We start from the raw sequence: 72089 nt of genomic DNA, 5'->3' as shown, positions 1-72089 counted from the left end.
AACAAGAAACGTGAAAACCCAAAACAGCCCTATCTGGTGCAAACACAGAGACAGGAACAATCACCCACAAAACCCAACACCAAACAGGCTACCTAAATATGGTTCCCAATCAGAGACAATGACTAACACCTGCCTCTGATTGAGAACCGTATCAGGCCAACCATAGAAATAGACAAACTAGACATGTAACATAGAATGCCCACTCAGATCACACCCTGACCAAACAAAACATAGAAACATACAAAGCAAACTATGGTCAGGGTGTGACACTGGGAATCCTGAGAGTGCATTCTGATGAAGATCATCAAAGGTAAGTGAATATATATTTCTGACTTCTGTTGACTCCAACATGGCGAATATATGTATTTGTTGTCTGAGCGCCGTACTTAGATTATTGCATGGTTTGCTTTTTCCATAAAACTTTTTTGAAATCTGACACAGCGGTTGCATCAAGGAGACGTTTATCTATATTTCCATGTATAACGCTTGAATTTTCATCAACATTTATAATGAGTATTTCTGTAAATTGATGTGGCTCTCTGCAAAATCACCGGATGTTTTTGGAACTACTGAACATAACGCACCAATGTATACTGAGATTTTTTATATAAATATGAACTTTATTGAACAAAACATACATGTACTGTGTAACATGAAATCCTATGAATGTCATCTGATGAAGATCAAAGGTTAGTGATTCATTTTCTATTTCTGATTTTTGTGACTCCGCTCTTTGGCTGGAAAAATGGCTATGTGTGTTTTTGTGACTTGGCTCTGACCTAACATAATCGTTTGTGGTGCTTTTGCTGTAAAGCCTATTTGAAATCGGACACGGTGGTGGGATTAACAACAAGATTACCTTTAGAATGGTATAAAATACTTGTATGTTTGAGGAATTTTTATTTTGAGATTTGTTGTTTTGAATTTGGTGCCCTGCACTTTCACTGGCTATTGTCATATCGATCCCGTTTAACGGGATTTCAGCCCTAAGACGTTTTACCAGATACATTCACATATGAAGACAATGGTCCCTCCTGTCCTCTTCCCTTTCTGATATTCAAAGTGGATACTCCCGATGGGTTATAGGTCTATCTTCCTGATCCGTTGGCTCTGCGATGAAGTTGACAGTGTGTTGGGGATTATAAGACAATTTGAAAGAATAGTTTCAATACAATGTGTTGTTATTCTATTTGACATTTGTATTAATAATAATTGGTAAAAGTAATAATTTATCATATAGTCAATGAACTGAACTAAACTGTTGTTCTGATCTATTCTTTCGAGAACGTATCTTAATGCATGGAAGAGATAATTGGACCGAATAGTGTGTGTACCTCAAACCCCCCTCTAACTGGATGAAGAAGAGTGACAAAGGTGTTGAATACGGCCCTGTCCCCACCACTTCTACCGAGAGAAACTGGTGTACAGTATCCGATCTAAGCTATCAACTGCTTTTCTCTCATGTTTCTCTCAGGAGTGTGAGAGGAGTCCACGTGGAGTGAGCACTGAGAGAAATATTTTCTAAACTTCTCTTATGTTGCTGGTATACTGGTTGACGAATGGACAATAATGGTTGGTAAAGGTGATGACGTCTAAGGTGAGACATTGAAATTGGGACATTATCATGGCTATTGTCACGCCTTGTATCTGGGTTTCGCTTTGTATTTCGTGGGTATTTCGTGGGATTGTTCCTGTCTCTGTGTAGTTTCACCAGATAGGCTGTAATTAGGTTTCACGTTCCGTTTTGTTGTTTTTGTATTTGTATAAGTTATGTTCATGTATCGCAATCCTTCATTAAAGATCATGAGTAACAACAACGCTGCATTTCGGTCCGACTCTCTTTCTACAAACGAAGAACGCCGTTACAGAATCACCCACCTTACACGGACCGAGTGGCGTGGTAACAGGCAGCGACAACATGAGCAGCGGAAGGAGGATGAATTATTCGGAGAATGGACAAGGGAGGACGTTATGGACAGCAGAGGTATGGAGTATACTACGTGGGAAGAAATAGACAGGTGGGCGGTCGACCCAAAGAGAGTGCCGGAGCCAGCCTGGGATTCGCTGGAGCAGTGCGAAGAGGGCTATAGGAGAATGGAGTCGAAGAGAAAGACACGGCAGCGCAGAAAGAAACCCGAAAGTCACCCCCAAAAATGTATTAGGGGAGGGCTCAGGGAGAGAGTGGCAGAGTCAGGAGTCAGACCTGAGCCAACTCTCCCTGTTAATCGTGAGGAGCAGCGATCAAAGGACTTCTGGACTTGGGAGGAGATATTAGACGGAAAAGGACCCTGGGCTCAGCCTGGAGAATATCGCCGTCCCAAGGAAGAACTGGAGGCGGAAAATGCGGAGAGGCGCTGGTATGAGGAGGCAGCACGGCGACGCGGATGGAAGCCCGAAAAGCAGCCCCAAAAAAATATTGGGGGGGGGGCTTGCAGGGAGTATGGCTAGGCCAGGTAGGAACCTGCGCAAACTCTCTGTGCTTACCGGGGGGCTAGAGAGATCGGGCAGGCAACGTGTAATGCTATGGAGCGCACGGTGTTTCCAGTGCGGGTGCATAGCCCGGTGCGGTTCATACCAGCCCTTCGTATTGGCCGGGCTAGAGTGGGCATCGAGCCAGGTAAGGTTGGGCAGGCTCGGTGCTCAAGAGCTCCAGTGCGCCTGCACGGTCCGGTCTATCCAGATCCACCTCCACACACCAGTCCTCCGGTAGCAGCTCCCCGCACCAGGCTTCCTGTGCGTGTCCTCGCTCCAGTATCACCAGTGCCAGCACCACGCATCAGGCCTACAGTGCGCCTCGCCTCTCCTGTGCTGTCGGAGTCTTCTGTCTGTTCAGCGCTATCAGAGCCTTCCTACTCTACAGCGCTGCTGGAGTCTCCTGTCTGTTCAGCGCTATCAGAGCCTTCCTTCCCTCCTGCGCTGTCGGAGTCTCCCGCCTGTTCAGCGCTATCAGAGCCTTCCTCCTCTACAGCGCTGCCGGAGCCTCCTGCCTGTTCGGAGCAGCCTGAGCTGTCAGTCTGCATGAAGCAGCCAGAGCTGTCAGTCTCCAAAGAGCTGTCAGTCTGCAAAGAGCTGCCAGTCTGCAAGGAGCTGTCAGTCTGCAAGGAGCTCTCAGTCTGCAGGGTGCTGTCAGCCTGCATGGAGCAGTCAGAGCTGTCAGTCTGTATGAGGCAGCCAGAGCTGTCAGTCTGCATAAAGCAGCCAGAGCTGTCAGTCTGTATGAAGCAGTCAGAGCTGTCAGCCTGCATGGAGCAGTCAGAGCTGTCAGTCTGTATGAAGCAGCCAGAGCTGTCAGTCTGCATGAAGCAGCCAGAGCTGTCAGTCTGTATGAAGCAGCCAGAGCTGTCAGTCTGCCTGAAGCAGGCAGAGCTGTCAGTCTGCAAAGAGCTGCCAGTCTGCATAGAGCAGCTTGATCCGCCAGTCAGCCATGATCTTCTAGATCTGCCAGTCAACCAGATTCTTCCAGATCTGCCAGTCAACCAGTCTCTTCCAGATCTGCCAGTCTGCATAGAGCAGCTAGATCCGCCAGTCAGCCATGATCTTCTAGATCTGCCAGTCAACCAGATTCTTCCAGATCTGCTAGTCAACCAGAATCTTCCAGATCTGCTAGTCAACCAGAATCTTCCAGATCCGCCAGCCAGCCAGGATCTACTTTCTCTCAGTACTGGGCTTCCCCTCAGTTCCGGGCTGCCCCTCAGTCCTGAGCTGCCCCTCAGTCCCGAGCTGCCCCTCAGTCCCGAGCTGCCCCTCAGTCCCGAGCTGCCCCTCAGTCCCGAGCTGCCCCTCAGTCCAATGCTTCCCCTCAGTCCCGAGCTGCCCCTCAGTCCCGAGCTGCCCCTCAGTCACGAGCTGCTCCTCAATTCAGTGGGGTTCTGGGTGAGGACTATTAGGCCATGGTCGGCGGCGAGGGTGGATTATCCCGGGACGCGAAGGGGAGGAACTATGACTTTAATGAAGTGGGGTCCACGTCCCAAGCCGGAACCGCCACCATGGACAGACGCCCACCCGGACCCTCCCTATGGTTTTGAGGTGCGTCCGGGAGTCCGCACCTTAGGGGGGGGGGTTCTGTCACGCCTTGGTCTTAGTGTTTTGTGTTTTCGTTGATTGTTTGGTCAGGCCAGGGTGTGACATGGGTTTGTTTTGTTGTATGTCGTATTGGGGTTTTGTGGTTATTGGGATTGCGGCTGAGTAGGGGTGTTGTATGGGCTTGGCTGCCTGAGGCGGTTCTCAATCAGAGTCAGGTGATTCTCGTTGTCTCTGATTGGGAACCGTATTTAGGTAGCCTGGGTTTCGCTTTGTATTTCATGGGTGATTGTTCCTGTCTCTGTGTAGTTTCACCAGATAGGCTGTAATTAGGTTTCACATTCCGTTTTGTTGTTTTTGTATTTGTATAAGTTATGTTCATGTATCGCGATCCTTCATTAAAGATCATGAGTAACAATCACGCTGCATTTCGGTCCGACTCTCTTTCTACAAACGAAGAACGCCGTTACAGCTATCCACTTTGAACTGCAAAGCTATCTGAAGAAGATGAAAAGGACACCAGAAGAATCAGTGCCCAAAAGTTAACTACCATCAAAACCTGATAATAATGATAATTCCACTGTACTCCCTCAAATCATTAATTTGAATTTACATCAATGTATATGTATGCTTAATTGAACATGCGCTACCCTTAGACACAATTATCCTGGTATCGTTACTTTCTAAATGTAATAATTTTTCCTCTGTTGCAAATGTAGTAAATATTACTAGTGTAGTGATATTTAATCCCAGGCATTTAATACAAATGTAGACGTGTTCTCCTATGTCTCAAAAAACAAACATTCTTTAGGGTGACTTCCATCCATCCCGGAAGAAAGAATCCTACTCAAACACATCAGATAATACAATGTTTTATCAAGTGAAATCAACACCTAAAATAAACAATAAACAGTAAACAATAAACAAACCCAGTACCCCTTTCCAGCAATCTAATCGTTTCAACCTGTTGCATAAATTTAGTAAAAACAAACCTGTTTTTTAACAAATCTAAAACTTTTAAAAAGGTGGTTCTCTCTCATCAGTGTAATAGTCAAAACTAACCTTTCTCCACTCATAGCTACAATGTTTGCATGCCCCAAAGGTCAATACTGTTCAGCTCGTACATTAATGATCTTCTTTCTGTCTGTTCAGGGTCTGAAGTTCCCATGTATGCAGATGATAGTGATAAATGCATTCAAATAACAAGCTACCCAAGAACTCACTACTGTAATGGTTCAGATGACAAAGTTGCTCAGGGACTCATGTTTGCATCTCAATAAATAAAAAAAAACACAGTCTGCAAAAATACAATCAAACTCCAACTGTAATCCACTGTCACGCCCTGGTTTTAGTATTTTGTGTTTTCTTTATTATTTTGGTCAGGCCAGGGTGTGACATGGGTTATTTATTGTGGTGTGTCAGATAATAGTTTTTTTTTTGTAGGTTATGGAATTGTGGTTAGTGGGGTTGTCTATTAAAGTCTATGGTTGCCTGGAGTGGTTCTCAGGTGTTTATCGTTGTCTCTGATTGGGAACCCATTAGCCATATTCTTTGAGTGTTTCGTGGGTGATTGTTCCTGTCTTTGTGTTTGTTTGCACCAGATAGGGCTGTTTAGGTTTTTCACGTTATGTTTTTGTATTGTTCGTGTTTATCTTTTATTAAAGATGTATCGAAATAACCACGCTGCATTTTGGTCCTCCTGTCCTTCGACGGAAGAAAACCTTAACATCCACTTTAATGACCTGACATTGTTCCACGTAATGGAAATTATAATGATAGAATACATTAACTTCCTGCTCCAATTTACTAGTTACCTAAACAATAAACCAAGCAACAATCGTCAGAAACTTATCACAAAACTTTCTTATTCACACCTGAATCCCTTACAGCCCAACATAGCCCGGCGCGCATAACCAACTCTCCTATTCTTACCAGTAGTCAAGAATATGACCCCTACTCAAACAACATGGCGCCAGACTGCCTATCATTATGCACACCTTTCCCCTTCATTACGCACACCTGTGCCTCATTGGGACCCACCTGAACTCCATTATTTGATTGCCTCATCCCTGTGTCAGCATTGATGTCATTACTTTGTCCGTAGTTTATTAAATGCTCTCTTTGTCCCTGCTTCCTGTCTCCAGCGTCGATCCTCACACATCACAAAATAAAAACAACATTAGTTTTCTATAGCTCATCACTGACCATTCTCCACATACTTATGTTAGAAATATTGTTCCAGTTTTCAATTTTTTAATGTGTGGGTGAAAGGGGGTCTGGTTGAATTATTCATTACAAACCTGATCTGACCCATTTGGATCCTCACAGGACAGTCTTGACACTAAACACTGCCTATTTCGAACCTTCACCCTAACCACACTGCTGACATTATGCCTAACCTAATAATAAACCAAACAATAATGGACAATTGAAAAATGTATAAACATAAATCATAATCAAGATTATCAACCTAAAAAAATCACTGTTCAAATAAACCTACCATTAAAATTATAGACTGATCATTTCTTTGTCAGTGGGCAAACATACAAAATCAGCAGGGGATCAAATATTTTTTTCCCACACTGTACTTAGTTAGATGCTCCAACTATCAACAAACTATCAACTGCGAGTCAAACATGGCAGCATCATGTACACTTTATAAACAACACTATTAGCGGTAGCTTTCTGAAAATGAAGTGCATTCCAACCAAACCACAAAATGGTCTACAAATCAAATGGTATTTGTCACATGCTTCATAAACAACAGGTGTAGACTAACAGTGAAATAATAATCTGCACAAATTGATCTGTAAAACGCAACTCACAAATATCTGAGGCCACTCACAAATATGTGGAGTAACTCACAAATACGTGGAGCAACTCTCAAATCTGAGACAAGTCAAAAATGTAATGCAAGTCAGAAATATGTAAAATGCAGGTCACAAATGTAATGTGTAGTCACAAATGTGGTCACATTCATAAAAACATATTTGCAAATTTGTGTTTGCAAAGCAATAAATATATTTGTAAATTATGCAGTGTTAATGAGCAAAAAACTGTTTTTGTTAATGATGGCTCATTTGCTTTGGATAATGAGATACGTTTATGAAACTATGTGGGCATATCGGCAGACTGTGTATTCTGTATTCACACAATACCTCTTCTGTTTGTGACTTACTACTTATGTATTTACAATATTTTGATATAAATCTATCTCCATATCTCAATAATTTGTTGAGCATGCTAGAATCTCCACGTATGCCAGAATTTAGTGAGAAATGTATGCACGGTTGATAAGTGAGGCCCCTGGACACAGAACTGTTGAACAAGACTCCAGATACCATAATTATAGGCCTACACCCAACATTTTTACAATTGCAAAACAGATCATCTTAGTTTCTCCTGATTCAGTTATAACGAATTATACAACAGGTGGGTATAATCCTGGATGCTGACTGGTTAAAACCACGTTCCAGCCGGTGTCCATTCCAGAAGTTATCACCCGCTATGAGGTTGAAATGCCTATTTGCTGTTCCATTTTTATTGCGCAATCCACTGTCTCATTAGCCCAACCAGGGAATTTATGAACTTGATCTAATGTGTAGAAAAGCATCTAGACATTATTTTCCCTTTTAGACTAGCATCTGATTTTAATCAGCAGAGATTCCTATAAACATTGCTGTGTGTCTCTCCGACCTTTATAACATAACATTTAAATACTGAAACAACGTGTCAGGACTTTTCACAACCAGTCGAAAAAATGAATCAGCATAATTTTTATGGATATACAATATACAGAGAAAAGTCGATAGAAAAATTGTTATAATGAAACCAAATGCAGCTACTTTGCTGTCTTTCCAGATTGAGTTTTAAATGATTATGTTAGCTCTGTAGTTGGCTCGCTCCTCTGAACAGTGTCGTGCCGAGTGACCACAGTTGGAAGGGCATGGCGCTTGCAACGCAGTGTTTGGCGGTCAACGTCACCGACCTTCTAGCCATCACTGATCCATTTTTCGTTTTCCATAGGTTTTGTCTTGTCTTCCTTCACACCTGCTCCAATCCCATCAATTATATGTTGTGTATTTAACCCTCTGTTTCCCCGCATGTCCTTGTTGGAGATAGTTTATTGTAAGTGTTTGTGTACGTCTGTACTGGTGTGCGTCTCCGTTGGAAACCCAGTTATTTTTCTCCTGCGTCTGACTTTTCTGCCGCCAGTTGAACACCCCTTACAGTCAGATTAGGGGTTTGACTCCCACTGGTGACCAGCATGAAAAATGTATGAACTCTGTTGTAAGTTGCTCTGGATAAGAGCTGCTGTTAAATGATGGAAATATCTATGCCAGGCAAAATCGCACATCACTAGTTCATTGTTATGGATGTAGGCTTATCAAAATAAATGTCACGTGCAAATGCAGCTACTGCAGTGACTGTGCCGATAGCAAGCAAGGAATAAGAACTATCAGCCGGCATGGTAAAGATACATTTTGAGCGAACGTTTGTAGATATAGAACAAAAACACTTCACGACTGGTTCACCTCTAGCAGCCGAACTGATATAATGAACGACCAGGCAGCTTGGGTAACAACGCTAGACTTGTATCGGGCTATATCTTGTGAAAGGATGAAATATGTTCCAATTTAAAATATGTCAATTATTATTTGAATTTGTTGGAAACCAGTTGTTTAAAAGTGATAATGCCCTCGAGGCCAGTGTTTGGAGGATATATTGGCACAACTTCATCTCAGGCTTAACAACACCAGTGCCAATATATCCTCCAAAAACCAGCTTAGAGGGCATTACCAATTAATTGTAAGACCTGTCATAAACACGTATGATCCCATATAATGTCCTTTCATCAAATAATACTCTTAACTAGAAAACAAACATTTTTTATCAGTTGAAACCCTGATAAAAATATCATATTATAAGAAATTAGAAAGGCTTATACATGCTTATAGTATGTTATAAAGCAGGCTTTAAGAAAAGTGTTACCACTGTATCAATAGAATCAACTTATTACCTCATCATTGTTATTCTTTATTGTAGCTATCTGATCTCCCATACTATTTTATCTTTCCCATGAAATTATTGTGTGCATTCTTACTTTTCCAAGCATCAACCATCAGTAACGGTATATTGAATATATGATAATCAGTTTTGTTATACGTTTCTTAGACCTATTGTCCAACATTATCTTACAATGACACCTAAGTAACACTGAAAACTGCTGTGCCATTTTACTACAGTATTGAGGTAATCATGTTGAAGAGGCAACACATATTAACCAAGCTGGTTGCCATACTGTACTGTACTCTCCACGTAACCTGAATCATACATACAGTACACATCTAAGAGTTAGGTGGAATGAATGGGTCTCAAACACTAACTTTTGCTCTTTAATTCAAATCAATTAATGTCAAGGAACATCATCTCAGTAACATCACCTTAATCAATGCCATGTGTGATTGTCTAATGCCACATTTGGCACATCCTAATGAAGGTGATTGCTTACATTCACTGACCAGTTATAACCAGTTATAAAATATCAACAATTAAAATCTGTATTTCTATTTTAGTAGTTTAATTTCTAAAATTAATGATGTGATAACAAAACAAAGACTTCTATTTGAAAAAGGACACATTATTTTTTATTTCTGTCTTTGAAACTAAGCCTGGAGGTGAGAAGAGGACGTACATTAAATCTCTTTCTTTCTTATGATATCAAGGTGGCTGGTGGGATTTTTTCCATGAAAAGCACCATTGTTGGTAGGATTACCGAGTGTTGCTGCTTTACTGCTTGGTAGCTCAACCAGGACCTTTGTCCCTTATAGCCTACAAAGCAATATTTGAATTCCCAATATATGGATGACCATTATAGAGCTACATTGGGACTAGAGCTAATAAGGGATCGTTTGTTTCGTTTGTTGAAAGAAAGTCGGACCGAAATGCAGCGTGGTGGTTACTCATGTTTTTAATGAAGAAAAAACGGAACGATACATGAAATAACTAATAAATACAAAAACAACAAACGGAACGAGAAACCTAATTACAGCCTATCTGGTGAACACTACACAGAGACAGGAACAATCACCCACGAAATACATAGTGAAACTCAGGCTACCTAAATACGGTTCCCCATCAGAGACAACAAGAATCACCTGACTCTGATTGAGAACCGCCTCAGGCAGCCAAGCCTATACTAGACACACCCCTAATCAACCACAATCCCAATGCCTACAAAAACCCCAATACGACAATACAATAACCCATGTCACACCCTGGCCTGAACAAATAATTTAAGTAAACACAAAATACTAAGACCAAGGCGTGACAGATTCCCAAAGATTGGAAAGCAGCTGCTTGGGACACTCTTGACCCAAACTGCTACAGACCTATATCTATCCTACCATGCCTTTCTAAGGTCTTCGAAAGCCAAGTCAACAAACAGATTACCGACCATTTCGAATCTCACCATACCTTCTCTGCTATGCAATCTGGTTTCAGAGCTGGTCATGGGTGCACCTCAGCCACGCTCAAGGTCCTAAACGATATCTTAACCGCCATCGATAAGAAACATTACTGTGCAGCCGTATTCATTGATCTGGCCAAGGCTTTCGACTCTGTCAATCACCACATCCTCATCGGCAGACTCGACAGCCTTGGTTTCTCAAATGATTGCCTCGCCTGGTTCACCAACTACTTCTCTGATAGAGTTCAGTGTGTCAAATCGGAGGGTCTGCTGTCCGGACCTCTGGCAGTCTCTATGGGGGTGCCACAGGGTTCAATTCTTGGACCGACTCTCTTCTCTGTATACATCAATGAGGTCACTCTTGCTGCTGGTGAGTCTCTGATCCATCTCTCCGCAGACGACACCATTCTGTATACTTCCGGCCCTTCTTTGGACACTGTGTTAACAACCCTCAGGCAAGCTTCATTGCCATACAACTCTCCTTCCGTGGCCTCCAATTGCTCTTAAATACAAGTAAAACTAAATGCATGCTCTTCAACCGATCGCTACCGGCACCTACCCGCCTGTCCAACATCACTACTCTGGACGGCTCTGACTTAGAATACGTGGACAACTACAAATACTTAGGTGTCTGGTTAGACTGTAAACTCTCCTTCCAGACCCATATCAAACATCTCCAATCCAAAGTTAAATATAGAATTGGCTTCCTATTTCGCAACAAAGCATCCTTCACTCATGCTGCCAAACATACCCTTGTAAAACTGACCATCCTACCAATCCTCGACTTTGGCGATGTCATTTACAAAATAGCCTCCAATACCCTACTCAACAAACTGGATGCAGTCTATCACAGTGCAATCCGTTTTGTCACCAAAGCCCCAAATACTACCCACCATTGCGACCTGTACGCTCTCGTTGGCTGGCCCTCGCTTCATACTCGTCACCAAACCCACTGGCTCCATGTCATCTACAAGACCCTGCTCGGTAAAGTCCCCCCTTATCTCAGCTCGCTGGTCACCATAGCATCTCCCACCTGTAGCACACGCTACAGCAGGTATATCTCTCTAGTCACCCCCAAAACCAATTCTTTCTTTGGCCGCCTCTCCTTCCAGTTCTCTGCTGCCAATGACTGGAACAAACTACAAAAATCTCTGAAACTGGAAACACTTATCTCCCTCACTAGCTTTAAGCACCAATTGTCAGAGCATCTTACAGATTACTGCACCTGTACATAGCCCACCTATAATTTAGCCCAAACAACTACCTCTTTCCCAACTGTATTTAATTTATTTATTTATTTTGCTCCTTTGCACCCCATTATTTTTATTTATACTTTGCACATTCTTCCATTGCAAAACTACCATTCCAGTGTTTTACTTGCTATATTGTATTTACTTTGCCACCATGGCCTTTTTTGCCTTTACCTCCCTTCTCACCTCATTTGCTCACATTGTATATAGACTTGTTTATACTGTATTATTGACTGTATGTTTGTTTTACTCCATGTGTAACTGTGTCGTTGTATCTGTCGAACTGCTTTGCTTTATCTTGGCCAGGTCGCAATTGTAAATGAGAACTTGTTCTCAACTTGCCTACCTGGTTAAATAAAGGTGAAATAAATAAAAAATTAAAAAAATAAAAAATCTCTCAGAGTGTTTGGTGTGTAAAGGACAAATGCGGCCATTGTTTCTCTCTATCCTACTAAGAAGCCACCAGTCCCGGTTGATATATTATCGTATAAATATTTGAAAAACACCTTGAGGATTGATTATAAACAACGTTTGCCATGTTTCTGACGATATTATGGAGCTAATTTGGAATATATTTTGGCGTTTTTGTGACTGCAATTTCCGGGTGATTTCTGAGCCAAACGTGAAGAACAAACAGAGCTATTTCGCCTACAAAAACAATAGTTTTGGAAAAAAGGAACATTTGCTATCTAACTGGGAGTCTTGTGAGTGAAAACATTCGAAGCTCATCAAAGGTAAACGATTTAATTTGATTTGCTTTTCTGATTTCCATGACCAAGTTACCTGCTGCTAGCTGGACAAAATGCTATGCTAGACTATCGATAAACTTACACAAATGCTTTTCTAGCTTTGAAAATCAGAAAATCTGAGATGACAAGGTGATTAACAAAAGGCTAAGCTGTGTCTCAATATAATTCACTTGTGATTTTCATGAATAGGAATATTTTCTAGGAATATTTATGTCCGTTGCGTTATACTAATTAGTGTCAGTCGATGATTACGCTCCCTCATGCGGGATGGGGAGTCACTATTAAACAACAAATATTCCTTTTGTACCATAAAGATATTTTTTATATTCAAATACCTCCGTTAGTTTGATGCGTTATGCCCAGGAATCCACCGGAAAGAGAGGTCACGACAACACAGACAGAAATTCCAAAATATATCCATAATGTCCATAGAAAAATATAAACTTTTTTTCTAATCAATCTTCATGGTGTTTTTCAAATATCTATTCGATAATATATGAACCGGGACAGTTGGCTTTTCACTAGGACCGGGAGTAACAATGGCCGCCTTTCTCTTTTGCGCACAACTCACTCTGAGAGCCCCCACCTATCCACTTATGCAATGTGGTCGTTCACGCTCATTCTTCATAATAAAAGCTTGAATCTGGTTGATATCCCTTTAAATGGGCAATAGGGATGCATAACAACAGAGAGGTTTCAAAAACAGGGGCACTTCCTGATTGGATTTTCCTCAGGTTTTAGCCTGCAATATCAGTTCTGTTTAACTCACAGACAAGATTTTGACCGTTTTGGAAACTTTAGAGTGTTTTCTGTCCTAATCTGTCAATTATATGCATATTCTAGCATCTGGTCCTGAGAAATAGGCCGTTTAATTTGGGAACGTTATTTTTCCGAATATAAAAATAGTGCCCCCTAGCTTCAAGAGGTTAAGTAAAGTGTTACCAAATTATCTATTTTAGTCAATGGAGATTAAATATGTTGTAGGCTATTTTAGCTGGACAGGAAGTAATAATTTATATAATAATATAAAATATTAATATCTCATTTAAAATTATATATTTTTTGCCCAAGTCTGACAACAGGCTTGAAATGTAATAACTGTAACAACTGCTTATCATTTAAAGCTTAACATTTTCACAACATTGAACAATATAGGAGCCGTGGGCATGATGTATCTACTGCAAACAGCCCATCCTAAACTAGAGTGTATATCATGACACAAGGCGAGACCCAGATGCATACACAGGAGGCAGATGGTTGGAGTCCTACAATATTTAATAATCCAATAGGGTAAGGCAAGAGAATGGTCGTGGACAGGCAAAAGGGTCAAAAACATTTCAGAGTTCAAAAAGTACCGAAGGGCTGGCAGAATCAAGGTCAGGGCAGGCAGGATGATCAGGCAGGCGGGAAAGTAGTCCAGTCAGGCAGGGGTCAAAACCCAGAAGACTATCAAAAAGAGAATAGCAAAAGGAGAATGGGAAAAATACACTGTTTGACTTGACAAACATACAAGATGAACTGGCACAGAGAGACAGGAAACAAAGGGATAAATACACTGGGGAAAATAAGCGACACCTGGAGGGGGTGGAGACAATCACAAGGACAGGTGAAACAGATCAGGGCATGACAATGTGAACATAAAATACATCCCAATGTCACAACAAACACCACAATATCACTCCACGTTAACCCCTGACTAAAATGTAACTTGCTTCTACACCTGCATTGCTTGCTGTTTGGGGTTTTAGACTGGGTTTCTGTACAGCACTTTGAGATATGAGTTGATGTACGAAGGGCTATATAAATACATTTGATTTGATTTGACTTGCACACAAATACACACAAATGCAATAAGGTGAAGTCCAGGTCCATTGACATGAATGAATCCACGACAGCGTTCGTACCTGTTAGAAAACCACAAGGACAGTTTGTTTGGGGCGGTAGGTAGCCTAGTGGTTAGAGCGTTGGGCCAGCAACCGAAACGGTGCTAGATCAACTCCTCTGCCTGAACAAGGCAGTTAACCCACTGTTCCTAGGCCATCGTTGTAAATATGAATTTGTTCTTAACTGACTTGCCTAGTTAAATTAAAAAACATGTTTATGTGATTGTCGCATGCTTAGTTTATTTGGTCTTGTTGTCAATTTGAGGCTCTTCAATCTTTTCCCCAGTAAGGAACTGCCAGATGCCTCCTCTGTAGTTCTCATTGCCCAGGGCATATAGGAAAACGTTGAAGGTGGGAGAGGTCTTCGCCAGAATAGGAGCCAGCTACAAACACAAAGCCAAACAGAGCAATGTCAATGTCTCAGTACTAGCAAGTTCAAAAAGGTGGTACACATTTGTGTCAAAGTACTGTACAGCAAGTTTGATAAAATACAGACATATATAGAGGGCTTGATTGACTCAGTTGGTTGGAGTATGATATTTGGCACAACAGAGTTGTGAGCTTGATTCCTGCATGGGCCATTGCACTACACAAGTAGTGTAATGGCCCCTTTGGGGACCAAAGGACCATTAGTTAGATCATCAAGCAGTGCAATTAATGGCTACTATATTACACAGAATCCAAACGTATTGTATTTGCTTTAGGGTGTTTGTGTATTTGGTAAATGGTGTCAAAGACTTTTGTCATAGACAAAGTAATATGACCTTGAGAAATCTATATGCGGTCTACTGTTAGATTTGATGCATGTGTGTGTGTGTGTGTGTGTGGTGTGTGTGTACGCACACATGTTTGTGTATTGTCCTCACCATCCTTATCTTGGGAGAGACCAGGTTGGCATTCTCAACAGCAGCGTAAAAGGCCAGAACTCCATAGGGTCCCCAGCAGAACAAAAATGTCTTCAGGGGAGTGGCAGTGTTGAACTGTAGAGAGAGGGGCAGTGGTATTACTTATTTCCATCACCATTGATGTAATATGTTCCTCTATGTTTGCTTTGGTAATGTATGTGGTTACACTCTCCATTCAAATAATGCCATTTCAATTCATTAGAGAGAGAGAGAGGAGAGAGAGAATAGCGAAAGGGGGAGTAGAAGGAGAAGTAAGGGTTGACAGAAAAGAGGAGAGGGAGGGAGAGAGAGAGAGAAAGGATTGTTACTGTTCGACAATAAATATTGGAAGAAAGAGCGAAAAACGTCTCGGGTCATGGGGCTTACATGCATGTGACTGTCTGGTCACAAGCCTTGGATAACGGCTGGGATAAAAACACAATATCTGGCTTACCATCATTTCATAATCAACTCAACTCAGAGTTTTGCTTGTAAACAAAGACATAATGCACCAAAACAGGTACAGTAAAATGTTGTTCACTGATCATTCAGAGTAATTCCATGTTTCATACTCATACTACACTATACTTAGGGTTAACAGTTCTGTTAGAGTATTTGTTCTTTTTGAGTACAAATGACGCAAAGACTGCAATGCCACTTACCATGTATATAACCTTTGTATCCATACAGGAATGTTAATGACGTGGTTGTTTACAGTGTTGTAGACCTTCCTAGCAGAAACCCAACACTGGGGCATCTGAGAGGAGAGGGGGCTTTGCTTTCTGTGTTTCCAAAGTAATAATGACGGGATTCGTGCATTTGAGTTATTGGACACTATTTGAAAGTGCGGCCTCGTGTGTGTGTGTGTGTGTGTGTGTATGTATGAGAGAGAGCAAAAGAGCGAGAGACAGAGAGAGACAAAGAGAGAACATATATGTTTTCCCCTTTCTGGAATCAGTATTACTGTTATTTTTTTTATTGTTATTGTTGTCGTTATCTAACTTTGCTTTAGCAACCGTGGCATTTATCATTCATGCTAATAAAGCTTATCAGAGAGAGCGAGAGCATGTCTGTGTGTGTGATGCTATTTGAAGGTTACATAACAGTAACAGTGCTGCCTTAGTGAGAAGAGCTGATTGTTCCCTGCAGCATAGACGCCTTTGTGCTCCGGCTACCACAGTGTAAGTCCTAGCTACACCACTGCGAGTAATTGGCTTATGCAACATATAAAGGGAGAGGCAACCTGATTCAGTCCCTCCAGTCTCGTGGGACCCAGGGATGTTATGGTCACTGGGCAGTCATGATTCATGACCGCAGTCAAATTCAACGTGACCGTTTAGTCAAGCTCTGATGTCGCTGATGGTCATTAGTAGCCTACCATACTTGATAACTTCCTGGTACTCAGCAGTCTATTGTCCCTCTAATCACTCTGACATCAATGCAAATGCATTCGAAAATCAAATGAAACACTCACGAGAGCCCATGAGCTCATGTTGCGCAACATTTCTATAGGCTATGACATTGTGGCCTTTATTAAAAAGGAGGAGGATCCCATCAGGTTTCTATAATCTAGGCCTACTATGTTTATTCCTCAACTTTGCTAATATTAAGCAAATTGCTTCACTTTACAACAGGAGTATAGCCTACCTGGCTGGCATGAAAATGAATCATGGGAAAAGCGTCCTTCATTCTCTATTTAAGTACATAGATGACATTAATTTTTTCCCCTGACCCTGTTCAGAGACAGGTACATGATTATGGTCCATTCTAAATCAAAACTAATTTCACACATATAGTATTATTTAGTATATGTAAAGACAAACTTGAATTAAGAAAAGTCTGATGGGTGATAACATTAGCCTTTCACTTGTGAATTATGTATTATCACTGAATGATGCCCATCGTGAACACTGTCAAGTGTCTTCACTGACATTTTCAACCTCTCCCTGACCGAGTCTATAATACCTGCATGTTTCAAGCAGACCACCATATCCCTGTGCCCAAGGAAGCGAAGGTAACCTGCCTAAATGATTTCCACCCCATGCCACTCAAGTCAGTAGCCATGAAGTGCGTTGAAAGGCTGGTCATCAACAGGTCATGGCTCAAATCCTCCAGGACACCCTAGACCCACTCCAATTCGCATAACGCCCCAACAGATCCACAGATGACGCAATCTCAAGCACACTCCACACTGCCCTCTCTCACATGGACAAAAGGTGAGAATGTTGTTCATTGACTACAGCTCAGCATTCAACACCATAGTGCCCACGAAGCTCATCACTAAGCTAAGGACTCTGGGGGAGATCATTTTCACCATAAAATTACCTTTATAATAAAGCATTGCATACCTTAAGGGACAAAACATCAAAACATACAAAACATCACGAATCACAACGTGGCCTTATCTCCAAAACGGAAAAGACGAAACTTGGTGAGCGTAGGTTTGGCATAATGGGCAGTTGGCCCCGAACAAGATGGCGTCTAGGCCTCAACGGTTTTTGAGTTATGGCCATTTTTCTGGGATTAAAGGTCCAAAATGAAAATAGAGCAATAATTTAAAAATAGACATCATATCTGTATTTTTGCAGGGAATAGAGCTGTAAAGGGACATTCACATCCGACCTCCACCTGAAGCTAAGAGCGAAGGAACACTGTGGAAACAAAAAAAAAAGTGTGTGTATGGCCTGGCAGATGCATCACTCTACTGGTACAACAAAGTCAAGGCAACAATGTTGAGTACAGGTGGAAACATGTTAAAAGTGGATCCTGCAGTCTTCTATTGGCTTGATCAAGACTGCAATGTGACTGGAGTACTTGCCTGTCATGTTGATGACTTCTTCTGGGATGGCTCACAGACCTTTGCTACAACTGTGATTCCACACCTCAAAGCTGTTTTCCAGGTCGGCCGTGAGGAGCATGATCATTTTTTTTTACGTTGGCATAGAGTTTATTACATTTGATGGAACAAATACTGATGCAACAGGAGAGCGAAATCAAGAATCTTCAACCTATCCACATGGATTCTTCAAGAGCCGTACAAAGCAATTCCCCTCTCCGTGGAATTGAAGCTGATCAATTGAGGTCAAATATAGGTTCAATTCTATGGGTTGCTAGACAGAGCAGACCTGATGTAATGTTCGATGACTGCAACTCATGAGGCAAACAAAGTTGTTCGCAAACTGAAATCACAACAAGTGACTAAAGTTTCAGCATGTTGGAAAAGATTACTCTGAAACGAATTGTCTTCAGTGATGCTTCCTTAGGGAACGTTTCAAGTGGAGGCACACAAGGTGGACATCTAATCGTATTAATGGGTGAAGGAGGAAGATTCTCACCTATCTGTTGGCAGTCAAAAAGGATCAGAAGGGTTGTCCGAAGCACACTTGTGGAGAAACACTTTCTCTTGTGGATGGAAATGGTGAGACAAAACAACACATTCTACCTGTAGTTTGTGTCACTGACAACTACTCATTAGTTGATACTGTGAAGTCAACCAAGTCTGTCACAGAAAATACTTAATCTTTAGATTAGCAGCATCAAAGAACTTATTCAAGCACAGAGAATCCATAAGATTTAGTGGTCGACCACAAAGGAACAGTTTGCTGACTGTCAGACTAACAAGGGAGCATCCGGTCTTGTGCTCCTACAGGCTCTCAGTAATGAAAAGTGGCAGAATGAGGAATACAAATAAAAACTTTGTCACACAACCCTTTTGTAATGGGGAACTTGAATAATACTTGGACATTTAATTATGTTGTTGATGTTTTATTTGCCTTTAAAGAAAAGTGGGAGGATGTTAAGTTTTAAGTATCCCTATTTTTCTGTTATTACAGGCTATCACTCTGTTATTAGTGGGCCTGAGCAGCAGTCTCATTGTTGATGAACCTGGCCTGAGTGCAATGGCAACCATGTCGTGTGCTAATACGATTTAGTAAACGTTGTTAAACTGGAACCTTGTCGTTGTGTTATTTCGAGTTAACACTTCTTACCCTGGGGTTTCCGGTCTTCTTGAATTTCTGGCCGATGGACTTGTAGGAGGTAATGACAACAAAGGTCTGGATGGCCATGTTGAAAATGGCCATGGGGATGAGGTAGGACACATAGTTCCTGTTTTGGAGAAGAAAGAACAGAGGATGTTATGAAAGAAGTGCATTTGGGGAGCCAATATGGATGTTTTACACTACAGAAAGAGACAATACTTGACAGAGTTGCAAAGAAAAAGCCATATCTCAGACTGGCTAATAAAAAATATAAAAAATTAAGATGGGCAAAAGAACACAGACACTGGACAGAGGAACTCTGCCTAGAAGGCCAGCATCCCGTGGTTGCCTCTTCACTGTTGACGTTGAGACTGGTGTTTTGTGGGTACTATTTAATGAAGCTGCCAGTTGGGGACTTGTGAGGTGTCTGTTTCTCAAACAAAACACTCTAATGTATTTGTCCTCTTTCTCAGTTCTGCACCGGGGCCTCCCACTCCTCTTTCTATTCTGGTTAAAGACAGTTTGCACTGTTCTGTGAAGGGAGTAGTACACAGCGTTGTACGAGATCTTCAGTTTCTTGGCAAGTTCTCGCATGTAATAGCCTTCATTTCCCAGAACAAGAATAGTCTGACGAGTTTCAGAAGAAAGGTATTTGATTCTGGCCATTTTGAGCCTGTAATCAAACCCACAAATGCTGATGCTCCAGATACTCAACTAGTCAAAAGAAGGACAGTTTTATTGCTTCTTTAAGCAGAACAACAGTTTTCATCTGTGCTAACATAATTGCTAAAGGGCTTTTGAATGATCAATTAGCCTTTTAAAATTATAAACTTGGATTAGCTAACACAACGTTCCATTGGAACACAGAAGTGACGGTTGCTGATAATGGGCCTCTGTATGCCTATTTATTTATAAAAAAATTTATTTCACCTTTATTTAACCAGGTAGGCTAGTTGAGAACAAGTTCTCACTTGCAACTGCGACCTGGCCAAGATAAAGCAAAGCAGTTCGACACATACAACAACACAGCGTTACACATGGAATAAACAAACATACAATCAATAATACAGTAGAAACGTCTATATACAGCATCTACAAATGAGGTAGGATAAGAGAGGTAAGGCAATGAATAGGCCATGGTGGCAAAGTAATTACAATATAGCAATTAAACACTGGAATGCTAGGATGTGCAGAAGATGAATGTGCAAGTTGAGATATTGGGGTGCAAAGGAGCTAAATAAATAAATAAATACAGTATGGGATGAGGTAGATTGGATGGGCTATTTACAGATGATCTATGCAGTGATCTGTGAGATGACCTGACAGCTGGTGCTTAAAGCTAGTGAGGGAGGTAAGAGTCTCCAGCTTCAAAGATTTTTGCAGTTCGTTCCAGTCATTGGCAGCAGAGAACTGGAAGGAAGAATTGGCTTTTGGGGTGACCAGTGAGATATACCTGCTGGAGCGTGTGCCTATGTAGATATTCCATAACAAAATCAGCCGTTTCCAGCTACAATAGTCATTTACAACATTAACGATGTCTACACTGTGTTTCTGATCAATTTGATGTTATTTTAATGGATAGAAAATGCGTTTTTCTTTCAAAAACAAGGACATTTCTAAGTGACCCCAAATTTTTGAACAGTAATGTATTTCTGATTTGTATGTGAGAATGACCTGTCTCCCTTGTTGTAGGCCATGTATTTGTGTATTTGTGTGTGTGTGTGTATACGCGCATATGTCTGTCTGCCCATCAATCTGTCGTTTTGCCATTTGTGAAGATGTGTGTGTGTTATCTGTCTCCCTTGCTGTAGTTCATGTGCGTGTGCAGGTATGTGGGTATGTTCGTTACCTGTCTCCTTTGCTGTAGTCCAGAGTACAGCAGGTTCTGAGGGGTTCGTAGTCATACTCTCCCCAGCCGATGAGGGGCATGGCGGACCAGAAGGCGGTGAACAGCCAGATGAAGATAGTCAGAGTGATGGCACTGCTCCACTGTAGCTTTGTCCCTGATGAGAAGCACAACCATAGAAATACAATGATTCGAATAGATTCTATTTCAATAATGTATATTTTCCATTGGAATGGAGAGAGAGAGTAAAGGTGTGTACTGTGCTCTGAGAAATAAACTCTTATTATTGTATTTCTATGAGCACAACACACACCGTTACTCTCCATCATTCCAATCAATGTAAATATGAAATATCCCCTCACCCCCATTGCTTTCCAGGACCAGACAGATATACAACACATTCATAAAATAAACAAATGTCATGTCACATTTTACATGTATGTAATCTGTAATACCAACATGCTTCAAGCAGACCATCATAGTCCCTGTCCCCAAGAACACAAAGGCAACCTGCCTAAATGACTACAGACCTGTGGTACTCACGTCCGTAGCCATGAAGTGCTTTGAAAGGCTGGTAAATGGCTCATATCAACACCATTATCCCAGAAACCCTAGACCCACTCCAATTTGCCTCCCGCCAAACAGATCCACAGATGATGCAATCTCTATTGCACTCTACACTGCCCTTTCCCACCTGGACAAATGGAACACCTACAGTGAGGGAAAAAAGTATTTGATCCCCGGCTGATTTTGTACGTTTGCCCACTGACAAAGAAATTATCAGTCTATAATTTTAATGGTAGGTTTATTTGAACAGTGAGAGACAGAATAACAACAAAACAATCCATAAAAGCGCATGTCAAAAATGATAAAAATTGATTTTCATTTTATTGAGGGAAATAAGTATTTGAACCCTCTGCAAAACATGACTTAGTACTTGGTGGCAAAGCCCTTGTTGGCAATCACAGAGGTCAGACGTTTCTTGTAGTTGGCCACCAGGTTTGCACACATCTCATGAGGGATTTTGTCCCACTCCTCTTTGCAGATCTTCTCCAAGTCATTAAGATTTTGAGGCTAACGTTTGGGATGTCGAACCTTCAGCTCCCTCCACAGATTTTCTATGGAATTAAGGTCTGGAGACTGGCTAGGCCACTCCAGGACCTTAACCTCTTGTAGCTCACCCCCTACTTTGTGCAATTTCCACCTGAAGACATACCCAAATCTAACAGCCTGTAGCTCAGGCACAGAACCAAGGATATGCATATTCTTGGTACCATTTGAAAGAAAACACTCTGAAGTTTGTGTAAATGTGAATTGAATGTATGAGAATAACACACAATAGATCTGGTTTAGATAAAACAATGAAAAAAAACATTCATTTGCTTTTTCTTTTTGTATCAACATCTTTAAAATGAACAAGATAAAACAAACATTCAGATAGGATGATGGGGACAATTTCAGTGAAAAATATAAGACGGCAACAGTACTTGTGCAAAGTTTCAGAATGATAACTTCCAAAAAGAGTGTGCTACATGACATTTATCATGAAGTCACCCAGGTGTCGCACACAAGTAGCCCAAATGTACCCAAGTGGCCAAATTGGTGAAGGTATACATTTTGAAACAAATAACTATATACAAAATGCCAAAATGGTATTCTAACACACCCCCCCCAAAAAAAATATTTTGAGAAAAATGAATAAAATAAATAAATAAATGGAAAAAAATATTATTATTGATTAAAAAACATGAATATTAAAAAATATATATATATATATATATATATATATATATATATATATATATATATATACATTTACAAAATAACATGGGTAACTATTTACACACTTTCAATATTTGGATGACCCTCAGTCCTCTATCAAATCAAATATATTTATATAGCCTCAGCCTAAAACCCCAAACAGCAAGCAAGGCAGGTGTAGAAGCAAGGTGGCTAGGAAAAACTCCCTAGAGAGGCAAAAACCTAGGAAGAAACCTAGAGAGGAACCAGGCTATGGCCAGTCCTCTTCTGGCTGTGCCGGGTGGAGATCACAGTGGTTGTAGAGGGTGCAACAGGACAGCACCTCAAGAGTAAAAATTAACAGTTTAGCGTTCCATCGCCGCAGGCAGAACAGTTGAAACTGGAACAGCGGCAGGGCCAGGTGGACTGGGGACAGCAAGGAGTCATCATGCCAGGTAGTCCTGACGCATGGTCCTAGGGCTCAGGTCCTCCGAGAGAGAGAATTAGAGAGAGCATACTTAAATTCACACAGGACACTGGATAAGACTCCCATTCGGAGTCAGTGTCACTGTGAAAGAAAATGTTCAGTTAGAATAGTTTCACATATGAGCCCTGTATCAACAGGTATAATAAACATATATATATAGAGAGTTATTAGTACCTGCTAGATCTACAGTCTCTTTTATATTATGACATTTCAGCTAGATCTACTGTCTCTATTATATTATGACAGACCAGCTAGATCTACTGTCTTATTATATTACTGTCTTTATTATATTACAACAGACCAGCTGTATCTACTGTCTCCATTTCACTTTGGCCATTAATGTGGTCCTGCCCTCTCCTCAACAGCCTCAAATAGGCTATTTCATGTGGGTTGGGGACACACGCATCTCACATTTCATGACATTAAATGTTTATATATTGCTTCTAAAATAAATTTAAAACGCCAAATAATATTTTATATTATTAATTTCAAACAAGGACATTAGCATGATAAGAACTTACCAGTCCATAAAGATGTCCTCTCCCATTAAAAAAAATAGTCCTCCACAATCGCTAAATGAAGCGTCCTACAACAATCTCTGTCTAACCTTCCCAATCAATTCATTCTAAAGTTGTTTGTACATCTGTATATCTAGACTTAGATTTAGCTTTCCCTGACTTAGTCGCCATAATGATTGATATATAAACAGCTGAATCTGCACATTCACCAAACAATGCAGTGCGTAATATGCGTAGCTTCTTCCGGTATGAAAATTCAATAGCGCATGACTCTCTTTACGCTGCAGCTTACATTTACATTTACATTTAAGTCATTTAGCAGACGCTCTTATCCAGAGCGACTTACAAATTGGTGCATTCACCTTATGACACCTTATGACATCCAGTGGAACAGTCACTTTACAATAGTGCATCTAAATCTTAAAGGGGGGGGGGGTGAGAAGGATTACTACCTATCCTAGGTATTCCTTAAAGAGGTGGGGTTGCAGGTGTCTCCGGAAGGTGGTGATTGACTCCGCTGTGCTGGCGTCGTGAGGGAGTTTGTTCCACCATTGGGGGGCCAGAGCAGCGAACAGTTTTGACTGGGCTGAGCGGGAACTGTACTTCCTCAGTGGTAGGGAGGCGAGCAGGCCAGAGGTGGATGAACGCAGTGCCCTTGTTTGGGTGTAGGGCCTGATCAGAGCCTGGAGGTACTGAGGTGCCGTTCCCCTCACAGCTCCGTAGGCAAGCACCATGGTCTTGTAGCGGATGCGAGCTTCAACTGGAAGCCAGTGGAGAGAGCGGAGGAGCGGGGTGACGTGAGAGAACTTGGGAAGGTTGAACACCAGACGGGCTGCGGCGTTCTGGATGAGTTGTAGGGGTTTAATGGCACAGGCAGGGAGCCCAGCCAACAGCGAGTTGCAGTAATCCAGACGGGAGATGACAAGTGCCTGGATTAGGACCTGCGCCGTTTCCTGTGTGAGGCAGGGTCGTACTCTGCGGATGTTGTAGAGCATGAACCTACAGGAACGGGAAACCGCCTTGATGTTAGTTGAGAACGACAGGGTGTTGTCCAGGATCACGCCAAGGTTCTTAGCGCTCTGGGAGGAGGACACAATGGAGTTGTCAACCGTGATGGCGAGATCATGGAACGGGCAGTCCTTCCCCGGGAGGAAGAGCAGCTCCGTCTTGCCGAGGTTCAGCTTGAGGTGGTGATCCGTCATCCACACTGATATGTCTGCCAGACATGCAGAGATGCGATTCGCCACCTGGTCATCAGAAGGGGGAAAGGAGAAGATTAATTGTGTGTCGTCTGCATAGCAATGATAGGAGAGACCATGTGAGGTTATGACAGAGCCAAGTGACTTGGTGTATAGCGAGAATAGGAGAGGGCCTAGAACAGAGCCCTGGGGACACCAGTGGTGAGAGCGCGTGGTGAGGAGACAGATTCTCGCCACGCCACCTGGTAGGAGCGACCTGTCAGGTAGGACGCAATCCAAGCGTGGGCCGCGCCGGAGATGCCCAACTCGGAGAGGGTGGAGAGGAGGATCTGATGGTTCACAGTATCGAAGGCAGCCGATAGGTCTAGAAGGATGAGAGCAGAGGAGAGAGAGTTAGCTTTAGCGGTGCGGAGCGCCTCCGTGATACAGAGAAGAGCAGTCTCAGTTGAATGACTAGTCTTGAAACCTGACTGATTTGGATCAAGAAGGTCATTCTGAGAGAGATAGCGGGAGAGCTGGCCAAGGACGGCACGTTCAAGAGTTTTGGAGAGAAAACAAAGAAGGGATACTGGTCTGTAGTTGTTGACATCGGAGGGATCGAGTGTAGGTTTTTTCAGAAGGGGTGCAACTCTCGCTCTCTTGAAGACGGAAGGGACGTAGCCAGCGGTCAGGGATGAGTTGATGAGCAAGGTGAGGTAAGGGAGAAGGTCTCCGGAAATGGTCTGGAGAAGAGAGGAGGGGATAGGGTCAAGCGGGCAGGTTGTTGGGCAGCCGGCCGTCACAAGACGCGAGATTTCATCTGGAGAGAGAGGGGAGAAAGAGGTCAGAGCACAGGGTAGGGCAGTGTGAGCAGAACCAGCGGTGTCGTTTGACTTAGCAAACGAGGATCGGATGTCGTCGACCTTCTTTTCAAAATGGTTGACGAAGTAATCTGCAGAGAGGGAGGAGGGGGAGGGGGAGGAGGATTCAGGAGGGAGGAGAAGGTGGCAAAGAGCTTCCTAGGGTTAGAGGCAGAAGCTTGGAATTTAGAGTGGTAGAAAGTGGCTTTAGCAGCAGAGACAGAAGAGGAAAATGTAGAGAGGAGGGAGCGAAAGGATGCCAGGTCCGCAGGGAGGCGAGTTTTCCTCCATTTCCGCTCGGCTGCCCGGAGCCCTGTTCTGTGAGCTCGCAATGAGTCGTCGAGCCACGGAGCGGGAGGGGAGGACCGAGCCGGCCTGGAGGATAGGGGGCATAGAGAGTCAAAGGATGCAGAAAGGGAGGAGAGGAGGGTTGAGGAGGCAGAATCAGGAGATAGGTTGGAGAAGGTTTGAGCAGAGGGAAGAGATGATAGGATGGAAGAGGAGAGAGTAGCGGGGGAGAGAGAGCGAAGGTTGGGACGGCGCGATACCATCCGAGTAGGGGCAGTGTGGGAAGTGTTGGATGAGAGCGAGAGGGAAAAGGATACACGGTAGTGGTCGGAGACTTGGAGGGGAGTTGCAATGAGGTTAGTGGAAGAACAGCATCTAGTAAAGATGAGGTCGAGCGTATTGCCTGCCTTGTGAGTAGGGGGGGAAGGTGAGAGGGTGAGGTCAAAAGAGGAGAGGAGTGGAAAGAAGGAGCTTACTACATGGGTTGGTCTTGCAACACATAAAAATGGCGTATTGCCGTTTAGCTCAGCTCATTGGCTATCTACCCAGCTAGATTTCAAGACGATCAGTGGTCATTGGGTTAAAAGACAGTCAATCAACGAAACAGCGGGCAAATCATTGGTGCACAATGATGTCATTACTTGTTGTCTTCAAATCGGTTTCTTTCAGTCAATACGTCCCGCGAAATGGCCCATCGGGTTTGATTGTGTTGATTGATTGTGGGTTTGATTGTGGGTTTGATTGTGGGTTTGATTGTGTTACAACAGCCTGGTTTGATTGTGTTACAAACAAACCAGTTGATTGCAGTGAAACCAAACATGACTGGAAAAGTCACGTTTTCTGTGAGTGATTTACCTGTAATGTGTCGTCAAAAATGGAATGAGACGGAACTCACTACACAAGCGGTTCACAAAATGTTTCGTGTTAGGCTATAAGAATTAAGGATTTTATCAAACAAAAGATCATTCATTGTGTAACAATGAGCATTGGAATTGCAAACAGACGAAGATCGTCAAAGGTAAACAATTTATTTTGTAGTTTATGATTGTTACACCTGCTGGTTAAAAAAAAAATGGGGCTCTATGCTCAGATAATCGCATTGCATTCTTTCGCAGTAAATCCTTTTTTAAATCTGACAACGCAGTTGGATTTGCAAGATTCTAGGCTTTCGATACATGTGAGACACTTGTATTTTCATGAACCTCTTGCTCCTACCTGACACGCAGGCGTCCCATCTAGACATCTGGAAATGCAAATGCGCTACGCTAAATGCTAATAGTACTAGTTAAAACTCAAACGTTCATTAAAATACACATGCAGGGTATTGAATTAAAGCTACACTCGTTGTGAATCCAGGCAACTAGTCAGATTTTTAAAATGCTTTTCGGCAAAAGCATGAGAAGCTATTATCTGATAGCATGTAACACCCCAAAAGACAAGCAGGGGACGTAAACAAAATAATTAGCATAGTCGTTGCTACACAAACCGCACAAATAAAATATAAAACATTCATTACCTTTGACCATCTTCTTTGTTGGCACTCCTAGATGTCCCATAATCACTATTGGGTCTTTTTTTCGATTAAATCGGTCCATATATAGCCTAGATATAGATCTATGAAGACTGTGTGATAAACGAAAAAAAATAGCGTCTTATAATGTAACGTCATTTTTTTTTATTAAAAAAGTTGACGATAAACTTTCACAAAACACTTCGAAATACTTTTGTAATGCAACTTTAGGTATTAGTAAACGTTAATAAGCGATCAAATTGATCACGAGGCGAAGTATATTCTTTAGCTGTCCATCTGGAAATAGTGTCCGGGTAAATCTCAACCAAAATATCCGGTCGGAGACAGGAAGAACTGCGCTGCCTTGCGTCTGTTTGACCAAGAAACAAATAGTAGGCAAATGACAAGACTCTAGACAACGTGTGGAAGCTGTAGGTATTGCAACCTCAGCCCCATTAAATGTGGTTCACCTTTATCAATGGGTTCAAGTCGCGCATGGATATATTTTTCCATTTTCAGTGATCAGATTTTCCTGCACTTTTCGATGAAACGCACGTTCTGTTATAGTCACAGCCGTGATTTAACCAGTTTTATAAACGTCTGAGTGTTTTCTATCCACACATACTAATCATATGCATATACTATATTCCTGGCATGAGCAGCAGGGCGCTGAAATGTTGCGCGATTTTTAACAGAATGTTCGAAAAAGTAGGGGGTAGGAGTAACAGGTTAATGTTTAATATGGTTACTGGCTGCCTCTGGGTTAATTTTGTTGGCTCTGTGTTTCTGTCAGGACCCGGTTACAAACTCGGGTCTCCGGTGTGAGAAAAATTCATTTAGTAAACTGAGCCACTAATAGTCGGCAGAACCCAGGAGATGAGGCAGACACAGCAGTACTAGAGACAGTGATTTAATAAAGAAAAAAGGAAAAGATCTTCAGGCAAAAATATAAATCCACAACGTAAAAAGTAATTCCAAGAGAAAAAATGTATATCCTCCAAGACACAAGGAAAATTCACAAAGTGGTAAGAACAGCAGGGAAAAAACAAACCTCAAAAGAATAATAAATAAAAAACAGGAACAAAACCAGAGTACCTCAAGAAAATCCAACAAAAGTTCACAGCTTGGCTGGGGCTGGGTGCTAACATACAAACACAGAGCAAAGAACTGAGGAACACTAAGGGTTTAAATACATCCAAGGGAAATGAGGCACAGGTGCAACTAATAACTAGAACAAGGGAAAAACAAAAGGGTCAAAAAAGCACAATGAGGCATCTAGTGACCAAAACCTGAACAATCCTGGCCAAATCCTGACAGGCACAGGAGTCGTTTAGCAGCGTCCTTTCCGCAAACCGGGTGGTTGAAAACTTTCCTCATCTCCTCTGTGAATCTTCTATAGGAGAAGCAAATGGGTGACTGTCTCTCCCACACTGTCATGTATTGTCATGTTATGTCTTGTTCCTGTTGTTTCTCTTCTCTTCGTTTCCCCCTGCTGGTCGTTTTAGGTTACCTTCTCTCCCTCTATCTCTCTCTTTCTCTATGGTCCCTTTCCTTCTCCCAGCTGTCCCTCATTCTCCTCTAACGACCTCGTTTACTCTCTCACACCTGTTCCCTCTTTTCCCTCTGATTAGGTCTCTATTTCTCTCTCTGTTTCTGCTTCTGTCTTTGTCGGATTCTCGTTTGCTTCGCCCTTGTTCTGTCCTGTCGTAATCTGCCTCTGCATTAGATGCTGCGTTTGATCAGGTGCCTCTGTCCTCTACGGCCCGCGCCTACCCGGAGGGACCTGCAGTCAGTTGCCGCTAGCCCTGATATTCTCCTCTACTGCTAGAAGGGGACTAGTCAACCGATACATCTGAAGAGGATTTATGTTTTCCCTGTGTTTGAACATTAAAAGACTCTGTTTCTGTTAAACCGCTTTTGGGTCCTCACTCACCTGCATAACACACACAGCAGTGGCCCAGGAAAGCGCTGCTCCACAGAGGCAACCAATCAAAGAAAATCATGGCCTGTTCGTTAGCAGAAGCGTAGGGCTGTTGCCCAAATACTAGTGAACATTGTACCAAAAAGGCTCTGCAGGTTCTGAGATTACCGTCGTAGCGTTCTGGAGTTGAACAAAAAACTCCCGGGCGGAGAGGAGGGACTTGGGACAGGTTGTGAGCGTTGGGCGAAGGTTTGACAGGTTCTATGAAAACTCATTGATAGTCTCCAGAAGGGTTTATAAGAGCTTGGTCATGTTGACTGAGCAGGGCGCCTTGACCAATGAGCATTTGGTGGAGAGTATCCAAGTATGCTGGGTTCATATCTTGGCCACATCGTACTGTTAAGCGGAGCAGCACAGGGGAACCCAAGCGCAGACTCAGACGAAGGAAACAGAAATGAATGAACAAAGGTATTTATTGTAACATAGGGAGATATGGATTGCAGATCCGGGGAAGCTTGGATGAGTTGTAGGAAACCAGATGTGGAGGCTGAAGTTGGAGTGTGCTGGGTTGGGACAGGTCCGGTGGTGAGTCCAGAACAGGGTAGCAGGGTGGTGAGATGTGGAACAGGAGACAGGAGCCAAAGTCAGAGCAGCAAAACTGCAGTGAGAGGATAAACAACGTCAAGCAGGGAAACAGGTACAGCAAGGTAACTGGATCTTGAATAATAATAATGGCTAGAAGCATAAACTGACTGAGCAGAGAATACGATCTGGCAGAGTGGAAGTGGCCGAACTGAATATTTGTAGAGGTCTTGATAACGGAACGAGTTGCAGCTGATAGGGATCTGCTCTGACTCAAGCCCACAATCACACACAAACAGAAAGGGAGGGAGAGAGAGAGAGAGTGTACTGGGGAAATGGCTGCAAGTCAAGCAGACACCGGATGACCAGTAGGGGTTTTGGCAGGAGTAGATGTGACACTTTCCTTCTTAATGCATTTGAGTCAATCAGTTGTGTAAAAGCCAAGTCTATATTATGGCAAGCTCAAATAGGCAAAGAGAAATGACAGTCCATCATTACTTTAAAAAACCTCTTAAAATAACAAACAACCGTTTTGGAAAGCTGGTTAGGAGATCTACTGTGTGCAAGACACAAGTAATGTTTCCACAATTGTTTACAGGCATATTATTTCACTTATAATTCACTCTATCACAATTCCAGTGGGTCAGACGTTTACATACACTAAGTTGACAGTGCCTTTAAACAACTTGGAAAATTCCACATAATTATGTAATTGCTTTGGAATATTCTGATAGGCTAATCATTTGAGTCAATTGGAGGTGTACTTCAAACGCATTGCTTCTTTGCTTGACATCATGAGAAAATTAAAAGAAATCAGCCAAGATTTCAGTTGTAGACCTCCACAAGTCTGGTTCATCCTTGCGAGCAATTTCCAAACGCCTGAAGGTACCACGTTCATCTGTAAAAATAATAGTACGCAAGTCATACCGCTCAGGAAGGAGACGCGTTCTGTCTCCATTGAGATTAACATATTTTTGGTGCAAAAAGTGCAAATCAATCCCAGAACAACAGCAAAGGACCTTTAGAAGATGCTGGAGGAAACAGGTACAAAAGTATCTATAACCACAGTAAAACAAGTCCTATATCAACATAACCTGAAAGGCCGCTCAGCAAGGACGAAGCCATTGCTCCAAAACCGCCATAAAAAAAAGACAGAATACGGATTGCAAATGCACATGGGGACAAAGATTGTACTTTTTAGAGAAATGTCCTCTGGTCTGATGAAACAAAAATAGAACTGTTTGGCCATAATGACCATCGTTATGTTTGGAGGAAAAAGGGGGAGGCTTGCAAGCCAAAGAACACCATCCCAACCGTGAAACACGTGGGTGGCAGCATCATGTTCTGGGGGTGCTTTGCTGCAGTAGGGACTGGTGCACTTCACAAAATAGATGGCATTATGAAGGAATATTATGTGGATATATTGAAGCAACATCTCAAGACATCAGTCAAGAAGTTAAAGCTTGGTCGCAAATGGGTCTTCCAAATGGAAAATGACCCCAAGCATACTTCCAAAGTTGTGGCAAAATGGCTTAAGGACAACAAAGTCAAGGTATTGGAGTGGCCATCACAAAGCCCTGACCTCAATCCTATAGAAAATATGTGGGCAGAACTGAAAAAGTGTGTGCAAGCAAGGAGGCCTACAAACCTGACTCAGTTACACCAGCTCTGTCAGGAGGAATGGGCCAAAATTCAACCAATTTATTGTGGGACGTTTGTGGAAGGCTACAAAAAACATTTGACCCAAGTTAAACAATTTAAAGGCAATGCTACCAAATGCTAATTGAGTGTATGTAAACTTCTGACCTACTGGGAATGTGATAAAAGAAATAAAAGCTGAAATAAATTATTCTCTCTACTATTATTCTGACATTTCACATTCTTAAAATAAAGTGCTGATCTTAACTGACCTAAGACAGGGAATTTTTACTAGGATTAAATGTCAGGAAAAACTCAGTTTAAATGTATTAGGCTAATGTACATTTTTGACTAGAAGTTCAGGAGTCTTATGGCTTGGGGGTAGAAGCGGTTTAGAAATCCTCTTGGAAGTGCGATTGCAGAGAGAACAGTTTATGACAAGGGTGGCTGGAGTCTTTGACAATTTTTAGAGGTCCTGAATGGCAGGAGGCTTGGCCCCAGTGATGTACTGGGCGGTTCGCGCTACCCTCTGTAGTGCCTTGGACATCGAGCAGTTGCCATAATAACAGTCAGTGATGTAAAACACTCAGGATGCTCTCGATGGTGCAGCTGTAGAACCTTTTGAGGATCTGAGGACCCATGCCAAATATTTTCAGTCTCCTGAGGGTGAATAGGTTTTGCCCTCTTCATGGCTGTCTTGGTGTTCTTGGACCATGTTAGTTTGTTGGTGATGTGGACACCAAGGAACTTAAAGCTTTCAATCTGCTCCACTGCAGCCCCGTCGATGAGAATGGGGGTGTGCTCGGGCCTCTTTTTCCTGTAATCCACAATCATCTACTTTGTCTTGATCACGTTGAGGGAGAGGTTGTTGTTCTGGCACCACACGACCAGGTCTCTGACCTCCTCCCTATAGGCTGTCTCGACGTTGTCCACTGTTGTATCATCTGCAAACTTAATGATGGTGTTGGAGTCGTAACTGGTCATGCAGTCATGAGTGAACAGGGAGTACAGGAGGACTGAGCACGCACCCCTGAGGGGCCTTAGTCCATTGTGAGTAATCTCAGTCCTGTTATTTTCGGTCATAAGAGACGGTAACGGCAAGATTATATTATATACAAAATAAGATACAAAATAAGATACAACCTAGGCAAATAAGCGAACAAAAAACACAATCAGCTGGGGGCATGTAAAACATCTGCCATCTTATATGGGGCGGCAGGGTAGCCTTGTGGTTAGAGCATTGGACTAGTAGGCGGAATGTTGGAAGTTCAAACCCCCGAGCTGAGAAGGTACAAATCTGTCGTTCTGCCCCTGAACACTGTTCCTAGGCTGTCATTGAAAATAATATTTTTTTCTTAACTGACTTGCCTAGTTAAATAAAGGTGAAATAAATATAAAAAATATCCTGCCTGGTTTGCCCTGTCCGGGGGTATCGTTGGACGGGGCCACAGTGTCCCCGGACCCACCCATGTCTCTGTCTCCAGTATCTATGCTGCAATAGTCTATGTGCCAGGAGCTAGGGTCAGACTGTAATATCTGGTGTAATTCTCCTGTCTTATCTGGTGTCCTGTGTAAATGTAAGTATGCTCCCTCAATTCTCTCTCTCCCGTCTGGGAGAACTTGAGCACCAGGATCATGTCTCAGGACTACCTGGCCTGATGACTCCTGGCGTTCCCCAATCCACCTGGTTGTGCTGCTGCTCCAGTTTCAACTGTTCTGACCTGTTCACCGGACGTGCTAACTTGTCCCGAACCTGATATCTCGACCTCTGAATGCTTGGCTATGAAAATCCAAATTCGTTTGAACATCTTGAAGAACAATCTGGCCTTAAATGGCCATGTACTCATCTTCTCCACTTGGTACAGCCAGAAGAGGACTGGCCACCCATCAGAGCCTGGTTCCTCTCGAGGCTTCTTACTAGGGAGTTTTTCCTAGTCACCATGCTTCTACATCTGCATTACTTGCTATTTGGGGTTTTAGGCTGGGTTTCTGTATATAGCACTTTGTGACATCTGCTGATGTAAAAAGGGCTTTATAAATCAATTTGATTGATATAAAGTGTAGTATCTGATATAGCCTATGCCTACTCTACACTATATGCGCTCAGCCATACATTGAAGTATTTTTTGCAAACAGTGATTGAGTTATATTATTCGCCTAAATGATGACTATTTCATTCTAGGCAAGTAGACAAAAAAATTAAAAAGCCCCAGGGCCTATTTCAATCTGGACCTGGCCACATAATGTAGCTCTCTCTGACAGAAGTCTGATTACTTCTGGTTGTTGTGGTACTGTATCTCTCTTATTGCTCTATGATATATAGTTTGACAGAATCATGACACACAATAGAAAGTGTGTCAGTGTTAGTGTAATCTGCAGATTATGTATTCGTGAGAGGTCATTAAAGCCATGCATATGAGTGACAACCTAACAGATTAATAGACTCCAAGGCAGAAGGCCAGATGGCCTCTTGGGATGCTGTGAGGCCAAAAGAACAGCTGCACCCAAAGACTAGTTTATGGGCTCCTGAGTGGCGCAGCAGTCTAAGGCATGGCATCTCAGTGCAAGAGGCGTCACTACAGTCTCTGGTTCGAATCCAGGCTGTATCACATCCGGCCCTGATTGGGAGTCCCATAGGGTGGTGCACAATTGTCCCAACGCTGTTATTATAAATAAGAATTTGTTCTTAACTGACTTGCCTCCTTAAATAAAATGGTCCTATCTAGTGTGCATTTGTTGTTGGGGATGAGTGTATGTGGATATGTATGAGATTTAAGAGACCTATGAAACTCATTCCACTTACTTGTGCAGTACTGGTGGTATCTGTCCCATGCGATGGCAGCAATGAAGTGGATGCTGGCGAGAGCTGTCACGAAACCCTGGAAGCCATGAGTCTGGCAGCCATCAGAGCCATAGGGCCAGTACCTGGAGAAGGACATAGTAAAGAGGAGGAAAGACAATACATTAGGCCTTAACATAGTCTATTTGTCAGCTGGTTGTGAATGACTTTTACAATGCTCAATGGTTACTGGCAGAGCATAGAACTTGTTTCTGATCTTTTGCATTGACCTCGGTCATCCGTTAATAACCATTTTGAAGGTGCCTGTTTTCATCCTAAATCACCTAGACGGAAACGTCATCGTTCCTCCCCCTGATTACAGAGTTCTAAATCCTCCTCCTTTACACAGCACAGTCCCCGGGAGGTCTGTTACATGTACTGTATGCCCTAAACCCTGTTGGTCTTTGCCCCGGCCTTATCGATCTCCTACACTAACACTACGCAGAGATATTGATGAACCAATTGACTGGAATATGTCAGAGAGCGCGAGAGAGAGCGACAACCTCCTTTGCGTTGCTCCACTATAGACTATTGTAGGAATAGTATAGAACAGGGATCATCAACTAGATTCAGCTGCGGGCCAAGTTTTTATTGAGCGGATAGTCGGGGGGCCAAGAACATAATTCAAATACTTTGAAGACTACAAATTGACCGCAAGAAGCCAAAACAGATATATTGTTTGAATAAAACATAACAATTTCAAACCTTGCTTACATTTGTAAATGATCAAGTGTCTCTCTATTATGCGTGGGCTAACTTGGGAACAGATTTCTTAAATAAAAATCACTTGGAGTTAAATTCCTGGTGTTTTTAAGTCTATGTCCAACAATTAACTCCAGTGGTGTGGGGGCAGTGCTTTGGCAAAGTGGGTGGGGTTATATCCTGATTGTTTGGCCCTGTCCAGGGGTATTGTCGGATGGGCCAAAGTGTCTCCCGACCCCTCCTGTCTCAGCCTCCAGTATTTATGCTGCAGTAGTTTATGTGTCGGGGGGCTTGGGTCAGTCGTCTGTTATATCTGGAGTATTTCTTCTGTCTTATCTTGTGTCCTGTGTGAATGTAAGTATGCTCCCTGAAATTCTCTCTCTCTTTTTCTCTCTTTCTCTCTCTCAGAGGACCTGAGCCCTAGGACCATGCCTCAGGACTACCCAGCCTAATGACTTCTTGCCGTCCCCAGTCCACCTGGCCGTCCTGCTGCTCCAGTTTCAACTGTTCTGCCTGCGGCTATAGAACCCTGACCTGTTCACCGGACGTGCTACCTGTTCCAGGCCTGCTGTTTCAACTCTCTAGAGACAGCAGGAGCGGTAGAGATACACTGAATGATCGGCTATGAAAAGCCAACTGACATTTACTCCTGAGGTGCTGACCCGATGAACCCTCGACAACCACTGTGATTATTATTATTTGACCCTGCTGGTCATCTATGAACATTTGAATATCTTGGCCATGTTCTGTTACAATCTCCACCCGGCACAGCCAGAAGTGGACTGGCCACCCCTCATAGCCTAGTTCCTCTCTAGGTTTCTTCCTTGGTTCTGGCCTTTCTAGGGAGCTTTTCCTAGCCACCGTGCTTCTACACCTTAATTGCTTGCTGTTTGGGGTTTTAGGCTGGGTTTCTGAACAGCAATTTGTGACATCAGCTGATGTACGATGTGGCTTTATAAATAAATGTGATTGATTGATTGAATTAAAACAACTTGGGGGGGCAAAATAAAACCACTTGCGAGCCAAATTTGTCCTGCGGGACAGTTTTTATTTGACCTTTATTTAACTAGGCAAGTCAGTTAACAACAAATTCTTATGACAGCCTAGGAGCAGTGGGTTAACTGCCTGTTCAGGGGCAGAACGACAGATTTGTACCTTGTCAGTTCGGGGATTTGAACTTGCAACCTTCCGGTTACTAGTCCAATGCTCTAACCACTAGGCTACCCTGCCTCCCCGGTGTGCGAACCCTGGTATATAATATTCCATTCAATTCATGGTATTTCACAGTGGAAAATGTTGCAACAATGAGTCAGTGTGAGTAGAAAGTAAATTATGTGATGGAAAGGATTAGTAGGTTATTTTACGGCACTCACCTCAGAAAGCTGGAGAAAGCGGCAATGGTTGCATTCGCGGAGATGCCCATATCAGCCAACGCCAAGCTAAAGACTAGGAAATTGCTGGGGGTTCTCAGTTCTCTTACTTTTATGAAAGCAGCGACTGTCACAGCATTCAGGAAGAATCCCAGAAGACCTTTAGGGAACATATATCAGAAAAGGCTATAAACACAGCGGCAGTGCGCATAGCAAAGTACTCCAAAATGATTTCAGCCACGGAGTTGAGAGCAGAATTTTAATACTTAAACCCTTAAGTTTGTCCTCTGTAGCGTGCCTTTGTTTGCTGAAATCCATACGTTTTAATAAACTGTTAATCAAATACAACCATCAACTGTTTCCTTGTTGACATTCAATTGGCACATGTGGATTTGTGCTGAGTTGCCATCTTAGAGCAACATCAGTGAGGAAACAGTCGGCAGTTGTATTTGTGAACTACCGGCTCGATTAGGTCTTCTGTAGCAACTTTGGAAATTGTGTTTCATACAGTACGAGTGAAAAGTTTGGACACACCTACTCATTCAAGGGTTTTTCTTTATTTTTACTATTTTCTACATTGTAGAACAATAGTGTAGACATCACAACTATGAACTAACACCAAAAGTGTTAAACAAATCTAAATATATTTTATACTTGCTATTCAAATAGCCACCCTTTGTCCTGATGACAGCTTTGCACACTCTTGGCATTCTCTCAACCAGCTTCATGAGGTAGTCACCTGGAATGCATTTCAATTAACAGGTGTGCCTGGTTAAAAGTTAATTTATGGCAATCAGTTGTGTTGTGACAGAGTAGAGGTGGTATACAGAAGATGGCGCTATTTGGTAAAAGACCAAGTCCATATTATTGCAAGAACAGCTCAAATAAGCAAAGAGAAACGACAGTCCATTATTTTAAAACATGAAGGTCAGTCAATACGGGAACATTTCTTCAAGTGCAGTCGCAAAAACCATCAAGTGCTATGATGAAACTGGCTCTCATGAGGACCGCCACAGGAATGGAAGACCCATAGTTCATTCTGCTGCAGAGGATAAGTTAATTTGGGTTACCAGCCTCAGAAATTGCAGCACAAATAAATGCTTCAGAGTTCAAGTAACAGACACATCTCAACATCAACTGTTCAGAGGAGACTGCATGAATCAGGCCTTCATGGTCAGATTGCTGCAAAGAAACCACTACTAAAGGACACCAATAAGAGGAAAAGACTTGCCTGGGCCAAGAAACACAAGCAATGGACATTAGACCGGGAGAAATCTATCCTTGTTCGGATGAGTCCAAATTTGAGATTATTGGTTCCAACCACGATGTCTTTGTGAGACGATGAGTAGGTGGTTCCGGTTGGAGCGAGCGGTCGCATTCGCACTTCGCTCTGCAGGTTGTATAACTTTTTCATTACATTTCATTATAGTACAACGGTTGATTTGTCTAATCTTAGCAATTCTTCTTAGCTAGCTACATAGCCGTCCTTGTATCAGAGATAATTGCATAATTATCGTATTTCGTCGCCCTAACGTAGCCTTCACTGCTATTCGCCCAGGAGCTAGCTAACGCACACAGATTAGCATCACTGTAGTGCTATTCACTCAACTGTACGACTTGATTAGTTCAGTGTTAGCTAGCTACATAGCTGTCTTTGTTTCCAAGATAATTGTGTAGTTTAGTGTGTGTAGCCTTGGAGTGATTATCTTAATTCACTGAGGTTCGCTAGCCAGCTATTTGTCGTCCTTAACGTAGGAGACTCTGCTAGCTAGCCAACAGCTAACTGCTAACAGCTAGCCAACGTCTACTGTTTTGAATTCAACAACCCGGTCAGGTAGTTTCACATTTTCATTTCATTTCATTTCATTACAGTACAACGGTTTGATTTGTTTGATCGTAGCTAGCTACATAGCCGTCTTTGTTTCAAAGATAATTGTGTAGTCTAGACCGATTCCCTAGGTTAGCTAGCCAGCTATTGTCGTTCTTTTAACTCAACGTAACGTAAACAACACTGCTAGCTAGCCAGCTAGCCCCCGAATAGCAGCACTGTAGAATTATTACACTCAACGGAACGACTTGATTAGTGTAGTGTCAACAACGCAGCTACTGCCAGCTAGCCTACTTTAGCAGTACTGTATCATTTTAATCATTTTAGTCAATAAGATTCTTGCTACGTAAGCTTAACTTTCTGAACATTCGAGACGTGTAGTCCGCTTGTCATTCAATTTCCTTGCATTAGCGTAGCCTTTTCTGTAGCCTGTCAACTATGTGTCTGTCTATCCCTGTTCTCTCCTCTCTGCACAGACCATACAAACGCTCCACACCGCGTGGCCGCGACCACCCTAACCTGGTGGTCCCAGCGCGTACGACCCACGTGGAGTTCCAGGTCTCTGGTAGCCTCTGGAACTGCCAATCTGCAGCCAACAAGGCAGAGTTCATCTCAGCCTATGCCTCCCTCCAGTCCCTTGACTTCTTGGCACTGACGGAAACATGGATCACCACAGATAACACTGCTACTCCTACTGCTCTCTCCTCGTCCGCCCACGTGTTCTCGCACACCCCGAGAGCTTCTGGTCAGCGGGGTGGTGGCACCGGGATCCTCATCTCTCCCAAGTGGTCTTTCTCTCTTTCTCCCCTTACCCCCCTTATCTGTCTATTGCCTCCTTTGAATTCCATGCTGTCACAGTTACCAGCCCTTTCAAGCTTAACATCCTTATCATTTATCGCCCTCCAGGTTCCCTCGGAGAGTTCATCAATGAGCTTGATGCCTTGATAAGCTCCTTTCCTGAGGACGGCTCACCTCTCACAGTTCTGGGCGACTTTAACCTCCCCACGTCTACCTTTGACTCATTCCTCTCTGCCTCCTTCTTTCCACTCCTCTCCTCTTTTGACCTCACCCTCTCACCCTCCCCCTACTCACAAGGCAGGCAATACGCTTGACCTCATCTTTACTAGATGCTGTTCTTCCACTAACCTCATTGCAACTCCCTCCAAGTCTCCGACCACTACCTTGTATCCTTTTCCCTCTCGCTCTCATCCAACACTTCCCACACTGCCCCTACTCGGATGGTATCGCGCCGTCCCAACCTTCGCTCTCTCTCCCCCGCTACTCTCTCCTCTTCCATCCTATCTTCTCTTCCCTCTGCTCAAACTTTCTCCAACCTATCTCCTGATTCTGCCTCCTCAACCCTCCTCTCCTCCCTTACTGCATCCTTTGACTCCCTATGTCCCCTATCCTCCAGGCCGGCTCGGTCCTCCCCTCCCGCTCCGTGGCTCGACGACTCATTGCGAGCTCACAGAACAGGGCTCCGGGCAGCCGAGCGGAAATGGAGGAAAACTCGCCTCCCTGCGGACCTGGCATCCTTTCACTCCCTCCTCTCTACATTTTCCTCCTCTGTCTCTGCTGCTAAAGCCACTTTCTACCATTCTAAATTCCAAGCATCTGCCTCTAACCCTAGGAAGCTCTTTGCCACCTTCTCCTCCCTCCTGAATCCTCCCCCCTCCCTCCTCCCTCTCTGCAGATGACTTCGTCAACCATTTTGAAAAGAAGGTCGATGACATCCGATCCTCGTTTGCTAAGTCAAACGACACCGCTGGTTCTGCTCACACTGCCCTACCCTATGCTCTGACCTCTTTCTCCCTCTCTCTCCAGATGAAATCTCGCGTCTTGTGACGGCCGGCCGCCCAACAACCTGCCCGCTTGACCCTATCCCCTCCTCTCTTCTCCAGACCATTTCCGGAGACCTTCTCCCTTACCTCACCTCGCTCATCAACTCATCCCTGACCGCTGGCTACGTCCCTCCCGTCTTCAAGAGAGCGAGAGTTGCACCCCTTCTGAAAAAACCTACACTCGATCCCTCCGATGTCAACAACTACAGACCAGTATCCCTTCTCTCTTTTCTCTCCAAAACTCTTGAGCGTGCCGTTCTTGGCCAGCTCTACCGCTATCTCTCTCAGAATGACCTTCTTGATCCAAATCAGTCAGGTTTCAAGACTAGTCATTCAACTGAGACTGCTCTTCTCTGTATCACGGAGGCGCTCCGCACTGCTAAAGCTAACTCTCTCTCCTCTGCTCTCATCCTTCTAGACCTATCGGCTGCCTTCGATACTGTGAACCATCAGATCCTCCTCTCCACCCTCTCCGAGTTGGGCATCTCCGGCGCGGCCCACGCTTGGATTGCGTCCTACCTGACAGGTCGCTCCTACCAGGTGGCGTGGCGAGAATCTGTCTCCTCACCACGCGCTCTCACCACTGGTGTCCCCAGGGCTCTGTTCTAGGCCCTCTCTTATTCTCGCTATACACCAAGTCACTTGGCTCTGTCATAACCTCACATGGTCTCTCCTATCATTGCTATGCAGACGACACACAATTAATCTTCTCCTTTCCCCCTTCTGATGACCAGGTGGCGAATCGCATCTCTGCATGTCTGGCAGACATATCAGTGTGGATGACGGATCACCACCTCAAGCTGAACCTCAGCAAGACGGAGCTCCTCTTCCTCCCGGGGAAGGACTGCCCGTTCCATGATCTCGCCATCACGGTTGACAACTCCATTGTGTCCTCCTCCCAGAGCGCTAAGAACCTTGGCGTGATCCTGGACAACACCCTGATGTTCTCAACTAACATCAAGGCGGTGTCCCGTTCCTGTAGGTTCATGCTCTACAACATCCGCAGAGTACGACCCTGCCTCACACAGGAAGCGGCGCAGGTCCTAATCCAGGCACTTGTCATCTCCCGTCTTGATTACTGCAACTCGCTGTTGGCTGGGCTCCCTGCCTGTGCCATTAAACCCCTACAACTCATCCAGAACGCCGCAGCCCGTCTGGTGTTCAACCTTCCCAAGTTCTCTCCACGTCACCCCGCTCCTCCGCTCTCTCCACTGGCTTCCAGTTGAAGCTCGCATCCGCTACAAGACCATGGTGCTCGCCTACGGAGCTGTGAGGGGAACGGCACCTCAGTACCTCCAGGCTCTGATCAGGCCCTACACCCAAACAAGGGCACTGCGTTCATCCACCTCTGGCCTGCTCGCCTCCCTACCACTGAGGAAGTACAGTTCCCGCTCAGCCCAGTCAAAACTGTTCGCTGCTCTGGCCCCCAATGGTGGAACAAACTCCCTCACGACGCCAGGACAGCGGAGTCAATCACCACCTTCCGGAGACACCTGAAACCCCACCTCTTCAAGGAATACCTAGGATAGGGTAAGTAAGGGTAAGTAATCCTTCTCACCCCCCCAACAAGATTTAGATGCATGTGGCTGTTCCACTGGTTGTCATAAGGTGTATGCACCAATTTGTAAGTCGCTCTGGATAAGAGCGTCTGCTAAATGACTTAAATGTAAATGTAAATGTAATAATCTCTGCATGTGTGGTTCCCACCGTGAAGCATGAAAGAGGAGGTGTGATGGCGCTTTGCTGGTGACACCGTCTGTGATTAATTTAGAATTCAAGGCACACTTAACCAGCATGGCTGCCACAGTATTCTACAGTGATACACCATCCCATATGGTTTGGGCTTAGTGGGACTATCATTTGTTTTTCAACAGGAGAATGACCCAACACACCTCCAGGCTGTGTAAGGGCTATTTGACCAAGAAGGAGAGTGATGGAGTGCTTCATCAGATGAACTGGCCTCTACAATCACCCGACCACAACCCAATTGAGATGGTTTGGGATGATTTGGACGCCAGAATGAAGGAAAAGCAGCCAACAGGTGCTCTGCTCAGCATATGTCGGAACTCCTTCAAGACTGTTGGAAAAGCATTCCAGATGAAGCTGGTTGAGAGAATGTCAAGAGTGCACAAAGCTGTCATCAAGGCAAAGGGTGGCTACATTGAAATAAATAAAATATATTTTGATTTGTTTAACACTTTTTTTCATCCTACATGATTTCATGTGTGTTATTTCATAGTTGTGATGTATTCTGTATTATTCTACAATGTAGAAAATAGTACAAATAAAGAACAACCCTTGAATGAGTCGTCAACTTTTGACTGGTACTGTGCATTTGATAAAAGTAGAGTCCATGTTCCCTCTAATGTTTGTTTTTTTTACAGTGAACACTGAGGCTGTACTGTTACAGTTTTAGGCAGTAGCCAATGGGCTATTGTGGCTATTTGAGCATAATGTAGACCCACTAACAAAACCAATGGAGTAAATCCAATAACATTTTCACATGGAAATAGCTTTTGATTTCTAGGAGATAGGCTTTATGACGTGTTCATTGCATGAGACTTTTTTACATTAAAAAAAAAACATTTTTACTTGGTCTGTAACACAATGAGCCAAATAGGTGACTGTAAATTGCATTGTATTGTGCTGTATGATGCAAGAAACCCCTTTACAAAATAAAAGTAATTATTACCATACAGAGAATTAGACGATGTAGGCTACCCCTCTGCAATTATGTTAGCACAGCTGAAAACTGTTCTGATTAGAGAAGCAAGAAAGCGGGCCTTCTTAAGACTAGTTGGGTATCTGGAGCATCAGCATTTGTGGGTTCGATTACAGGCTCCAAATGGCCAGAAACAAATAACTTTCTTCTGAAACTCGTCAGCCTATTCTTGTTCTGAGAATGAAGGCAGTTCCATGTGAGAAAAACACATTTTGATTTACTTTCAATTCCCTCTGCTGTGTTGTAGTGACATAAGCCATCTTTCCTGAAACAAGTCACATTTGGATAATGTTTGATTAAAAAGTATGGCAACAACAGAGGACAAACATTGGTACACAGTAACACCATACCGAAACCAGGCGTGCGCAAATTGATTTTGTCCCCCCACACCAAATGCGATCACGACACGCACGTTGAAATATCAAAACATACTCTCTACCAATTATATTAATTTGGGTATGGGTACAGGTTTAAAAGCATTAAACATGTATGTACATTTAGCTAGCCAGCTTATTTGTTCTATTTAGCTAACTTGCTGTTGCTAGCTAATTTGGCCTGGGATATAAATGTTATTTTACCTGAAATGCACAAGGTCCTCTACTATTAACTACTATCTTCTATTAATCCACATATAAAACAGTCAACACAGAGCGCCTATTTTTGCAAAGCTCGCATTGGTGTGGTCAGCATGTAAGGGTTTAATAATTTACATGATCAAGTATTCACTGCAGTGACTGGAAGGAGTAGGAGGCTAATTTAAAACAACTTCAGTCTGTGCTCAAATCCTCAACTCCGTGGATGAAATTATCCACGGAGTTGAGGTACTTGGCTACAGTGCGCATAACCAAGCCGCAAATTACCTGAAAAATGAAAGCAGGCACGTTTTCTTTTTAAGTGCTTCTAAACAATAATGTCCTGTTATTCCCAACTATTGAAGGTGACATTCTAGAATATATCATGTGATTTCCTGGCCAACATCAGCACTTCATCTATATTGTATCAAGTCACATAACACTGCCGGCACCGTTTAAGAGCATAACAGGCCACCACTTCCTGACCAAGGAGCATCAGATCTAACATAGCATACTGCAGTTACCGCATTTATGACAGAATTCCATCAGAAAACGTGACACTCACCCTCAACGAGTAGACAAGATCCTAAAGAGAACACATCAATTTCAGAGAAGCCATTCGGTAAAGGGTGGGAAGACACCATCTTGAATGCGATTTTTCATACAAATAAAGTGCAAATATCCCTGACCTACTTACTCGTTACTGTCCGCTCGCTTAAAGATGTGCCTCTAACCTAACGGAACTCGCTTCTAACGGAGCATTTCACGTGAAAAAGCATGCACGTAATTATGTAAAGCTCTCTCTCTCTTGCACCAATCGGCATAAGAATGTCTTACTGAACACTAATCGCTGCCCCCTACCACGTATCTACACACCGCTACTCTAAAGCGCTGAATTTGTTGTACACAATAAGCCTTTGTGTCTGTGTGCGACCACCGTCTGGAGAAGGATGCCTGTGATGTCAAATGCACGCGTTTGGTCTACAGTCAACAGGTGTCCAGCTCATTGAAAGGATGTACAGCACCTAGCCATATAGCCTACATCCATTAATTAATGCTTATTGTAGGCTAATGAAGAGCTTGCATGGCAGTAATATATTATAGAGCACCATTTACAGCCCTATAGGCTACATTACATGTATAGGCCTATAAACAGTATAACATGAAGGCCTGAAGATCATCTACAATATCAGCTGCTGTCAGTTTGCCTTCTTCAAAGTCAGCCAGTGATAAAAGAGTACACTTTTCATTGGATGAGTATCTTCTTAGTTATAAACATAATAAACATGCATATTCTCGAGTGGTGCAGCGGGGTCGTGGGCATTGCATCTCAGTGTTAGAGCGTCACAACAAACACCCTGGTTCATATCCAGGCTGTATCACAACTGGCTGTGATTGGGAGTCCCATAGGGTGGTGCACAATTGGCCCAGCATTGTCTGGGTTTGGCCGGTGTAGGCTGTCATTGTAAATAGGAATTTGTTCTTAACTTACTTGCCTAGTTAAATAAAGGATAAATACAAAATTACATAATTCAAGTTGTGAGATCTATATTAATAACTATAATGAGTAAACAAATCTAATTGCAAGTCAACCCTGTAAACATTGCTATAGTTCTGTAATACAAAAAGATGCTCTGTTGAACAATCATAAAGACTAGAGGGTTTCTGACAAAGTCGTGAGAGATACAAAAGCCAACACTTGGCATAAATTATACTATCTATACTTTAGTGGAGCATGCTATAATTGCAACATCCCAATTGGCAACTTTTCGTACCATAGGGTTAGAGGGGAGAATGAGAGTCATATTGCCTGGCTACAAATCTGGATTATGGGAAACCATGGGAAATGTAATTGAAAACATGACTTTTTTTTATGTGCAAATTCATATGACGATGCAAATCATCATTACTAAATGAGGTCATTGGGGATTCTGTAATGTTTTGCATATTGCATATTTTAATAAACAGATTCAGATACGTGTGCTTTCAGTTTCTGTTTTGGTCTGTGACCAAAATAAATACATGTTTCAACACATGTTTATGCAGATCTGAGGCTATGAAATATTTGTCTTTTTAATGTGATAAAAACTAGGCTATGTATTTTAGTTATCTGTCCTGTATGAGTCTCTAACATGACTTGTCTGATACAGATTTGTGTTATTATAAACTGACCTGTTTATAACGTAGCTCTTAGTTGTCTCTGATATGAAGCCAAGCACACACTGTCTGTCCTTGGCTGACCTCAATACGGCGGGCTTTAGGGGACAGGGGAATTGTCATCTGTACATGGGCTTTTTGGCCTTCAAGAAAAACATATTTCTCACTAAAAAATAAATACAAAATATAAATATTTTTTCAGTAATTATATCTGACCCACACAGTACAATTTATTTCCAACATTTTACTTTGTCAATATCTCTAATTTCAATATTTTTTACCTATGCAAGTTTGTTGGGGAAACATGTTGATAACCTTTCAATATTTTCAATTTCTTAAAAAATATATATGCCAAATGTCTCTGGACTGTAAATTGTATCTGCCAAAAATATGCCCCATGAGAATATAATTTAAGATGATTTGAGAGGGTTTAGTCAGTCAATGAAGGTTAGAAACTGTATATTTAGAGAGAACATGAGTGCGCACACACATGTACACACACAGACTACAGCCAGGGAGACAGGTAAACACACAACTTCACACAGCAAAAAGACAGACTCACTCACACACGATAGAAAGACAGACTGATATACAGGCAGACACACACGCGTGCGCGCGTATGTACACACACAGCCTTTTCAGTTTATTTCTTTGTCATCCAACACCAAAAAATGTAAGATCAGAATAGCTGTAGAACAGCAATGACACCCATGGCCTAGAGTATATATCACCATGGCAATGCTGATTGAAATGGTGATTGTACGTGTCTTTTTCCATGATTTGTTGCTTCTCATTCATACATACAGTAGCAATAGTTGAACCATAGGTGCAGGAGTAGTCTGTCACTCTTGATAGACTTTCTACAGAAATACATTTTACAGATATTACAGGCTCTCGTATAACACCCTACCCACTGGGTATAAACTGGTTGAGTCAATGTTGTTTCAATGTTATTTGTCAACGTATTGTGGAACGTGGAATCTACATGTAAAGATATTAGATATGTAAAAAGACATCAACTTTTGTTTTGATGGTGACATTTAAACCACAGGATTATGTCATCATGTTAAAATGGCACTCCAATCTCCTTTGTAACTAGTTTAACAATGTCAGAACTTCAACGTTATGTTTTTTATTTTACTAGGCAAGTCAGTTAAGAACAAATTCTTATATTCAATGATGGCCTAGGAACAATGGGTTAACTGCCTGTTCAGCGGCAGAACAACAGATTTGTATCTTGACACACTCAGGGATTTGAACTTGCAACCTTTCAGTTACTAGTCCAACACTCTAACCACTAGGCTGGAAAGGCAGGAAGGCAGGAAAAACTATAGGCTGGACAGCACCTCCTACTGGCAAGTTGATCTCCTGTAGGTTAGTTGGTTAAGCATGGCACTTAGTGGGTACGATTCTTGGGACCACCCGCATGTACAATGTATGAACCCATGACTATAAGTCGCGATGGATAAAAGTGTCTGCTAAATGGCATATCAAATCTATCTACAGTGATCCAATTCCGGGGCCCATGCAGGGTTTTGACCAAGCATTTATCACTGACTATTACCAATGGGCTATTGTGAGATTGTTGATTGTTGAGGGATCTCCACTTTAAAACTAAATAGTATTTTTCATAAGTCGTTCCAAAGGGTAGTTTTAATAGAGCTAATGAAATGCAATCAAACTTTATCAATGTAATCATATTTCATCAATAATACTAGAAAAAATGGTTCCAAAGGGGTTCTTTGGCTGTTCCCATAGGAGCACCCTTTTTGGTTCCATGTAGAACCCTTTTGGGTTGCAATGTAGAACTCTCTGTGGAGAACTCCCTACTGTACATGGAACGTAAAAGGGCTCTTCAAAGGATTCTCTTATGGGGACAGCCGAAGAACAATTTTAGGTTTTAGAAAAAAGGGGGCTAGTGTTGTAGGATTTCAAGCTTTGATTGATTTCACATTTGATTCCAGTTTGTTGACAAGTTAATAATTGATTATTTGGGATCGGTGTCCCATCCACGGGATGGGTGGGCTAACGTAGGCTAATGCGATTAGCATGAGGTTGTAAGTAATAAGAACATTTCCCAGGACATAGACATATCTGATATTGGCAAAAAGCTTAAATTCTTGTTAATCTAACTGCACTGTCCAATTTATAGTAGCTATTACAGTGAAAAAATACCATTCTATTGTTTGAGGAGAGTGCACAGTTTTGAACATGAAAAGTTATTAATAAACATATTAGGCACATTTTGGCAGTCTTAATACAACATCTTGAACAGAAATGCATTGGTTCATTTGGATCAGTCAAAAACTTTTCACATACACCGCTGCCATCTAGTGTTCAAAATCTAAATTGCAGCTGGCCTGGAATAATACATTATGGCCTTTCTCTTGCATTTCAAAGATGATGATGATACGACAAAAATAAAAAAATACATCAGGTTTTTTTTCTTTGTATTATCTTTTACCAGATCTATTGTGTTATATTCTCCTACATTCCTTTCACATTTCCACAAACTTCAAAGTGTTTATTTTCAAATGGTACCATGAATATGCATCCTACAGGCAGTTAGATTTAGGGATGTCATTTTATGCGAAAATATTAAAAAAGGGGAGGATCCTAAAAAAAGGAACTCTAAATTAAAGAATAGGACTAAGCCAGTGGCATAGATGGAACAATCCAAGCAGAATATACATTTGCATTTGGAAAGTATTCAGACCCCTTCCTTTTTCCACATTTTGTTACTTTACAGCCTTATTCTAAAATTGATTAAATAAATTGTCCTCATCAATCTACACACAATATCCTATAATGACAAAATTAAAACAGGTTTTTAGAAATGTTTGCAAATGTATAAAAAAATAAATAAACAGATACCTTTTTTTACATACGTTTTCAGGCCCTTTGCTATGAGACTCGAAAATTGAGCTCAGGTGCATCCTGTTTCCATTGATCACCCTTGAGATATTTCTACAACTTGATTGGAGTCCATCTGTGGTAAATTCAATTGATTGGACATAGGGCTGGGCTATATTTGAAAAAAAAGATTGACGGTAATTTTATGTTTTTTAATAATAAAAGTTCTAAATTTGCTTTGAGTAGGGCGTGACCCTAGGGTGCAAACACATACATTCTAAGTGATTTGAATGGGTCTTTCTCCATTCTAATTGTTTAATACTGTTCAATTCAACTTCAACCCCCAAAAAGTTATCATTTTCATAAGTGTCTGCATTTGAGATAATTTCCACACCGCCACATAGGGCTGCATGATCTGGGCAAGTAATCTGGGCCATATTTTTAACCAAATGTTGCAATTTGACTTGCGTTAACACTTGAGTTAACTGTTGGAATCATGGGAATAGAATGTCTTTCCACTCCTCTCCTCTTTTGACCTCACCCTCTCACCTTCCCCCCCTACTCACAAGGCAGGCAATACGCTCGACCTCATCTTTACTAGATGCTGTTCTTCCACTAACCTCATTGCAACTCCCCTCCAAGTCTCTGACCACTACCTTGTATCCTTTTCCCTCTCGCTCTCATCCAACACTTCCCACACTGCCCCTACTCGGATGGTATCGCGCCGTCCCAACCTTCGCTCTCTCTCCCCCGCTACTCTCTCCTCTTCCATCCTATCATCTCTTCCCTCTGCTCAAACCTTCTCCAACCTATCTCCTGATTCTGTCTCCTCAACTCTCCTCTCCTCCCTTTCTGCATCCTTTGACTCTCTATGTCCCCTATCCTCCAGGCCGGCTCGGTCCTCCCCTCCCGCTCCGTGGCTCGACGACTCATTGCGAGCTCACAGAACAGGGCTCCGGGCAGCCGAGCGGAAATGGAGGAAAACTCGCCTCCCTGCGGACCTGGCATCCTTTCACTCCCTCCTCTCTACATTTTCCTCCTCTGTCTCTGCTGCTAAAGCCACTTTCTACCACTCTAAATTCCAAGCATCTGCCTCTAACCCTAGGAAGCTCTTTGCCACCTTCTCCTCCCTCCTGAATCCTCCTCCCCCTCCCCTCAACCATTTTGAAAAGAAGGTCGACGACATCCAATCCTCGTTTGCTAAGTCAAACGACACCGCTGGTTCTGCTCACACTGCCCTACCCTGTGCTCTGACCTCTTTCTCCCCTCTCTCTCCAGATGAAATCTCGCGTCTTGTGACGGCCGGCCGCCCAACAACCTGCCCGCTACAGACCAGTATCCCTTCTTTCTTTTCTCTCCAAAACTCTTGAACGTGCCGTCCTTGGCCAGCTCTCCCGCTATCTCTCTCAGAATGACCTTCTTGATCCAAATCAGTCAGGTTTCAAGACTAGTCATTCAACTGAGACTGCTCTTCTCTGTATCACGGAGGCGCTCCGCACTGCTAAAGCTAACTCTCTCTCCTCTGCTCTCATCCTTCTAGACCTATCGGCTGCCTTCGATACTGTGAACCATCAGATCCTCCTCTCCACCCTCTCCGAGTTGGGCATCTCCGGCGCGGCCCACGCTTGGATTGCGTCCTACCTGACAGGTCGCTCCTACCAGGTGGCGTGGCGAGAATCGGTCTCCTCACCACGCGCTCTCACCACTGGTGTCCCCCAGGGCTCTGTTCTAGGCCCTCTCCTATTCTCGCTATACACCAAGTCACTTGGCTCTGTCATAACCTCACATGGTCTCTCCTATCATTGCTATGCAGACGACACACAATTAATCTTCTCCTTTCCCCCTTCTGATGACCAGGTGGCGAATCGCATCTCTGCATGTCTGGCAGACATATCAGTGTGGATGACGGATCACCACCTCAAGCTGAACCTCGGCAAGACGGAGCTGCTCTTCCTCCCGGGAAGGACTGCCCGTTCCATGATCTCGCCATCACGGTTGACAACTCCATTGTGTCCTCCTCCCAGAGCGCTAAGAACCTTGGCGTGATCCTGGACAACACCCTGTCGTTCTCAACTAACATCAAGGCGGTGGCCCGTTCCTGTAGGTTCATGCTCTACAACATCCGCAGAGTACGACCCTGCCTCACACAGGAAGCAGCGCAGGTCCTAATCCAGGCACTTGTCATCTCCCGTCTGGATTACTGCAACTCACTGTTGGCTGGGCTCCCTGCCTGTGCCATTAAACCCCTACAACTCATCCAGAACGCCGCAGCCCGTCTGGTGTTCAACCTTCCCAAGTTCTCTCACGTCACCCCGCTCCTCCGCTCTCTCCACTGGCTTCCAGTTGAAGCTCGCATCCGCTACAAGACCATGGTGCTTGCCTACGGAGCTGTGAGGGGAACGGCACCTCAGTACCTCCAGGCTCTGATCAGGCCCTACACCCAAACAAGGGCACTGCGTTCATCCACCTCTGGCCTGCTCGCCTCCCTACCATTGAGGATGTACAGTTCCCGCTCAGCCCAGTCAAAACTGTTCGCTGCTCTGGCCCCCCAATGGTGGAACAAACTCCCTCACGACGCCAGGACAGCGGAGTCAATCACCACCTTCCGGAGACACCTGAAACCCCACCTCTTTAAGGAATACCTAGGATAGGATAAAGTAATCCTTCTCACCCCCCCCCCCCTTAAAAGATTTAGATGCACTATTGTAAAGTGGCTGTTCCACTGGATGTCATAAGGTGAATGCACCAATTTGTAAGTCGCTCTGGATAAGAGCGTCTGCTAAATGACTTAAATGTAAATGTAAATGTAAATGTACCTCTTTAATTAAGAAGACACTGTTGGACAAACAACATGCTGATTTTGGTCTACACAATCCCTAATTACGCTTGCTCTTACTCAGTACATTTATTAGCTAGCCACCTAAAGACTCACAGGCCATGAGAAACAAGATTCTCTGGTCTGATGAAACAAAGATTTATCTCTTTGGCCTCCAGTGTCAAGTCTAGAGGAAACCTGGCATCATCCCTACGGTGAAGCATGGTGGTGGCAGCATCTTACTTTGGATGTTTTTCAGCGGACAACGACAGGAGAATGACCCTAATTACATAGCCAAGACAACACAGGAGTGGCTTCGGGACAGGTCTCTGAATGTCCTTGAGTGGTCCAGCCAGCTCCCGGTCAAACATCTCTGGAGAGACCTGAAAATAGCTGTGCAGCGACGCTCCCCATTCAACCTGACAGTGCTTAAGAGGATCTGCAGAGAAAATTGGGAGAAACTCTGCAAATACTTGTGTGCCAAGCTTGTAGCCTCATACCCAAGAAGACTCAAGGCTGTAATCACTGCCAAAGGTTCTTCAACAAAGTACTGAGTAACGGGTCTGAATAATTATATAAATATCATATACGTTTTATTTTTTAATAAATGTGCAAACATTTTGTCTTTGTCATTATGGGGTATTGTGTTTAGATTGATGATGGGGGAAAAATACATTCTAAAATAAGGCTGTAAAGTAACAACATTTGAAAAAAGTCAAGGGGTCTGAATACTATACGAATGCACTGTCCAGCTTTTTTTATGTAGATTTTTGGCTTTGGAGAAGACCAAACACAATTAAAATGAGTAAAACATCCATGGCCACATTTTGGTGTACTGTAACTATACATTCTCGTATGTAATCATAGAAAATGTGCATTTTGAAGAAGGTCACAGGTTTGTAGAGATCTTCACAATTGCTTTAATAGTCTGTGCAGAATCTTGATCAGCATTGATCATTTGCACCATGTACTTTTTTATTAATGCAATCTTAACGGCAATTCAAGTCATTTGGTTGTGCTATTAGCCTATTGCAAGGGTCTGAGTGGGTCATCATAAATACTATATCCAAACTCTGACAGGAAACATCTGGTGGGGAGTGGGTCGCCAACCTGAGAATTGCTGACATCAGTGTCCTAGTCACCAATATTCTGCCATTGTGCCCTTGAACAAGTAATTTAACCCCTAAACTGCTCCAGGGGTGCTGAACTGTATGGATATTTGCTTTCTCAAATTCAAAATCCACTTAAAGTATTCTCAGATTCTCTTTTCTTCCATTCATTCCTAGCAATGTTACTTTAACCCACATATAAACATTGCATGCTTAAGCTTTTAGTATAACACTGTTCATTTAAATTACTCTGATTGAAATACTGAATTGGTAATTGAGTATGTATTCACATACCAAAGGACATTTCCTGAATGCACATGTGAAAATGAATGCATTGAATCTCTGGAGCTCAAAGCTGACAAAGCAGTCCCGTTGGATCCGGCATTTATGCTGTATTTGGGCCACCTTGTGGCAAAACCAACGCAGCCCTACAACAGATTAGCAGTCACGGCAGGGCTTAAATGAACACACTGTTTTTGTGGGGGAGAAAAAAAATAAACATCAGTGGATTATGACAAATTCGGAAGTATTTTCGGTGATAATAAATAGGGACATCTCTGCGGATTCCGGGATGCAATACGCATCCAGATGAAAAGAACTACAGTCCTTTCGCTAATCCTTGTCTATCCTTTTTATCTTGGGACTCATAGCTCTGATCACTATGGGACAGCGAAGCGGTGGGACAAAGCCCACCAAAGGATGATATTCCGGTAAATTAGATATTCAGATCTCTTTGGCTTCAGTGGGCGCTGACTGGATGCATGCAGACTAGCTGTGCAGTCTGCAGATAAATGTGGGCCAAAATGGTCTTTGTGTTCTTCCTGGGACTCTACCTGGCGACAGGTGCGTTTCCCTCCTCGGTGAGTGCGTGCCCGTCACAGTGCAGCTGTTTTTTTCATAACCTAAGTGATGGATCTAAGGCCAGGTGAGTAGAAGAAATGAATGACAACGCCAAACAGATGATCGCTTTATGCTCACGATGTATTTGTTTGCGCACTCATGTGCACATGCATTCTCTCTAATTGAAGATACTTTTCTCCCGTGATCACATATGTTTTCCGCAAACTGTGCCATCAGCACGTGGACAAATTCAATTAGGGGAGTGCATGATGTCCAATTGTATTTAATGTAGGATTATCTTGTGATGGCAGGTCGACCAACTCTCCATCTCTGACAATCTCTCGGAGTTGAGTTGTTCGTGGGAGTTTTATTGATTGCCTATAATTATGATGCAAATAATTATAATATTAATGGACATATAGCCAATATAAATTAATTTATGAATTTCACATAAATAATTCACAGCAATATTTTTCTTTTTCTTTTTAAACAAAATTACAGGTCAAATAATAATCACTTTGTTTCTTTCCTCACACATTTTGATTGAAATAATATAACCCTAAATTAAACACATCCCGTTATGTTTCCTCAGGAGTGTCATTTGCAACGACCCTGAGATCTCCCTTGTGCCTTCCAATTTCCCCGTGGACACGTCCAAGCTGCGTATCGAGAAAACAGCCATCCAACGGATCCCAAGTGAAGCCTTCAACTACCTCCGAAATCTGGAGTTCCTTTGGATGTCCTTTAACGTGCTGTCCGCTCTCAACTCGGACAGTTTCCGTGGGCTGCTAGATCTGGAGGAGCTGAGACTGGATGGGAATGCCCTCACTTCGTTCCCCTGGGAGTCTCTTATGGATATGTCCAGCCTCAGGCTGCTGGACTTGCACAACAACCGGTTGACCTCAGTTCCCGCAGACGCCACAATGTATATAAAAAACCTGACCTACCTGGATCTGTCCAGCAACAACCTTCTGACTGTCCCGGCCGAGGTGCTAGCCACTTGGCTAACAGTTAAATCTTTGCATGGCCCAGATAGCTCCAAAATGATACTTGGTAAGGCAAAGCGATTTTTACCTTTTATTTTTCCTTCTATTTATCTAACCTAATTAAATAGGTGATCACATGTACCATTGAGGTACAATCTCATTTACAAGTGAGATGTGTCTAGAAGGCAGCTCTAATATAAAGCCACGGGACATCAGTGCCCTATTACTTTTTAATAACACCTTGTAATTAAGCATTTTGTTTAATAACTAGCGAGTTATTCCCACATTTATTCACAATTTTAAGTATTTAATAATGATTAATAAGATAATTCAAATGACGTTTAATATAGGTCCTTGTAAACCATTTAATAATCATCATAGTTAAGTCTTTGCATGGCCTAATGTAAAGTGAGGCCTATTTATTAATACTTTATAAATGTTTTGGCCGCTAGAGTTGATGTCTGCGCCAGTGTTGAACATTATGGCTGTAAGTTGCTTTGGATAAAAGTGTCTGCTAAATGGCATATATTATATGATCTAATTAGCATAATACAAATATTCCCATCAAAACCTGTCTGTTTAAGCTATAGATATGTTTTTTTGCATGGGCTGTGTCTCAATCCACCGCATCTGCCGATGTCGGCCTTCCACATCTGCGGTGGAAGGTGGCAGAGATACAGCTGTGTTAGTCAGACCACGAGACTTCCCAAAAATCGTTCTCCTCACAAAAACGTCTGTAGAGTTGGAACGGATTTACGACCCCTAGAAGCATCACAGGACTTGTCGGAAGTAAGAACAGCCGATGTGCCAACTTCTGTCTATAGCGTCCGAGCAGTTTGGCCTACACACTAATATGATGGAAAGATTTGACTCTCACGAACACTATGGTGTTCTCTGTTTTGCTCTATACCCGCCAAAAGTGTCACGGGACTCATCTGAAGGTAACCCGGTACCAGGCTGAAAAACACATGGAAGTGAATAGGAAGGTATACAGATCACTCCACTCTAACAACAATATATTCTGAGCTTTCTTATGTCTCTCAGATATAGGACAGACAATTCAAAACATACTTCCTTTTGATACATTTCTTGACTGTTTTTCCATGTGTGAATCTGTTATTCAATGCGTTTCTATAGGCTAATAGCAGTAAGGTCAAATTCAACTGTATGTATGTATGTATGTATGTATGTATGTATGTATGTATGTATGTATGTATGTATGTATGTATGTATGTATGTATGTATGTATGTATGTATGTATGTATGTATGTATGTATGTGTGTGTGTGTGTGTGTGTGTGTGTGTGTGTGTGTGTGTGTGTGTGTGTGTGTGTGTGTGTGTGTATATTGAATACTTACAGGGATCCTAAAATGTAAAATCAATTATCAATATTCACCTAAAATGCCATACCCAAATCTAAATGCATGTAGCTCAGGACCTGAAGCAAGAATATGCATATTTTTGATATCATATGAAAGGAAACACTTTGAGGTTTGTGGAAATGTGACATTAATGTAGGAGAATATAACACATTAGATCTGGTAAACGATAATACAAAAAAAGTGTTTTATATATATTTTTTCCATGATCTTTGAAATGCAAGAGAGAGGCCATAATATAACATTGCAGTTTAAGCTAAATGTAGATTTTGTCCACTAGATGTGCAGCAGTCTGTATGCAAAGTTTCAGATTGATTCAGTAAAGCATTGGACAATATTTTGTATCAAGTCTGCCCAAATGTGCTGAATTGGTCAATTGATACATTTAAGTACATAACTATAGAGAACATACAGAAAGTATATGGTAATACAAAATGTAAGTTTACACACTCCCAGGAATGTCCTATATGATGGATCATTAGCTTAAACACTAACTTTCACACATCTAGATGGTGGGGTGGGTGTGGCGCTACAGACAAGCAGGGGTTCAAACTGTAGAATCAAGCAAAACTATGCTACATTTTATCTCTGGCACCCTCAGGATGACAAATCAGAGCAAGATTACTGAATGAAAGTACATTCAGATGTGAATTTGTTGCCTTTTAACCTGGAATTAAAATAGATTTTTGAGGGGGTTTGTCTAATTTGATTAACACAACATGCCTACCACTTTGAAGATGCAACATATTTGTTCTTGTGAAACAAAACAGAAATAAGACAAAAAAAACTAAACTTGGGCGTGCATAATTATTGACCGCCCAAAGTCAGTACTTTGTAGAGCCACCTTTTGCAGCAAATACAGCTGCAAGTCTCGTGGGGTATGTCTCAATAAGTTTGGCATATCTAACCACTGGGATTTTTGCATATTCTTCAATGCAAAAATCCAGGTCTTTCAAGTTGGATGGGTTCCGCTGGTGTACAGCAATCTTTAAGTCATACCACAGATTCTCAATTGGATTGAGGTCTGACTTTGACTAGGCCATTCCAAGACATTTAAATGTTTCCCCTTAAACCTCTCGAGTGTTGCTTTAGCAGTATGCTTAGGGTCATTGTCCTGCTGGAAGGTGAACCTTTGTCCCAGTCTCAAATCTCTGGAAGACTGAAATAGGTTTCCATCAAGAATTTCTCTGTACTTAGCGCCATCCATCATTCCTTCAATTCTGACCAGTTTCCCAGTCCCTGCCGAAAACATCCCCACAGCTTGATGCTGCCACCACTATGCTTCACTGTGGGGATGATTTTCTTGGGGTGATGAGAGGTGTTGGGTTTGCGCCAGAAATAGTGTTCTCCTTGATGGGCAAAAAGCTAAATTATAGTCTCATCTGACTGACCTTGTTCCATATGTTTGGGAAGTCTCCCAGATGCCTTTTGCTGAACACCAAATGTGTTGCTTATTTTTTTCTTTAAAGCAATGGCTTTTTTTCTGGCCAGTCTTCCGTAAATACCAGCTGTGTGGAGTGTACGGCTCAAAGTGGTCCTGTGGACAGATACTCCAATCTTCACTTTGCAGCTCCTTCAGGGTTATCTTTGGCCTCTCTGATTAATGCCCTCCTTGCCTGGTCTGTGAGTTTTGGTGGGCGGCCCTCTCTTGGCAGGTTTGTTGTGGTGCCATATTCTTTCCACTTTTTTATAATGGATTTAATGGTGCTCAGTGGGATGTTCAAAGTTATGTATATATTTTTATAACCCATCTGTACTTCTCCACAACTTTGTCCCTGACCTTTTTGGAGAGCTCCTTGGTCTTCATGGTGCCCTTTGCTGGTGGTGTCCCTTGCTTAGTGGTGTTGCAGATTTTGGGGCCTTTCTGAACCGGTGTATATATATATACTGAGATCATATGACAGATCATGTGACACTTAGATTGCACACTTTATTTAACAAATTATGTGACTTCTGAAGGTTGCACCAGATCTTATTTAGTGGCTTCATAGCAAAGGTGGTGAATACATATGCACGCACCACTTTTACTTCTTTTTTTTAGCATTTTTAAACAAGTTATTTTTTTCATTTCACTTCACCAATTTGGACTATTTTGTGTATGTTCATTACATGAAATCCAAATAAAAATAATTTTAAATGACAGGTTGTAATGCAACACATTAGGAAAAATGCCAAGGGGGATGAATACTTTTGCAAGGCACTGTACATATCACACTGTTACAACAGCATAAATGTTTTGGATTAAAATGTTGACTATATTTTCGAAAACATCCTCTGTATTATGTGCTTGCTGTTGTCCCCCATGATGATATCTCAGACACCACTCACCCAATTTTGATGATGCGTCTTGCCATAGAGAGCCATCATTTACCAAATTACACTGATTGACCCAAGTGGAGCGCTATAGTAATCAATAGTAATCCAAACTTTGAACAAGCATCTCTCCTGACCTGTTTGAGCTTGACTTGTTGTCTCTAATTGGCCCAAGGAGGGACGCTGCATAATTTGTGGGGGATGACATGTTTGCTGTTGCCTTGTTTAACCATTGATATGTTCTAGGGGCTATTTTGTGACCTTAACCCTAAGAGTCTAAGCCTCTAGATGGTGATATCTACTACGCTAATATATTTTTGAAAAATGTAATATGGTATCTGGCGGTATCAAAAAAATATAAAACAATTACCTGATGAAACATTGCATTGGGTCTTACTGCTATTAGCCCATAGAAGCACATTGAATTACATATTCATACATGGCAAAAAAAGATAGTCCAAAAATAAATTGCTCAAACCATGCGAATCTCAGCTTTCGATAGTGGGGTCCAAATAGTTTCTAGCTCAAACTGTTTGGACTTTACATATGTTTTTGTGAGAAGACCTTTAGTGAGAAGACCATATGTTTTCCTGAGAAGACCGGTGCGAATGGCCGACACCGGCGATGCAGTGGATTGAGACAGAACCGTAAATGGTTTATAAGGACCTGCATTGATCAACTTATTAATTAATGAACTTATTTACCTAAGGTCGATGTCCGAGGCCCCATCTCTGTCGTACTTCTGCATCTGCTGTGAAAGCTGACGGAGTTAGAGCGATGTTTGTCAGACCATGAGACATCCCGAAAATCGGTACTCTCACAAAATCATCTGTAGCTTCCGAACAGTATGGCCTACAAGCTATGATGATCCCTCTTTGGAAATATGAATTTCTCACGAACACGTACATGTCTTGGGACTTGTCAAGTTGGTACAGCCTATCTGCAAACTTCTGTCTGTAGCGTCCGAACAGTTTAGGCTACACAAGAACATGAAATATCTGTGTAAAGGTGAGATGAACACGTACATGTCTGTTGTTTTACAATACTAGTCTGAAGGTCCACCGGTACCATTTGACAAAAATAAGAGGTTAAATATATGTAAATAAAAATATATAAAAAAACTTTTCCTGATATCTCTCAGATATAGGACAGACACTTCAGAACAAATTTCATTTAAATTGGTTTTGGGGAGGGGACTGTTGTTCCATGTAGTGAATGTGTTATGCAATGCGTGCTAATAGCAGAAAGGCCAAATACATATTTTTCATCAAATAATAATTATATATTTTTTTGATACTTAAAGGGGTCCTAAAATGCCATATAGCTTAGTAGAGAAGAATGTGTGATGTGTTCCAAAAGCATCTGGAAAAGCCAACATGATCTGAGTATTGTGGGATCACTGCCTTAATCCCAATTTAACCATTGTCAGCATCACCACCACCACCACCGTCATTGTAGTTTAGTGTAGCATGTAAGTAATCCTCACACAGACATCCACAGGGCTGTAGCCGCACAGGAAAGCTGTGTATCCAGACAGACAATCTCACAATGTGAAAGTGACCAGGGCCAGGAGTTTTTCCTGACCACGTGACCTGACCAGGAAAAACTGTGGGCCCTTCTTATAACATTTCCTCCACTAGTAACTCTTATGCTTTCCCCTCTTCTCTGACCTCACCAAACCCCATTAGCGTCCTTTTTATTTTACTCATCACAGAATTCAAAGTTCAATTGTATTCTGACATGTGAATGAATCAGTTGAACTTCAACCATCCAGGTCTCCATGACAACTCCTGGGTGTGTGACTGCCGCCTGTACGACCTGATCCAGTTCCAGAAGTCGCCAACGCTCTTCGTGGCATTAATCGACACGCGCCTCCGCTGCTCCGCCCCCGAGAGCCTGTCAGGTGTTCTGTTCAGCGACGCCGAGGTGCGGAGGTGCCAGGCGCCGCGCATTCACACAGCAGTGGCGCGAGTCCGCAGCGCCTTGGGAAACAATGTGCTTCTGCGCTGCGGGACCATCGGCATTCCCAGTCCTGATCTGGCCTGGCGGAGGGCAGATGGGAAAGCCCTGAATGGGACAGGTAGGTCAGCAAGGGATTTGTGTACGTGTGTGTGTTTGAGGTGTGTTTATGTGTGTGTTTACGCTTCTTTTTCTCTGCGCTCTATTCAATCTATATCACTGAAGCATTACAGATTGCGCACTAGAAATCGTAAATGTAATTTCTGATTGAGCCGACATACAGTATGCAGCGTTTATCTCCACTAACACGGGAACACTGTCTTTAAATTGAAATCACAATGTGTAACGCTAATTGTCTACGATACCGATTGAATAGAGCCTTCTCTCTCTGAGTCTGGACACGTGTGTGTGAGTTTGCACTCGTGCCTGGTTAATTAAGACACTTTCATTCAGTTTGCCCTGTAGCGTTAACCTCTTGCTCCTACCTGACACGCAGGCGTCCCATCTAGACATCTGGAAATGCAAATGCGCTACGCTAAATGCTAATAGCACTCGTTAAAACTCAAACGTTCATTAAAATACACATGCAGGGTATTGAATTAAAGCTACACTCGTTGTGAATCATTTACATTACATTTAAGTCATTTAGCAGACGCTCTTATCCAGAGCGACTTACAAATTGGTGCATTCACCTTATGACATCCAGTGGAACAGCCACTTTACAATAGTGCATCTAAATCTTTTAAGGGGGGGGGGTGAGAAGGATTACTTTATCCTATCCTAGGTATTCCTTAAAGAGGTGGGGTTTCAGGTGTCTCCGGAAGGTGGTGATTGACTCCGCTGTCCTGGCGTCGTGAGGGAGTGTGTTCCACCATTGGGGAGCCAGAGCAGCGAACAGTTTTGACTGGGCTGAGCGGGAACTGTACTTCCTCAGTGGTAGGGAGGCAAGCAGGCCAGAGGTGGATGAACGCAGTGCCCTTGTTTGGGTGTAGGGCCTGATCAGAGCCTGGAGGTACTGAGGTGCCGTTCCCCTCACAGCTCCGTAGGCGAGCACCATGGTCTTGTAGCGGATGCGAGCTTCAACTGGAAGCCAGTGGAGAGAGCGGAGGAGCGGGGTGACGTGAGAGAACTTGGGAAGGTTGAACACCAGACGGGCTGCGGCGTTCTGGATGAGTTGTAGGGGTTTAATGGCACAGGCAGGGAGCCCAGCCAACAGCGAGTTGCAGTAATCCAGATGGGAGATGACAAGTGCCTGGATTAGGACCTGCGCCGCTTCCTGTGTGAGGCAGGGTCGTACTCTGCGGATGTTGTAGAGCATGAACCTACAGGAACGGGCCACCGCCTTGATGTTAGTTGAGAACGACAGGGTGTTGTCCAGGATCACGCCAAGGTTCTTAGCGCTCTGGGAGGAGGACACAATGGAGTTGTCAACCGTGATGGCGAGATCATGGAACGGGCAGTCCTTCCCCTGGAGGAAGAGCAGCTCCGTCTTGCCGAGGTTCAGCTTGAGGTGGTGATCCGTCATCCACACTGATATGTCTGCCAGACATGCAGAGATGCGATTCGCCACCTGGTCATCAGAAGGGGGAAAGGAGAAGATTAATTGTGTGTCGTCTGCATAGCAATGATAGGAGAGACCATGTGAGGTTATGACAGAGCCAAGTGACTTGGTGTATAGCGAGAATAGGAGAGGGCCTAGAACAGAGCCCTGGGGGACACCAGTGGTGAGAGCGCGTGGTGAGGAGACAGATTCTCGCCACGCCACCTGGTAGGAGCGACCAGTCAGGTAGGACGCAATCCAAGCGTGGGCCGCGCCGGAGATGCCCAACTCGGAGAGGGTGGAGAGGAGGATCTGATGGTTCACAGTATCGAAGGCAGCCGATAGGTCTAGAAGGATGAGAGCAGAGGAGAGAGAGTTAGCTTTAGCAGTGCGGAGCGCCTCCGTGATACAGAGAAGAGCAGTCTCAGTTGAATGACTAGTCTTGAAACCCGACTGACTTGGATCAAGAAGGTCATTCTGAGAGAGATAGCGGGAGAGCTGGCCAAGGACGGCACGTTCAAGAGTTTTGGAGAGAAAAGAAAGAAGGGATACTGGTCTGTAGTTGTTGACATCGGAGGGATCGAGTGTAGGTTTTTTCAGAAGGGGTGCAACTCTCGCTCTCTTGAAGACGGAAGGGACGTAGCCAGCGGTCAGGGATGAGTTGATGAGCGAGGTGAGGTAAGGGAGAAGGTCTCCGGAAATGGTCTGGAGAAGAGATGAGGGGATAGGGTCAAGCGGGCAGGTTGTTGGGTGGCCGGCCGTCACAAGACGCGAGATTTCATCTGGAGAGAGAGGGGAGAAAGAGGTCAGAGCACAGGGTAGGGCAGTGTGAGCAGAACCAGCGGTGTCGTTTGACTTAGCAAACGAGGATCGGATGTCGTCGACCTTCTTTTCAAAATGGTTGACGAAGTCATCTGCAGAGAGGGAGGGGGGATTCAGGAGGGAGGAGAAGGTGGCAAAGAGCTTCCTAGGGTTAGAGGCAGATGCTTGGAATTTAGAGTGGTAGAAAGTGGCTTTAGCAGCAGAGACAGAGGAGGAAAATGTAGAGAGGAGGGAGTGAAAGGATGCCAGGTCCGCAGGGAGGCGAGTTTTCCTCCATTTCCGCTCGGCTGCCCGGAGCCCTGTTCTGTGAGCTCGCAGTGAGTCGTCGAGCCACGGAGCGGGAGGGGAGGACCGAGCCGGCCTGGAGGATAGGGGACATAGAGAGTCAAAGGATGCAGAAAGGGAGGAGAGGAGGGTTGAGGAGGCAGAATCAGGAGATAGGTTGGAGAAGGTTTGAGCAGAGGGAAGAGATGATAGGATGGAAGAGGAGAGAGTAGCGGGGGAGAGAGAGCGAAGGTTGGGACGGCGCGATACCATCCGAGTCGGGGCAGTGTGGGAAGTGTTGGATGAGAGCGAGAGGGAAAAGGATACAAGGTACTGGTCGGAGACTTGGAGGGGAGTTGCAATGAGGTTAGTGAAAGAACAGCATCTAGTAAAGATGAGGTCGAGCGTATTGCCTGCCTTGTGAGTAGGGGGGGAAGGTGAGAGGGTGAGGTCAAAAGAGGAGAGGAGTGGAAAGAAGGAGGCAGAGAGGAATGAGTCAAAGGTAGACGTGGGGAGGTTAAAGTCGCCCAGAACTGTGAGAGGTGAGCCGTCCTCAGGAAAGGAGCTTATCAAGGCATCAAGCTCATTGATGAACTCTCCGAGGGGACCTGGAGGACGATAAACTCATAAGGATGTTAAGCTTGAAAGGGCTGGTAACTGTGACAGCATGGAATTCAAAGGAGGCGATAGACAGATGGGTAAGGGGAGAAAGAGAGAATGACCACTTGGGAGAGATTAAGATCCCGGTGCCACCACCCCGCTGACCAGAAGCTCTCGGGGTGTGCGAGAACACGTGGACGGACGAAGAGAGAGCAGTAGGAGTAGCAGTGTTATCTGTGGTGATCCATGTTTCCGTCAGTGCCAAGAAGTCGAGGGACTGGAGGGAGGCATAGGCTGAGATGAACTCTGCCTTGTTGGCCGCAGATCGGCAGTTCCAGAGGCTACCGGAGACCTGGAACTCCACGTGGGTCGTGCGCGCTGGGACCACCAGATTAGGGTGGCCGCGGCCACGCGGTGTGGAGCGTTTGTATGGTCTGTGCAGAGAGGAGAGAACAGGGATAGACAGACACATAGTTGACAGGCTACAGAAGAGGCTACGCTAATGCAAGGAGATTGGAATGACAAGTGGACTACACGTCTCGAATGTTCAGAAACATAAGCTTACGTAGCAAGAATCTTATTGACTAAAATGATTAAAATGATACAGTACTGCTGAAGTAGGCTAGCTGGCAGTGGCTGCGTTGTTGACTTTGTAGGCTAGCTGGCAGTGGCTGCGTTGTTGACACTACACTAATCAAGTCGTTCCGTTGAGTGTAATAGTTTCAACAGTGCTGCTATTCGGGGGCTAGCTGGCTAGCTAGCAGTGTTGATTACGTTACGTTGCGTTAAAAGAACGACAATAGCTGGCTAGCTAACCTAGAAAATCGCTGTAGACTACACAATTATCTTTGATACAAAGACGGCTATGTAGCTAGCTATGTAGCTAGCTACGATCAAACAAATCAATCCATTGTGCTGTAATGAAATGAAATGAAAATGTGATACTACCTGTGGAGCGAAGCGGAATGCGACCGGGTTGTTGAGTGCGGAAGTTCTATTCGGTAGACGTTGGCTAGCTGTTGGCTAGCTAGCAGTGTCTCCTACGTTAAGGACGACAAATAGCTGGCTAGCTAACCTCGGTAAATTAAGATAATCACTCTAAGACTACACACTCTAAACTACACAATTATCTTGGATACGAAGACAGCAAAGACAACTATGTAGCTAGCTAACACTACACTAATCAAGTCGTTCAGTTGAGTGTAATAGTTTCTACAGTGCTGCTATTCGGTAGACGGTGGACGTTTGCTAGCTGGCTAGCTGCTGGGCAGATAGCAGAGTAGACTACGTTAGGACGACGAAATACGATAATTACGCAATTATCTTTGATACAAAGGCGGCTATGTAGCTAGCTAAGAAGAAATTGCTAAGATTAGACAAATCAAACCGTTGTACTATAATGAAATGTAATGAAATGTAATGAAAAGTTATACTACCTGCGGACCGAAGTTACTCTCCTTCTAAAGAGGAAGATATCACAGTAAAACAAAAAGTAGAGGGAATCCAGGCAACAAGTCAGATTTTTAAAATGCTTTTCGGCGAAAGCATGAGAAGCTATTATCTGATAGCATGTAACACCCCAAAAGACCCGCAGGGGACGTAAACAAAATAATTAGCATAGTCGGCGCTACACAAAACGCACAAATAAAATATAAAACATTCATTACCTTTGACCATCTTCTTTGTTGGCACTCCTAGATGTCCCATAATCACTATTGGGTCTTTTTTTCGATTAAATCGGTCCATATATAGCCTAGATATCGATCTATGAAGACTGTGTGATCAACGAAAAAAAATAGCGTCTTATAAAGTAACGTCATTTTTTAAAATAAAAAAAGTTGACGATAAACTTTCACAAAACACTTCAAAATACTTTTGTAATGCAACTTTAGGTATTAGTAAACGTTAATAAGCGATCAAATTGATCACGAGGCGATGTGTATTCTATAGCTGTACATCTGGAAATAATGTCCGGGTAAATCTCAACCAAAATATCCGGTCGGAGACCTGAAGAAATGGGCTGTCTCTTCTTCGTTTGACCAAGAAACAAAGCCTAGGCAAATAACAAGACTGTTGACATCGTGTGAAAGCTGTAGGAATTGCAATCTCGGCTCCAGGTAATTTGCTTTCCCATAGACAATACATGCAATTGGCGCATTGATATATTTTCCAATTTTCAGTGATCAGATTTTCCTGCGCTTTTCGATGAAACGCACGTTCTGTTATAGTCACAGCCGTGATTTAACCAGTTTTATAAACGTCTGAGTGTTTTCTATCCACACATACTAATCATATGCATATACTATATTCCTGGCATGAGAAGCAGGGCACTGAAATGTTGCGCGATTTTTAACAGAATGTTCGAAAAAGTAGAGGGTCGACTTAAGAGGTTAATATGTTGGTAATTAAACAGAGAGCTAGAGCTATAATCTTTGTGTCAGCCCCGGGACATCTGTGGGGAGAATGCACTGTGAAAGCAACACAGCTAATAACACTGGATACTTTACTTTTAATGTAAAGGACAGGATCATTACAGAAAAAATTGGTCAATTATTGGATGTTTTCGATATTGGGGGCCATTTTTCTGGACCATGATTAAGGATGTTCCTCGACTAAAAAACACTTTCAATGGGAATCTCTCTCTTTGTATGACTTTTTGTATTATTTTATTTAAATGTTATACTCTGACTAATAGTGTGTCCATGTCACTTCTCTGGCGCTACAGTCCAGCAGGAGAACTCCAAGGAAGGCATCGTCTGGTCAATCCTCAGTGTCCCGGCCGTGTCCTACCGTGACTCAGGGAAGTATGTCTGCAAGGCCAATAACTACGCCGGCAATGCCGAGGCCGTCATCTCCCTAGTTATCTCTGAAGCACCCCCAAAACCCGACAACAACAACAACCTAACCAGCGTGGTTGCTGCTGCCGTAAAAAAAAACAAAGTCAAGAAACCCAATGGGATAGGGAAAGCAGCATACCAAGAGAAACTGGTGGCTAGGGTAGGGGTTCCCACCACCAGCCCTCCACCCCCACTTGTTGTGTTGGACTCCAGCCCTGCGCCTGAGGGTGTGGGGAGTGTGGCAGATAGAGCCATCCCTGGACCAACCACATTGCGTAGTCCAGACGGACTCCTAGAGCTGGAGAAAACCAACCTGAGCAACCTGGCCCAGGCCCAGTATGACCCGGACCGGATAGTTCGCTCTGTCAAGGTGTTGGGCGACACAGAGAACACCATCACCCTGAACTGGCGGGCACCCAAGGCCAAGAACACCACAGCTTTCAGCGTGCTCTACGCTGTCTTCGGTGAGCGGGACATGCGCAAGATCAATGTGGCGGCGGGCCAGAATCGTGTCTTCATCGAGGGCCTGGTGCCCAAGACCAAGTACATTGCTTGCGTTTGCGTCCGGGGCCTGATCCCCAAGAAGGAGCAATGCGTCATCTTCTCAACCGATGAGGCGGCCAGCGCAGCCGGCACCCAGAAGCTCATCAACGTCATCGTGATCACGGTGGCGTGCGTCATCGCCGTGCCGCTCACCATCATCGTGTGCTGTGGCGCACTCAAGAGGCGCATCCAGAAGATGTGGGGCAAGAAGTCCAAGGACATCCAGGATTCGTACGTGACTTTTGAGACGCTGTCCCCCGGGACCAAGGCTAAAGGGTTGGATGGTGAGTACCTGACCAGACTCAACCCTGAGGAGTCCAACCGACTGCTGTCGCCCCGCTCCAGTCTGGACTCGGAGGCCACGGCTAAGATAGAGGGACAGCCCAACGAGTACTTCTGCTGACATCATTCTCCACCTCCCTCCCCATGCTTATCACCCCCGCTCACACACTCTGACTCAACACAGCCCCACACACACACACCTCATCTACAGCATAGTCCCACACACACACCTCATCTACATCATAGCCCCACACACACGTCTCATTCTCACACACCTCACTCTCATCATAGCCCCACGCACATGCCTTATGCTCACCACAGCCCCATACATACACCTCGTGCTCACCATAGCCCCACACACAAACCTTGTCCCCACATACCTAATCCTTTCTCTCAACCTCAAATTCAGCAAAGTCCCACAGACACATTTCCTCATCACCACAGTCCCATACACAAACCTCACACTCTCCCTGAGGTTCACCACAGCCCCACACACACACCTTGTCGAAATGCTCACACTCACCACAGTCCCACACACACACCTCGCTGTCTGTCTCCCTTTCACTTACGGTAGCCCCACACACATATCTGGTTCTCTCCCTTTCTCTCACCTTAGCCACCCACAAACACACTCACACAGGGCACAGGACTCTCTCCCACCTCTCCACCCACGTTGGGCTCCACCACATTGGGGGTTCTATCAGATGACGCTTGGACAATGCACCATCATGGAAATATCAGTTCTGACATTAAATTATTTGATATTTTTTTTAGATCTGAAATGTATAGTATTTCAACAGAGAATTTGAATATTGTAATGAGTTTTTACACATTTGGGGGACTATTAGTTATAAATGAGCCCACAAACAAGGCCCCAGAGTATTTCATTCAAATACATTCATCATAGATAAAGGATAATTTCACCCCTTTATCAACATGTATTATGCTGTTAGTATATATGCACTACTGTAAGATTTCATACACATTGTGATGATCTGTCGTTTTTGTTAGTCATACTGCATGATTTCTAGTTTTTGTCATTTTGAAGCTTCTGCATTGCCCTCGTCTACAGCATTCTACAATTCCCAGGGTGCATTTTGTCTCCCATGATGCAATGCTTTGCCTAGTTAGCCTGCAGTTAGTTTAGCTAGCTTGCTATCAAGCCCAGATGCATCTTAGTCTAAATACATTGCCTATGTCATAAGTTATGATTGCATTTCACATCACTTTTGGGTTGTAAATATATTATAATGCTTGCCTGAATGTCATAGGGACCGATTCCGACCAGAGTAAGTGCGCATAAATCTTCCCTTACACTTTACCCCCCCCACTCTAGAATAAAAATATATACTTTGGGGTACATAATCTGTTAGACAAAATTGTCGTAGTTACAAATCAGGTCACCCTACCAAACTTCCCTGCTAAAACATACTGTAGGTCTGTCTGCTGCCTTTTCGTTGGCTTTTAGGCTGTGACAATGTCCACACGAGGGGACTGATGCAAGTGTGGATTAAATTTACATTAGTTCTTGCTGTCAAAAGGCTGCATTCTGAAATATGGACGGGAGCAACAGCAATCTTTTGAAGATAATACAGTGCCACCGACGGGGCCCACTACCATGGACTGCGGGCCCCCCTCTCCTTCTCCGTGGCCGACTTGAGTCAGACATTTAAACGTGTTAACACTCGCAAGGCTGCTGGCCCAGAAGGCCTCCCTAGCTCCGTCCTCAGAGCATGAGCAGACCAGCTGGCTGGTGTGTTTACGGACATATTCTGTAATCACTCCCTATCCCAGTCTGCTGTCCCCACATGCTTCAAGATGGCCACCTATACTTAAGATGTTCCTATACTCAAGAAGGGAAAGGTAACTGAACTAAATGACTATCGCCCTGTAGCACTCACTTCTGTCATCATGAAATGCTATCGCCCCACAAGGGTGCATGCTCAGCCACTCCTGTAATCCCTGTTCACCCATGACTGCATGGCAATGCACGCAACCAAAGTTTGCAGACGACACAACAGTAATGGCCTTGATTACCAACACCGACGAGACCGCCTACAGGGAGGAAGTGAGGGCAGTCGGAGTGTGGTGTCAGGAAAACAACCTGTCAATCAACATCAACAAAACAAAGGAGATGATCGCGGACTCCAGGAAACAGCAGAGGGAGCACCCCCCTATCCACATCAACGAGACATTAGTGAAGGTGGAACGTTTTTTAAAGTTCCTCGGCGTACACATCAAGGACAAACTGAAATGGTCCACCCACACAGACAGTGTGGTGAAGAAGGCTCACCAGGAATTTGGCTTATCACCTAAACCCTCACAAACCTTTACAGATGCACAATTGAGAGCATCCTGTCAGGCTGTACCCTCCAGGACACCTACAGCACCCGATATCACAGGAAGGCCAAAAAGATCATCAAGGACAACAACCACCCGAGCCACTGCCTGTTCACCCCGCTATAATCAAAAAGGCAAGGTCAGTACAGGTGCATCAAAGCAGGGACCGAGAGACTGAAAAACAGCTTCTATCTCAAGGCCATCAAACTGTTAAACAGCCACCACTAACATTGAGTGGCTGCTGCCAACACACAGACTCAACTCCAGCCACTTTAATAATGGGAATTGATGGAAATTGATGTAAAATACATCACTAGCCACTTTAAACAATGCTACCTAATATTAATATAATGTTTAAATACCCTACATTACTCATCTCATATGTATATACTGTACTCTATATCATCTACTGCATCTTTATGTAATACATGTATCACTAGCCACTTTAAACTATGCCACTTTGTTTACATACCCTACATTACTCATCTCATATGTATATACTGTACTCGATACCATCTACTGCATCTTGCCTATGCCGTTCTGTACCATCACTCATTCATGTATCTTTATGTACATATTCTTTATCCCTTTACACTTGTGTGTATAAGGTAGTAGTTTGGAATGTTTAGGTTAGATTACTCGTTGGTTATTACTGCATTGTCGGAACTAGAAGCACAAGCATTTCTCTACACTCGCATTAACATCTGCTAACCATGTGTATGTGACAAATAAATTTGATTTGATTTGATTTATCTGCCCGGAACAGTTGAAATCCAGATTCATCAGTGAAGAGTACACTTCTCCAGCGTGCCAGAGGCCATCAAAGGTGAGCATTTTCCCACTGATGTCGGTTACTACGCCGGACTGCGTTCAGGTCAAGACCCTGGTGAGGACAACAACCACGCAAATTATCTTCTTTGTGCAGAAATTATTCAGTTGTGCGAACCCACAGTTTCATCAGCTGTCTGGGTGGCTGATCTCAGACGATCCCACAGTTGAAGAAGCCGGATGTGGAGTTCCTGTGTTGGCGTGGTTACACAAGGTCTGCGGGTTTTGAGGCAGATTGGACATACTGTTGACGTACTGTTGCGTTCATATTTTTGTTCAGTATATTTACATTTAAGTTGGTATGTTCTTACCTCTGCGGCCCAAATTTGGCACTGTTGGGCTGTTGTAGTGTCTCACTCCTGGCCCTTTTTGAATCAATAACTGTTACTGTAATTTAAATATGCCAATGTGCTTTCATCAATTGAAAGCCCTTAATCTATTTTATGAGAATTTCTAAGATTTCTTGTTTGCATAAAATAGACACAGACCAGTCTTTCAATAATAGCTAATATAATTTATTCTCGGAGCGCGCTCCCACTTAATCACGTGCAGCAGTTTATATACAGTTTATATACAGACTATGCCACTTTGTTTACTTTGTCTACATACTCATCTCATATGTATATACTGTACTCGATACCATCTACTGTATGCTGCTCTGTACCATCACTCATTCATATATCCTTATGTACATAATGTACATATTCTTTATCGGTTATCACTGCATTGTCGGAACTAGAAGCACAAGCATTTCGCTACACTCGCATTAACATCTGCTAACCATGTGTATGTGACAAATAAAATTTGATTTGATTTGATTTGAGATCATGACGTCATGTCAATGCTTTAACAGAATCCCCTTCTCTCGACCGGGACAAAGTAAGGTGAAAAGTTCATTCTAACTTACTAACACACTCCCAGATAACTTTTGACCCCTCAACATTATCGATCAACTGACAGTTTTAATAACAGAAAACCTAGGAATGCACTCACTGCCTTATCTAAAAACCCCAGAGCTAAATTTCTGTAGGGTCAACCATAGGCTAACGACCTTATCTGTTTTCACAGTCCACAACCCATATAGTTAATCAGATATAATAAAACAGAGTATAAGTTTACTTAGTTACAGTTCCATTTAAAATGATTTGTTCAGTCATATTAATCATAATTTCCTAACAATAACTTACACTGAAATGTAGTAAATACTGTGCAAGAAAGAAGAGATAGTGAATGTAACTTTAAATAGCTCCATGGCTATTATCCACGAGGTGCTGTGGTGAATATGATGCTATGGCTGGCCATTGCCCTAATTGAACGACACACCAGATTAGCTACATCAATGAAGGGGCTATTTTCCACTCTGAATGTACATATAACGTTAGTTCGCTAGCTAGCTAACAACATTGACTAACTTTGGCAAACCATCTAAATTTAGCAAGGTAGCTAGCTAAGTAACTCAGCTAGCAAGGACACAATCAGGTAGCAAACTAGCCAATTAAACAGCATTTACCATCATTTAGCTAGCTAGCAATGGCCAAGTTCACGTTGTTAGCTAGCTAGCTTGCATTATTGTCCTTGTTGAGGTTACAAAAGTAAAACTACACCCAAATGAAGGAAAGCAGTAACGTTACGTAGTTGCAAACAAACTTTGTATTCCAATTTGGTGCATGAACAGATGAGGAAACAAAAAACTATTAAATGTTTCAAACGCATTGGTCTGAAAAAATATGTAAACTAGCTAACTAAGTTAGCTAATGAGGTCTATTGTCTCCGGGCCATTGATACACTCTCAATGGATTGATTTAAAAATCCAGTCTAGCGGATGGGTGACCCATCTATCTATATCAACTGAATGGGTGCCACTAGTGTATTATTATTCAGTATTTCACAAACAATTAAACGGTTCTTTAGTTCCTGTGGAATTTTATTATCCAAAATCCGCCAT

The 72089-nt window shown here is 43.2% G+C and overlaps 2 protein-coding genes across 2 annotated transcripts; one reads left to right on the top strand and one right to left on the bottom strand.

The window, feature by feature from the left end:
* Positions 1-13751: 13751 nt before the first annotated feature.
* Positions 13752-44663, bottom strand: LOC118376450 (RPE-retinal G protein-coupled receptor-like). The gene is made up of 7 exons (XM_035763170.2): positions 44243-44663; positions 36718-36874; positions 34607-34728; positions 21085-21238; positions 19245-19362; positions 15238-15351; positions 13752-14754 (listed from the first exon to the last, which is right to left on the bottom strand). The coding sequence occupies exons 1-7, from the start codon at positions 44319-44321 to the stop codon at positions 14611-14613; spliced, it is 888 nt and encodes a 295-aa protein (XP_035619063.1). The 5' UTR covers positions 44322-44663; the 3' UTR covers positions 13752-14610.
* Positions 44664-53270: 8607 nt separating this feature from the next.
* Positions 53271-68229, top strand: LOC118376449 (leucine-rich repeat, immunoglobulin-like domain and transmembrane domain-containing protein 1). Its single transcript, XM_035763169.2, has 4 exons — positions 53271-53536; positions 54044-54504; positions 59904-60209; positions 66040-68229. The coding sequence occupies exons 1-4, from the start codon at positions 53403-53405 to the stop codon at positions 67095-67097; spliced, it is 1959 nt and encodes a 652-aa protein (XP_035619062.2). The 5' UTR covers positions 53271-53402; the 3' UTR covers positions 67098-68229.
* Positions 68230-72089: the final 3860 nt, after the last annotated feature.

The sequence above is a fragment of the Oncorhynchus keta genome, unplaced genomic scaffold (genome assembly GCF_023373465.1).
Source record: "Oncorhynchus keta strain PuntledgeMale-10-30-2019 unplaced genomic scaffold, Oket_V2 Un_contig_25868_pilon_pilon, whole genome shotgun sequence".
Classification (NCBI taxonomy): Eukaryota; Metazoa; Chordata; class Actinopteri; order Salmoniformes; family Salmonidae; genus Oncorhynchus; species Oncorhynchus keta.
This window is presented reverse-complemented; position numbering and strand designations above follow the sequence as displayed.

Bases quoted from the DNA above. Each gene is read 5' to 3' on its own strand.
- LOC118376449 (XM_035763169.2), top strand. From the start codon at position 53,403: ATGTGGGCCAAAATGGTCTTTGTGTTCTTCCTGGGACTCTACCTGGCG. The intron at 53,537-54,043 runs GTGAGTAGAAGA...ATGTTTCCTCAG, and splicing joins AGTGATGGATCTAAGGCCAG to GAGTGTCATTTGCAACGACC. The intron at 60,210-66,039 runs GTAGGTCAGCAA...CTGGCGCTACAG, and splicing joins GAAAGCCCTGAATGGGACAG to TCCAGCAGGAGAACTCCAAG.
- LOC118376450 (XM_035763170.2), bottom strand. From the start codon at position 44,321: ATGGTGTCTTCCCACCCTTTACCGAATGGCTTCTCTGAAATTGATGTG. The intron at 34,729-36,717 runs GTGAGTGCCGTA...GTCCTTCTCCAG, and splicing joins GCTTTCTCCAGCTTTCTGAG to GTACTGGCCCTATGGCTCTG. The intron at 21,239-34,606 runs GTAAGTGGAATG...GCTTCTCATCAG, and splicing joins ATACCACCAGTACTGCACAA to GGACAAAGCTACAGTGGAGC.